We start from the raw sequence: 72,089 nt of genomic DNA, 5'->3' as shown, positions 1-72,089 counted from the left end.
AGTTCAAAGATGAAAAAGCCTGGAAGGAGGAGAGATGACTAGAAACGATTCGGTTGGCCGTTTTATGTGTGGATTAATTGTCAGAGTAGAGGTCCTTGTGCATTTCAGGTAAAATAACAACTCAATGTTTATATCCCAGGACAAATTAGCTAGCAACAGCAAGCTAGCTAAATAGGACAAATTAACGTTAGCTAGCAAGTGAAAGCTAACTAGCTAAATTGCCATACATGTTTAATGCTTTTCGACCTGTCCCCAAATTAATGTCATTGGTTCAGAGTTTGTTTTGATATTTTAACCTGCGTGTCGTGATCGCGTTTGGTGTGGGGGGGCAAAATACATTTATGTACGATAGCGCACGTTTGGGTTCCGTGTTATGCACACACCCGCGCTTACACACATGCACACACACACACACGCAATGCAGATGTGAGGCCTGAAGTCAACTTCTTGCAGCTCACCACCAGAACACATGGAAGTGTGGATGCCACTCCAGCACATTGTTCAGCTAAATTGCCAAAGTGCTCCTCTAGAAATAGGGCTCACAGCTGAGAGCTGGGAGATACTGGAAAAATGTCTGCTATCACAAAATAAAAGAGAAAGATCCTAGTACAGCTCCACAACAGGGATAAATGTAAAAAAAAATACCTACCTGGAATCAGACAGGATTCTCCTATGGGGACAGCCAAATAACCCTTTTGTAATACCTTTTTTCTAAGAATATAGCCCTAACCCTATGCCTAACCCTCGCTTCATGTCTACATTCCGGTTCAACCCTAACCCTACACATAACTGAAACCCAAAACCCTAACTCATCTAAGTAGGGCTCCACCATCTCCAAATTCCCAATTTAACCCCTGCATACACACACACAGATTCAGACACAGGAAGCGGAGTGTACAGTTCTCAGATGATTTATTGTAAACACAGGACAGGCAAAGGGCAGGTCGAGGACAGGCAGGGGTTCGTGATCAGGTCAGAGTCAGGCAGGTACAGGACAGCAGGCAGGCTCATGGTCAGGGTAGGCAGAGGTTCGTAACTAGGTCAGATTCAGACAGGACAGCAGGCAGGCTCGGGGTCAGGGCAGGCAGAATAGTCAGAACTGGGATAACATGGAAACAGAACTTGAGAAAAAGAAAGACGGGAAAGCACGCTGGTAAGACTTGACAAGACGAGCTGGCAACAGACAAACAGTGAACACAGGTATAAATGCACCGGGGGATAATGGGGAAGATGGGCGACACCTGGAGGGGGGTGGAAATAAGCACAAAGGCAGGCGAAACAGATCAGGGTGTGACACAAACCAATGCTATAAATGTTTTATTTGAATTATAATTGATGAAAAGGTCTACCAATGATTCAACACTAGCTCCATCAGAGATGTAGACTGAACCGCCTAGAGCGGCAGGTTTAACACAATTTGTGATTCAATTTCCTATTGCATCATGAAGCCATGAGGCTGCAAGCATCATCTTTCTCTTTGAGTCACAGTGAATCAAAGGAATGACTAATGATGGCATCAAGAGCAGAACTATGATGAGATGCTCCAGTTAGTTTAATAACTAGGCTGGATTTCCAAGGGGGAAAGTGAACCTTCCTAGAAAAATACTTCTTATATAAACTATCCTAGGAAAGAATTAGATCCATATCATACATGGAAACTAGAGGTAGGGAAGTGTGGTGTTCCTACGCGGTTAATCATACTGCTACATACATTGACAATGTACACTATATACAGTGCATTCGGAAAGTAGTAAGACTCCTTGACTTTTCCACATTTTGTTATGTTACAGCCTTTTTCTAAAATGGATAAAATCGTTTTTCCCTATCAATCTATACACAATACCCCATAATGACAAAGCAAAAACAGGTTTTAGAAATGTTTGCACCTTTATTAAAAATAAAAACTGAAATAATACATATACATAAGTATTCAGACCCTTTACTCAGTACTTTGTTGAAGCACCTTTGGCAGCGATTACAGCCTCGAGTCTTCTTGGGTATGACGCTACAAGCTTGGCACACCTCTATTTGGGGAGTTTCTCCCATTCCTCTCTGCAGATCCTCTCAAGCTCTGTCAGGTTGGATGGGAGCGTCGCTGCACAGCTATTTTTAGGTCTCTCCAGAGATGTTTGATCAGATTCAAGTCTGGTTCTAAATGGCCACTCGTGGACATTCAGAGACTTGTCCGGAAGCCCCTCCTACTTTCTCCTATGTGCTTAGGGTCGTTTCCCTGTTGGAAGGTGAACCGTCACCCCCAGTTTGAGGTCCTGAGCGCTCTGGAGCAGGTTTTCATCAAGGAAAACTGTACTTTGCTCCGTTCATCTTTGCCTCGATCCTGACTAGTCTCCTAGTCCCTGCCGCTTAAAAACATTAAAACATTTTAAATAAAAAAATATAAACATCTCCACAGCATGATGCTGCCACCACCATGCTTCACAGTAGGGATGGTTCCAGGTTTCCTCCGGACGTGAAGCTTGGCATTCAGGTCAAAATGTTGAATTATGGTTTCATCAGACCAGAGAATCTTGTTTCTCATGGTCTGAGAGTCCCTTACGTGCCTTTTGGCAAACTCCAAGTGGGCTGTCATGTGCCTTTTACTGAGGAGTGGCTTCTGTCTCACCACTCTACCATAAAGGCCTGATTGGTGGAGTGCTGCAGAGATGGTTGTCCTTCTGGAAGTTCCTCACATCTCCACAGAGGAACTCTGGAGCTCTGTCAGAGTAACCATCAGGTTCTTGGTCACCTCCCTGACCAAGGCCCTTCCCCCCATGTTTGCTCAGTTTGGCCGGGCGGCCAGCTCTAGGAACAGTCTTGGTGGTTCCAAACTGCTTCCATCTAAGAATGATGGATGCCACTGTTTGCTTGGGGACCTTCAATGCTGCAGACATTTTTTAGTACCCCAGATCTGTGCCTCGACACAAATCTCAGCTCTCTATGGACAATTCCTTCGACCTCATGGCTTGGTTTTTGTTCTGACATGCACTGTCAACTGTGTGGCCTTATATAGACAGGTGTGTGCCTTTACAAATCTTGTCCAATCAATTGAATTTTCCACAGCTGGACTTAATTGGAGTTGTAGAAACATCTCAAGGATGATCAATGGAAACAGGATGCACCTGAGCTCAATTTCGAGTCTCAAAGCAAAGGGTCTGAGTACTTAGGTATTTCTGTGTTTTATTTGTAATAAAAAAAATCTAAAAACCTGTTTTCACTTTGTCATTATGGGTATTGTGTGGAGATAATCCATTTTAGAAAAAGGCTGTAACTTAATTAACAAAATGTGGAAAAAGTCAAGGGGTCTGATTACAGGTGTATAAAGTCGAGCACACAGCCATGCAATCTCCATAGACAAACATTGGCAGTAGAATGGCCTCACTGAAAAGCTCTGTGAATTTCAACGTGGCAAAGGTGTCATAGGATGCCACCTTTCCAACAAGTCAGTTGATCACATTTCTGACCTGCTAGAGCTGCCCCGGTCAACTGTAAGTGCTGTTACTGTGAATTGGAAATGTCTAGGAGCAACAACGGCTCAGCCACGAAGTGTTAGGCAACACAAGCTCACAGAAAAGGACTGCAGAGTGCTCAAGTGCGTAGCATGTAAAAATAGTTTGTCCTCGGTTGCAACACTCACTACCGAGTTCCAAACTGCCTGTGGAAGCAACGTCAGCACAACTGTTTGTCAGGACCTTCATGAAATGGATTTCCATGGCCGTGCAGCTGCACACAAGCCTAAGCTCACCATGTGCAATGCCAAGCGACGGCTGGAGTGGTGTAAAGCTCGCCGCTATTGGACTCTGGAGCAGTAAAAACACTTTCTCTGGAGTGATGAATAACAGTTCACCATCTGGCAGTCCAACAGACAAATCTGGGTTTGGCGAATGCAAGGAGAACGTTAACTACCCCAATGCATAGTGCCAACTGTAAAGTTTGGTGGAGAAATAATGGTCTGGGGCTGTTTTTCATGGTTCGGGCTAGGCCCCTTAGTTCCAGTGAAGGGAAATCTTAATGCTACAGCATACAATGACATTCTAGACGATTCTGTGCTTCCAACTTTGTGGCAACAGTTTGGGGAAGGCCCTTTCCTGTTTCAGTATGACAATGTTGCCGTGCACAAAGCGAGGTCCATACAGAAATGGTTTGTCAAGATTGGTGTGGAAGAACTTGACTGGCCTGCACAGAGCCCTGACCTCAACCCCATTGAACACCTTTAGGATGAATTGAAAAGCTGACTGTGAGCCAGGCCTAATCACCCAACATCAGTGCCCAACCTCACTAATGCTCTTGTAGCTGAATGGAAGCAAGTCCCCGCAGCAATGTTCCAACATCTAGTGGAAAGCCTTCCCAGAAGAGTGGAGGCTGTTATAGCAGCAAAGGGGGGACCAACTCCATACTAATACCCATGATTTTGGAATGAGATGTTCGACGAGCAGGTGTCCACATACTTTTAGTCATGTAATGTAGTTATTGAAAATCTCAGACATGCTAATAAGGGACTGGGACCCTGTAATATCGTATGATGTACTTATACTGTAATATGATTTTAATATGAACCTTTTGCATTCACAATATAAGGCTTATTTTAACTATCGTAAAACTTCAATTAATAGCCCGGGTGTTTATTTGCTTAAATCACTCAACACAACAGGCGCTTATTAGAGACCGGCTTCTGTTTGAACCAGGCATCTATTGTCACGCCCTGACCTTAGTTTTCTATATTTTCTGTATTATTTTGGTCAGGTCAGGGTGTGACGAGGGTGGGTATGCGTGTTTTGTGTTGTCTAGGTTATTGTAGGTCTATGGTGGCCTGAATTGGTTCCCAATCAGAGGCAGCTGTTTATCGTTGTCTCTGATTGGGGATCCTATTTAGGTTGCCATTTTCCATTTAGGTTTTTGTGGGTAGTTGTCTATGTGAAGTTGCATGTCTGCACTCGTTGTATTATAGCGTTCACATTCGTTTTGTTATTTTGTTTAGTTTGTTCAGTGTTACTTCTTTTAATAAAGAAATATGTATTCACATCACGCTGCGCCTTGGTCTCCTCACTACGACGAACATGACATCTATGTCCTTAATGCACACAGATTTTGCTCGTTTGCATAGTTAATTGTTTTATTCCAGCATTCACTTCCAGCATTTTTAAAATGTCTTAATTTCATCCACTAATGTGTTATCATTTACATGCTGTGTCACATTTATTTGGTCTTAGTATGCCCCTATTTAAAAAAAATAATACATAAAAAAATCTTTGACAGTGCATTTTCGGCAGTTCTTACTTTGGGACGATTTCTGGGGGTCTGTACTACCGAAGTTGTTTTTGTGCTTGCTAGTTAGCTAGCAGTTCTCAGCTGTTAGCAGCCAATGGCTAGCAGTTTCTTACTGGCGGTAAAAATGGATGATTGCCATCATTTTTTCGAGTCATTACTGAATTATTCAATCAAACATTAAATCTTGTAAACAATTCATGGTAACCTCCTAAACAATTATTTTAGACCCGGCGTTTATTGAAGTTTTACGGTACCTCACTTTTTTACACTGTCAAAACATGGAAATGTGAGTCCTGAATCTCCTTCACTGCCATGCCCCTGCTGTTGGCTGGTCGATCACTGAACTGTTTGGACGGGCCCAGGCAACCCATCTGTTTTCCTCCATCTCAGCAACCAACTAAGCATACCAGTGGTTTTTATGACTCTAAACTTAATCCATTCAGCCTACCGGTATTGAGAGGGGTTGGATTATCCTGCGTAGGTGATCCTACAGAGTCTCTAAACTTAGAGAGAAGAGAGAGCATGACCACCCCCTACCCTTTAAAAACGCTGAGCTGTGATATCCATCTGCAGTCTCACCTAAGACCTCATTGCGGACCTTATTCTTCAACCTGGACTCGGATTTACATTTACTATGTAGACATAACATAGTAATTGTAAATCCGGTACACTCCAATTAGTATGATATGTTATGTTTTGTATGGTATGTATTAATTTGTGGATTTCCATCATCCATTTCGTATGATATGTTATGAATTACATTTTGTACAATATGTTATGAATTTGCAAAAAGTATGATATGTCACGAATTCCAATTTGTTGTTGCTATTGTTAGCTAGGTGCAGTGGTGGGCCGTCAGGGCCAGCAAGGCCTTCTCTGCTGGCCTAAACATCATCAGAATATAATTTTTTTTTAAATATATTTTCCCACAAATATGTATTAAATTATTCCCCAGAGTAAGAGTTAAACTCTTCATTTCATAGCTTTCCTCTTGGTTGCACTGCTTCCAGCCCCAGGTTGAGATTTGGAGGGCTGGTCTTTATGTTAGATCTTTTATCCAATCATATTCAGCCATCATGTGTTGCCAGGGGTCTAAAATCTGCCCTCAGGCCTTCAGAATCAACAGTGCGGGCGCTTGTAGCTTAAAGTGAATGGAAATGAACATTTTGTGTCAACCAATCAGCTTTAGAGTTGGCTATTGTACGCCTGCTGGCTGGCTCCAGTGTTACACAGGAGCCAGCTAGCAGGCGTAGTGCGTGCACGTCTTTTGATTGGATTACCAATATTGAGAGCCAGGTCCTATGGGCAGGTCTATGCAGAACCTCAGAACTAGGAAACTGAATTTGATAAACGAATTAATTCGCGTACTACTAAGCTGTTTTTTCAACCCACAATGGCGGAAGGAGGAGAAGATATCGATTTGGTCGAGGATATAATTATAACGCCATTCTCAAGACTAACTTTTCAAGAAAAGTTAGACATTGTAAGGAGAGGTCGCCCGACGCCGACGCCACAAAGCCTGTCACAGGCGGGAAAGGGGTTCGTTCGCCACTTTCAAAGTTCCAACTACGAGCGCTATCAATGGCTCACAGGCTCCGAGAAGCACTGCAAACTGTACTGCTGGGAATGCCTATTATTTGCAAGTGATCGATTTGGTGTTTGGAGCCACACTGGCTTTGCAAACTTGAGTTGTCTAACCAAGGCAGCAACGAGACACCAAAGTACGGCTGGGCACTTACAAGCAATGGTGCTTTTGAAAACTTTTGGGGACACCCGAGTGGATCTACAGCTCAACGAACAAGCGCGCAGGGCAACGGAGCTGCACAATGAAAAGGTGAAGAAAAATAGGGAAATATTGAAAAGACTCATTGATTGTGTCATGTTTTTGGGTAAACACTGTTTACCCAAAAATGTCAATTTTTGTCAATTTCAAGGTGACGCAACGCCTGGTTATACTGCGTTTCTGTCTAAATGTATAGTGTCTAGAGCCATGACATCATAATGATGGTAATAAGAGGTGGATTAATTCAGGTGGGACTGTGTAGGACCTCACTGAAGGCCCAGGCCCCAGGCCCACGGCACGCCACTGGCTAGGTGGCTAATGTTAGCTAGGCTGGGGTTAAGGTTAGGGGAAGGGTTAGCTAAGTAGTTGCAAAGTTGCTAATTAGCAAAAATGTTCAAGTTGTCAATGATGAGATTCAAACACGCAACCTTTGGGTTGCTAGACGTTCACATTATACGCCCACATCCACCCCGACCAACCACCCTACTTTTGTTTTTGCCTTAAGTAACATTCAGTCTTATGTAACCATAGCAAATGTAACCTATCATGCTAATTTTAGTGTTGCAGATTTACATTTACTATGTTACATCTAGTCTATGAGACCAGGCTGTATTCTTAACACCTATTTAGAAGAAATGGGTACATATTGACATATTGAGAAATTGGCAGTTGAAAGAATAGATACCAATCAGGACCCGGTTTCCCGATAGTGATGGAATTTAGGCTTATGAGTGTTTTAAAGATGCATCTTTCCTACAATGGCCAAAGATGTAATATGTGTTTTCAAAACACTATGCAGAGAGAATGGTAACTAACGTAGGGTTTTCACCAACAACGAATTCAACAGGAGAAATTCCACCCCCAATCATTTTCAACGAGGCCACTCTGAGATATGTGCGAGTTGAGCTCTGCTCTAGATTATGCAGAAGAAAAGTATATTTTATCAACTAATGTGAATTCAATGTGTCATTGGATTTAGGTTATAAGTTTGGTAAAAAAAATACTAAATCCCCTGACGTTGATGACTTTTTGCTCATCCAATCAGTTTTCCGCGTTGACTCATCGTCATTACATTGGTTTTTTTGGTTGAAATTACATGTTCTTTTTAATGTATTTAACCTTTATTTAACTTGGCGTGGTAACAACGTTGATTCAACCAGTTTTTTGATTCAACCAGCAGGCATTAGATTACAAGCGTTTTCAAGTGCAATGTTAATAACGATGGTTTGGGGAAACAGCTCTGAGTTTTAACGATGCTCCTACGAAGGTTCTAACAATGAACTTAGCCTTAAGATGCTTTTGGGAAACTGGGCCCTGGATATTAGTGTCTTTATGATGTGGTTGATTATGTGACATACTGACTACCCACAGTATATCTCCTTCTTGGGTAAAACCTCTGGCTCCACTCACAGCTCAGCAGTGCTCAGTGCTCCAGGCTTGGGTCTGATTCCAGTCCATTTGCCTTGGCTAATCCCCATTCCTCTCTGATGATAGTGCAGAGCAGATGCTTGGAGAATTTGACTGCAGGGCACCAGAGCTTCCCTTGTACAGAAGTCCATGTCTCTCAGATGCTTTGCCAATATCTCTCTGACTTTATATGAGTGGCATGGGGACGTCTGTTTCAGGACAGAGAACAACAGGCAGCTGAAACACTCTTTAGGGTGCTGTATGGTCAAGGCAAGACTAAGCAAGGCATGATGTCAACACCCTCTATAAAATTATTGAATAATGCTCAATTTGCTTACGCAATATACTGCGACTGACATTTCAGACTATTTCATATGGTGAACTACCTCACCTTGTGGTGAACTACCTCACCACACATCTGCACTCGCTAGGTCTATCAAAACAAAAAAGTAATTGAATTGGGTGATTACCCAATTGATTTGCTCTCATCAAGCTGCACAGTGAAGAAAAAAATTAAAACTGAAACCAATGCCTGCAACCTGGTTCAAGTTGTCAGTCAACCTACCAGTGTATTTACAAACAGCACAGGAATCATCAATATAATTGATCCCATCTTTACTAATGCTGCAGAAATTAGCTTTAAAGCAGTATCCAAATCCATAGGATGTAATGATCACAATATAGTAGCCATATCTAGGGAAAACCAAAGTTCCAAAGGTTGGCCCTCATATAGTGTATAAGAGGTCATACAATAGGTTTTGCAGGGATTCATATGTTGATGATGTAAATAATATTTGCTGGTCTGTAATTATTTGTTTATTTAACTAGGCAAGTCAGTTAAAACTTCTTGTCAATAGGGGGGCGCCATTTCGACTTTGTAAAAATTCGTTCCCAAATTAAACTGCCTCGTACTCAATTCTTGCTCGTACAATATGCATATTATTATTACTATTGGATAGAAAACACTCTCTAGTTTCTAAAACCGTTTGAATTATTTCTCTGAGTGAAACAGAACTCATTCTGCAGCACACTTCCTGTCAAGGAGTGAGATTTCTGAAATCGAGGTCTCTGTTCTAGGGTCAGTTTATAAATTCCCATGTAAGCTATGGGGCTACATGCACTGCATACGCCTTCCTCTAGATGTCAGTAAGCGGTGAGAATTTGAATGGAGTGGATTGCACCATCTTGGGCACTATAAAAGCTCTTGGAACGGAAGGTCCGTTCTTTTCAACGGGGCGCCTGGCGCAGGAGGGACATCACAATGGCGTCCTGAAAAGCTTTCGTTTTAGCAGTTCTATATCTCCGGCTCTGATTTAATTTGATTTTTGTCTTAAAAACTTCATAAGGTAGTTAATTTAAACCGACTTATAGCAGTTTATATCAGTTTATTGCGATTTTCTGGAATTTCTTTGTCACGCGCTATCGCTAGTTGGACACCTCTCCGGCACATGGCTAGCGTTAGCTGCTATTTCTACAGGAGAAGAGGACATCTTTCAACCAAAAGACGATTGTTCTGGAGAAAGGACACCTTGCCCAAGATTCTGATGGAAGCTCAGCAAATAGTAAGAAGTCTTTATGCTGTTAATTCGTATTTATGTTGACAAATGTTAAACAATAATTCCGCCATGAATTTCGGTGCGGTCTCGCTTTAGCGCACGCTGTATGCATAGTAACGTTAATTTTAAAAATCTAACACAGCGGTTGCATTAAGAACTAATGTATCTTTCATTTGCTGTCCAACCTGTATTTTTTAGTCAAGTTTATGAATAGTTATCGATTAGATTAGGTGCCTCTCCAAGATGGCGCCGGACAGATTGCTTGAAGTTTGGCCACTACTCACATTGTATAACCACGATTTGTGCCGCTACATATGCACATTTTCGAACCAACCCTATATGCATTGTGTAATATGATGTTACAGGACTGTCATCTGAAGAAGTTTATGAAGGTTAGTCAAAAATTATATATCTTTTGCTTGCTTGTTACGATCGCTAACCTTTGCTGCTGGTAAACGGCTTGTGTTTCTGGCTATTGTGGTAAGCTAATATAATGCTATATTGTGTTTTCGCTGTAAAACACTTAAAAAATCTGAAATATTGGCTGGATTCACAAGATGTTTGTCTTTCATTTGCTGTACGCTGTGTATTTTTCAGAAATGTTTTATGATGAGTATTTAGGTAATTCACGTTGCTCTCTGTAGTTATTCTAGTCGCTTTGGTGAGAGTTGTGATGGTGGCTGCAATGGTAAACTATGATTTATACCTGAAATATGCACATTTTTCTAACAAAACATATGCTATACAATAAATATGTTATCAGACTGTCATCTGATGAAGTTGTTTCTTGGTTAGTGGCTATTTATATCTTTATTTGGTCGAATTTGTGATAGCTACCTATGCAGGGAAAAAATGGTGGAGTAAAAAAAGTGGTGTCTTTTGCTAACGTGGTTAGCTAATAGATTTACATATTGTGTCTTCCCTGTAAAACATTTTAAAAATCAGAAATGATGGCTGGATTCACAAGATGTGTATCTTTCATCTGGTGTCTTGGACTTGTGATTTAATGATATTTAGATGCTAGTATTTACTTGTGACGCTATGCTAGGCTATGCTAGTCAGCTTTTTTACTGATGGGGGTGCTCCCGGATCCGGGATTGGGAGGAATTAGAGGTTAAGAACAAATTCTTATTTACAATGACAGCATAGCCCCGGCCAAACCTGGACAACGCTGGGCCAATTGTGCGCTGCACTATGGGACTCCCAATCACAGCCGGATGTGATCTAGCCTCGATTCAAACCAGGGACTGTAGTGATGCCTCTTGCCCTGAGATGCAGTGCCTTAGACCGCTGCACCACTCGGGATCCCCGAGAGATGAGGAGCAACCAGACGCTGCACTTGACACATTTATGAAATTGCTTATTCCAGTTACTAATAAGCATGCACCCATTAAGAAAATGACTGTAAACTATTAAATCCCCTTGGATTGATGAGGAATTGAAAAATTGTATGGTTGAAAGGGATGAGGCAAAAGGTATAGCAAATAAGTCTGGCAGCCCAACTGATTGGCAAACATACTGCAAATTAAGAAATCATGTTACTAAACTAAATAAAAAGAAAAATAAACTATAGTACAAAACAAAAATAAATGATATAAAGAATGATAGTAAAAAAGCTTTGGAGCACCTTAAATGACATTTTGGGGAAAAAGTCTAACTCGGCTCCGTCATTCATTGAATCAGAATGGCTCATTCATCCCACTGATATTGCCAACTACTTTAATTACTTTTTCATTGGCAAGATAAGCAAATTTAGGTATGACATGCCAGCAACAAACGCTGACACTACACATCCAAGTATATCTGACCAAATTATGAAAGACAAGAATTGTACTTTTGAATTCCGTAAAGTCAGTGTGGAAGAGGTGAAAAAGGTATTGTTGTCTATAAACAATGACAAGCCACCGAGGTCTGACAATCTGGATGGAAAATGACTGAGGATAATAGAGGACGATATTGCCACATCTTTAATTTAACTTCTTATGGCTGCAAGCCCGAGGCCGCCCACAATATGACAACAGCCAGCTCAAGTGCAGGGCGCGAAATTCAAAAGATATTTTTTTTAAATATTTAACTTTCACACATTAACAAGTCCAATACAGCAAATGAAAGGTACACATCTCGTGAATCCAGCCAACATGTCCGATTTTTTAAATGTTTTACAGCGAAAACACCACGTATATTTATGTTAGCTCACCACCAAATACAAAAAAGGACAGACATTTTTCACAGCACAGGTAGCATGCACAAAGCCAACCTAACTAACCAAGAACCAACCAAACTAACCAACAAACAACTTCATCAGATGACAGTCTTATAACATATTATTCAATAAATCTATGTTTTGTTCGAAAAATGTGCATATTTCAGGTATAAATCATAGTTTACATTGCAGCTACAATCAGAAATTGCACCGAAAGCAGACAGAATAATTACAGACACCAACATCAAATACCTAATTACTCATCATAAAACATTTCTGAAAAATACATGGTGTACAGCAAATGAAAGACAGGCATCTTGTGATTCCAGACAATATTTCCGATTTATTAAGTGTTTTACAGCGAAAACACAATATAGCGTTATATTAGCTTACCACAATAGCCAGAAACACAAGCCCTTCCCCAGCAGTAAAAGTTAGCGATCGTGACAAACCAGTAAAAGATATATAATTTTTGACTAACCTTGATATTCTTCATCAGATGACAGTCCTATAACATCAGGTTATACATACACTTATGTTTTGTTCGAAAATGTGCATATTTAGAGCTGAAATCAGTGGTTACACATTGTGCTAACGTAGCTACTATTTCCCACAACGTCCGGATATTTTTCTGACACTTTTTCTGACACACATATTCTGACCAAATAGCTATTCATAAACATAAGTAAAAAATACATGTTGTATAGGAAATGATAGATCCATTAGTTCTTAATGAAATCGCAGTGTTAGAATTCTAAAAAATAACTTCATTACGACATCCAGCTTCGGTATAGCTAGAGTACCCAAAAGTTGGGCGCCGACGACTAATTCACATGTACGACAGATATATGAAATAGCATCATAAAATGTTTCTTACTTTTGCTGATCTTTCATCAGAATGTTGGACAAGGGGTCCTTTGTCGGGAACAATCGTTGTTTGGATTTAGAACGGCCACTTTCCCTCTCGATTTAGCAAGCACACTAGCCAAGTGGCACGAATCTCTCCATCGTCAACAAAGTCAGAGAACGGAACACGGCAAAACTCCCGAAAAATTTTCAATAATCTGATTAAACTATATTGAAAAAACATACTTTACGATGATATGGTCACATGTATCAAATAAAATCAAAGCCGGAGATAGTAGTCGCCTATAACGGCAGCTAAACAGAAGGCAAATCCAGGTACTTCCTCGCGCTCTCCAGAAAACCGGAAATGGGGGACACGTCATACAAAGAGCTTGTATTCCACTTCAGACCAAGATAAACACTCAATTTCTTCTCTCACCGCCTCTTGACATCCAGGGGAAGGTCTATGAAGTGCATGTATACTAATACGTATCATTCCCATTTATAGGCAGGAAGTAGAACAGAGCCTCGATTTCAGACTTTCCACTTCCTGGTCAGGAAGTTTGTGCCAAATGAGTTCTGTTTGACTCACAGATATAATTCAAACGGTTTTAGAAACTAGAGAGTGTTTTCTATCCAATAGTAATAATAATATGCATATTGTACGAGCAAGAATTGAGTACGAGGCCGTTTGAAATGGGCACCTTTTATCAGAGCTACTCAATACTGCCCCTGCAGCCATAAAAAGTTAAGCCTACAAGAAAGTGTGTGCACTCAGGCCTGGAGCGAAGCTAAAGTCATTCTACTACCCAAGAATAGTAAAGCCCCCTTTACTGGCTCAGCAGACCAATCAGCCTGTTACCAACTCTTAGTAAACTTCTGGAAAGAATTGTGTTTGACCAGATATTTCACAGTAAAAAAACAGACTTTCAGCACGCTTATAGGGAAGGACACTCAACAAGCACAGCACTTACACAAATGGCTAATGATTGGCTTAGAGAAATCAGTGATAAATGATTGTGGGGGCTGTCTTGTTAGACTTCAGTGCAGCTTTTGACATTATCGATCATAGTCTGCTACTGGAAAAACATATGTGTTATGGCTTTACACCCCCTGCTATAATGTGGATAACGAGTTACTTGTCTAACAGAACACAGCGAGGGTGTTCATTAATGGAAGCCTCTCAAACAAAATTCAGGTAGATTCAGGAGTTCCCCAGGGTAGCTGTTTAGGCCCCTTATTTTTTTTCAATCTTTACTAACGACATGCCACTTGAATAAAGCCAGTGTGTCTATGTATGCAGATGACTCAACACTATACACGTCAGCTACTACAGTCACTGAAATGACTGCAACATTTAACAAAGAGCTGCAGTTAGTTTCTAAATGGGTAGCAAGGAATAAGTTAATCCTAAATATTTCCAAAACCAAAAGCATTGTATTTGGGACAAATCATTTACTAAACCCAAATCCTCAATTACATCTCGTAATGAATAATGTGGAAATTTAGCAAGTTGAGGTGACTAAACTGCTTGGAGTAACCCTGGATTGTAAACTGTCATGGTCAAAACATATTGATACAACAGTAGCTAAGATGGGGAGAAGTCTGTCCATAATAATCCACTGCTCTGCCTTCTTAACAACACTAGTATTATTTCTTACATTGCTACCCCAGGAAATCTTAAGTCTTATTACATACAGCCGGGAAAAACTATTGGATATAAGAGCAACGTCAACTTACCAACATTACGACCAGGAATACAACTTTCCCAAAGCAGATCCTCTGTTTGGACCACCACCCAGGACAATGGATCTAATTCCAGTAGTCGACCCAAAACAACAGAGCTGCAGAAGGGGCAGACGAAGCGGCCACCTGGTCAGGCTCCGTAGACGTGCACATCGCCCACCGCTCCCGGGTATACTACTAGCCAATGTCCAGTCTCTTGACAACAAGGTATACGAAATTCGAGCAAGGGTTGCCTTCTAGAGAGACATCAGAGCTGGTAACATTCTCTGTTTCACGGAAACATGGCTCTCTCGGGATATGTTGTCGGAATCGGGTCAGCCACCGGGCTTCTCCATGCATCGCACCAACAGAGATAAACACCTCTCTGGAAAGAGGAAGTGCGTGGGTGTATGCTTCATGATCAACGACTCATGGTGTAATCATAACAACATACAGAAACTCAAGTCCTTCTGCTCACCCGACCTAGAATTCCTTACAATCAAATGCCAGCCATTTTACCTACCAAGAGAATTCTCGTCAGTTATAGTCACAGCTGTGTACATTCCCCCTCAAGCAGACACCAAGATGGCCATTAATGAACTTCACTGGACTATATGCCAACTGGAAACCATATATCCTGAGGCTGCATTTATTGTAGCTGGGGATTTTAACAAAGCAAATTTGAGAACAAGGCTACCTAAATTCTTCCAGCGTGTTGATTGCGCTACGCCCAAGGGCAATACGCTCGACCACTGCTACTCTAACTTCCGCGATGCAAACGAAGCCCTCCCCCGCCCTCCCTTTGGCAAATCTGACCACGACGCCATCTTGCTCCTACCGTCTTATTGGCAGAAACTCAAACAGGATGTACCAGTGACGAGAACCATTCAACGCTGGTCCGACCAATCGGTAGCCACACTTCAAGATTGTTTTGGTCACGCGGACTGGAATATGTTCCAGCCTCAGAGAACAACATCGACCTATACACTAACTCGGTGAGTGCGTTTATAAAGAAGTGGATTGGAGATGTTGTACCCACTGTGACTATTAAAACCTACCTTAACCATAAACCGGGGATGGATGGCGGGATTTGCGCAAAACTGAAAGCGCGATCCACTGCATTTCACCACGGAAAGAGGTCTGGGAATATGACTGAATATAAACAGTATAGTTATTCCCTCCGCAAGGCAATCAAACAAGCAAATTGCCAGTACATGGACAAGGTGGAGTCGCAATTCAACGGCTCAGACATGAGATGTACGTAGCAGGGTATAGAGGAAATCACGGACTACAAAAAGAAAACCAGCCTCGTCATGGACACCAACTTCACGCTTCCAGACAAAGTAAACACCTTCTTTGCCCGCTTTGAGGATAATACAGTGCCACCATCGTGGCCCGCTAACAAGGACTATGCCCCCTCCCTTTCCTTCTCCGTGGCTGACGTGAGTAAAACATTTAAACGTGTTAACCCTCACAAGGCTGCTGGCCCAGACGGCATCCCTAGCCGTGTCCTCAGAGGATGTGCAGACCAGCTGGCTGGTGTGTTTATGGACATATTCAATCGCTCCCTATCCCAGTCTGTTGTCCCCACATGCTTCAAGATGGCAACCATTGTTCCTGTACCCAAGAAGGCAAAGATGACTGAACTAAATTACTATTGCCCCGTAGCACTCACTTCTGTCATCATGAAGTGCTTTGAGAGACTAGTCAAGGATAATATCACCTCCACTTACCGGCCACCCTAGACCCACTTCAGTTTGCATACCGCCCCAACAGGTCCACAGACGACGCAATCGCCATCACACTGCAAACTGCCCTATACCATCTGGACAAAAGGAATACCTATGTAATAATTCTGTTCATTGACTACAGCTCAGCATTCAACACCATAGTACCCTCCAAGCTCATCATCAAGCTGGAGGCCCTGGGTCTCAACCCCGCCCTGTGCAATTGGGTCCTGGACTTTCTAACGGCCCGCCCCCAGGTGGTGAATGTAGGAAACAACATCTCCACTCGCTGACACTCAACACTGGGGCCCCACAAGGGTGCGTGCTCAGCCCCCTCCTGTACTCCCTGTTCACCCACGACTGCGTGGCCATGCACGCCTCCAACTCAATCATCAAGTTTGCAGATGACACAACAGTAGTGGGCTTTATTACCACTAACAACGAGACGAGACAGCATACAGGGAGGAGGTGAGGGCACTCGGAGTGTGGTGTCAGGAAAACAACCTCTCACTCAACGTCAACAAGACAAAGGAGATGATCGTGGACTTCAGGAAACAGCAGAGGGAGCACCCCCCTATCCATATCGAAGTGACAGTAGTGGAGAAGGTGGAAAGTTTTAAGTTCCTCGGCGTACACATCACAGACGAACTGAAATGGTCCCCTCATACAGACAGTGTGGTGAAGAAGGCGCAACAGCGCCTCTTCAACCTCCGGAGGCTGAAGAAATTTGGCTTGTCACCCAAAACCCTGACAAACTTTTACAGACACCAACAGCACCCGATGTCACAGGAAGATCAAAAAGATCATCAAGGACAACAACCACCCGAGCCACTGCCTGTTCATACCGCTATCATCCAGAAGGTGAGGTCAGTACAGGTGCATCAAAGCTGGAACTGAGAGACTGAAAAACAGCTTCTATCTCAAGGCAATCAAACTGCTAAACAGCAATCATTAACACAGAGAGGCTGCTGCCTACATTGACACCCAATCACTGGCCACTTTAATAAATGGATCACTAGTCACTTTATACAATGCACTCTAAATAATGTCACTTTAATAATGTTTACATATCTTGTATAACTCATATCACATGTACATACTGTATTTTATTTATAATGTTTACATATCATACATTACTCATATCACATGTATATACTGTATTTTATACCATCTATTGCACCTTGCCTATGCCGCTCGGCCATCACTCATCCATATACTTACATGTACATATTCTCATTCACCCCTTTAGATTTGTGTGTATTAGGTAGTTGTTGGGGATTGTTAGATTACTTGTTAGATATTACTGCACTGTCGGAACTAGAAGCACAAGCATTTATCTACACTCACATTAACATCTGCTATCCATGTGTATGTGACAAATACAATTTGATTTGATTTGAATCAGGTTTAAAAAACAGGTAAAAATACACCTTGTGGAACAACGGGGACTGTGAAAAGGCACACACAAAGGTACAGACACATGCACATACATGATATTGTTGTATGGTGGTATCAAACATTTTGTATTGTAGACATGTTGTGATGTAGTAATGTTACATGATGTACTGTTTTATCGTTTGTTTTATATGTAATGTAAGTGTTTTAATATGTTTTATATGTAATGTAAGTATTTTAATATGTTTTATATGTAATGTAAGTGTTTAATATGTATTTTTTATTATTTTATTTTTTTTACCCCCTTTTCTCCCCAATTTTCGTGGTATCCAATCGCTAGTAATTACTATCTTGTCTCATCGCTACAACTCCCGTACGGGCTCGGGAGAGACGAAGGTCGAAAGCCATGCGTCCTCCGAAGCACAACCCAACCAAGCCGCACTGCTTCTTAACACAGCGCGCCTCCAACCCGGAAGCCAGCCGCACCAATGTGTCGGAGGAAACACCGTGCACCCGCCCCCCTTGGTTAGCGCGCACTGCGCCCGGCCCGCCACAGGAGTCGCTAGAGCGCGATGAGACAAGGATATCCCTACCGGCCAAGCCCTCCCTAACCCGGACGACGCTAGGCCAATTGTGCGTCGCCCCACGGACCTCCCGGTCCCGGCCGGCTGCGACAGAGCCTGGGCGCGAACCCAGAGACTCTGGTGGCACAGTCCACTGCGCCACCCGGGAGGCCCTGTTTTAATATGTTTTATATGTAATGTAAGTGTTTTAATATGTTTATATGTAATGTAAGTGCTTTAAAATGTTTTATATGTAATGTAAGTGTTTTAATATGTTTTATATGTAATGTAAGTGTTTTAATATGTTTTATATGTAATGTAAGTGTTTTAATATGTTTTATATGTAATGTAAGTGCTTTAATATGTTTTATATGTAATGTAAGTGTTTTAATGTTTTATATGTAATGTAAGTGTTTTAATATGTTTTATATGTAATGTAAGTGTTTTAATATGTTTTATATGTAATGTAAGTGTTTTAATATGTTTTATATGTAATGTAAGTGCTTTAATATGTTTTATATGTAATGTAAGTGTTTTAATATGTTTTATATGTAATGTAAGTGTGACAGTTTAACTTTACGTCCGTCCCCTCGTCCCGACCCGGGCGTGAACCAGGGACCCTCTGCACACATCAACAACTATCACCCACGAAGCATCATTACCCGTCGCTCCACAAAAGCCACGGCCCTTGCAGAGCAAGGGGAACCACTACTTCAAGGTCTCAAAGCGAGTGACGTAACCGATTGAAACGCTATTAGCGCGCACCACCGCTAACTAGCTAGCCATTTCACATCCGTTACATAAGTGTTTTAATATGTTTTATATGTAATGTAAGTGTTTTAATATGTTTTATATGTAATGTAAGTGTTTTAATATGTTTTATATGTAATGTAAGTGCTTTAATATGTTTTATATGTAATGTAAGTATTTTAATATGTTTTATATGTAATGTAAGTGTTTTAATATGTTTTATATGTAATGTAAGTGTTTTAATATGTTTTATATGTAATGTAAGTGCTTTAATATGTTTGGACCCCAGGACGAGTAGCTGTTGCCTTGGCAGCAGCTAATGGGGATCCCTAATAAACATAAATACAAATACAAATACCTTGATGAATAGACCTCTCAGAAAACGTTTTTGGACAGAAATGAAATCCTTGAAATCACAGGAACGCAGAGTGAAACAATGTAACAGTGTTTCTCAAAGACTTTCTCACACCGGGAAGTGTCATGTGAGTGGGCCTCAGCCTCTCATTGCTTTTCCCCATGCGTGTGTACATAGAGATGTTAAAAACTGACTGGGTTGTCGTGTGGCCAATGAGGCGTAGCGATGAGTCATATAGGGCCCCCAGCATCCCTTGCTGCCTGCCTATTTGCCTGGTTGCCTGCCTGGAGGCCTGCCTATCTGCCTGCCTTCCTTCCTGCCTGGAGGCCTGCCTGCCTGCCTGCCTGCCTACCTGCCTGTCTGTCTGTCTGCCATGCTTCTCCCTGAGGCATTAGGACAGTCGCACCAGGGCTAATTGATCAGCGGATGTCTCCTCAGAGAGTGCTAATGAGGGACTTTCACATTGCAAGCCCACGCATGAGTCCAGCTCCATCTCCATGGATACCAAACAATGCAAGTTTTCCTTCCAAAAGAATACAAAAGAAAGTACATAAGGGAAGGAAAATGGTTTGATATAACCTTCTTGAGGTCAAGAGTCACGTTTTGATTCTGAGGTGACAAACTGCCAGTGCCCTGAAAACGGTTCAATCACCAATATCCTCACTAAAATCCACAGCAGGTTTTCCTTTCTCACTCTGTCAATGATGGTTTTACTACCAATTTTTTGGATGAGCATTTGTTCCCCCTGTATGATGATGTATGGCAGAGAAATCAGCTGATGTTTGAACCATTCCTGCCAATCACCATGGTTCACTTGAGGAGATGTGTCCTGCCTACCATGCCCCTATCCCTCCTCTCTTCCTCTCACTCACGGAGCTGCTTCTCAAAAAGAGATGGAAGGAGGTAGGGAGAATCACTTTAAAGATTTATCACAAAGTGACTCTCAACTAGCATCACTTTCTCTATGAAATCTCACCTGATATAAACCCTCCTGAACTCAGCAAGGTTGTCAAGCAAATAGGCTATACACACCATGGAACAATATGTTGTTGTTTTTTACGCTCTTTAGTCCAAGCCTTTAAGATCTATGGTTTGGTACAATAACTATAACGTAATAGCATGTTTTCCAGTGGTTTATTCACTTGAGATTCACTTTGCTAAATTGATTTGTTATCATTTTCACAGCTTGTCTCACAGCTCTATATGTACATATGATATGATGAAGATTCACACCACATCCATACAATATGTCCTAATTTGCAGCCCCACTAGCACAGCAGGCTCTATGGGAAGTACAGGGTTAACATCTGACGTGTTTCTATCATGCTGCATTTTCATCTCCTTCAGTGGCGTATGCTCAGGGAGTTATTTACACAGCCCTCTACAGCCCTCCCAGTTCTAGAGACAGGCCAGTCACACAGAAACCAGGGACAAGCACAGAGCTGACAGAAAGAAAAACAGCATACAAATCTGACTCCAGTCAACAGATGGCCAATTAAAATGTTTGCATCATTCTAATGATGTGGTGGGGTGGTGATGAAGATGTAAGGGCCCAGCTGTTGTTGTCCATCTCAGGCAGAGCTGAGCAGCGGAGGCAGATGAATATTCATGTGACATTTTACGACTTTTCAATTGCTCCGTACTCATCACAATGTGCTTTACTAACTAATTAAATTATCTTGATGCTCATGTTCATTAACGATGGCCATGGAGATACGTATAATTAACAATGGCCGTGGAGATACGTATCCATCAGGGCAAAAGTCAAGTTAAATCAAGTTAAAATAGTTCAATAAAGATTAAATATTGTTTTAGTTATTTTTAAATAATAAAAAGAGCAAAAGTAAGGGAACCAGTGTTTCTGTAAGCAATTTAAAAGGCCGAAAGACAAATGTAAAACTTATAGGTCATAGTTCACCGGAAGTCATGGGGCAATGCATATGAATACATATAGGCTACATACAGTATTTACATCCAACCTACATCATCGTCATTATGTGCGTCATTGTCAAGAAACATTTCACACTGCTTAAACTGCTTTCAGTATCAGAGAGAGAGAGAGAGAGAGAGAGAAGACTAATGTTAACACGTGTTTCCCATGCCAATAAAGCCCCTTGAATTGAATTGAATTGAGAGAGAGAGAGAGAGAGAGAGAGAGAGAGAGAGAGAGAGAGAGAGAGAGAGAGAGAGAGAGAGAGAGAAGACTCACAAAAAGGCAGATTCCGATTTGACACTTGAATAGCCTAATAATAAACAGTATTTTAATAATAAATGCAATGTGAGCTTGGCTTGTCAATGCAGAATAAGTACATGAGAGTCAACTCCATTGGCCTATGAGTAACAAAGGTCTCCATAGCCCAGGAAATGTCCCTCTGCTATCATGGGGAAATACCTTTGCATTTCTGACACTGACTGACTTGCATGTTTGAGTCTAACTCACAGTCTAAAACCCTGTTAACACTTTATTTGGATAGTCCATCTGTAAATGCACTACAGACTATCTACAGACTATCAGTAACATTTAAACTAACTATCTACTAACCCTAACCATAGTTCTAAACATAACTTTAACCCTTACCCTGACCCTAACTGTAACCTTAGTAAACAGTTGCTTATCAAGAGATAGTTTGTCGATAGTAAGCATCTACAGATGGAAAATCCGGACTATCCAAATAGTGTGATCAAAACCCTTTGTTTTTCTGAGACGTCCATGACTTCCAATTTCCAAATGTGTAAATTGAAAGAAAACATAACACTGGACAAAACAGCCAAGTTAAAAGGTTTGTTTTTGAGTGCAAATTTGTTCCAGCACAGCAGATGTGATTCCTATGTTAGTAGTGTAATAGAGGGTGAAGGAAGTCAAACACAAGCTCCGAATAGCTCTTAACTTCTGAGTGAAGAGCTCTGCACTGTGTTCCTCTTTGTCAAAAGCTTCTGCTCCAATAACTCCATCTATACAGTTATCAGGCTTTCTTCCTTTATGACGCAGGAACTGGGTACTTTCAGATAAATTATTCAGATGGATCTCCTATAAATATCACTCTGTTAAAAGGAGTGAGGAGATACCCCAAAATGTGACTGCAGTACATTGCATCGGCTATACGTAGCGCTACTGTTTGATTTATGTCTCACTAAGAATTTTGGTGAGTAAGACAAAGCTAACTTCAGAGCTTTGGAATTTGACATAGTCATGTAATAATTAAAATGAGAGAATGCCTAGACTACACACAGAGAGAAACTGCCTGTATGTTGTGTTTGCAACGTGTGTATTTTCTATATAATATATACTTATTTTATCTGTTTTAAAGTCTAAAAACAAATTCCTACCTGAATTCCGACGAAACAGATAAAAAAATATATTTAAAAGAAAATGTGCCTATCATTCTAAAACTGATGGTCTCGTGATACATCAAAAGCATAAGTATAGTCCAGTATTTTGAGAATTGTATTTATGAGCTGAATGTGTCTCTGAAAATTTGCTGAACGTGTGAATGAGAAAGTGGAGGCAAAGTGGGGCGTAGTTCCTCTGCTGGTAAAGCAGGAGAAAGACAGTACGGCAGGAGTCCAGCCTCCTACAGATACACTCAAGGCATGCACTACTGGTTGAAGCTTTATACCTGTATTAACATGTACAGTACACACTCACAGGACAAAACGTTAACCCCTAAGTATTGTAGACGCCAGGGTTCAATAACAGAAGGAAGAGGACGTTTTTGATTTGATTAAATCAGTAGCTGAAACTTTACAAGGTTTTTCTGAAGTTCATGTTTTTCTGAAGTTTCTAAAATTAAACAACTATGTTGTGTTCCGTATGTAGTGATGTGCCATGGATCTCTTATAATGTGATGGTTGATAAGTGATTTTTGGGGAGTCCCTAAAACGAAGCAGAACAAATAAGTGACGTCTGACAGCAATGCCAGTTTACTGCCAGCTTAGTGCCAGCGTGCTGACTGACTCATAAGTAGTGAATAATAATAATTAACATACCAATTAGACATCTGCTCTATCTCCAGCACTGTCGTGAGGATTAAGTGATTACAATTAAAGTCAAGTGCTCAAATGAGCAAAGAAACACACATCATCCCTTAATTGGCAGCGATCAACAGGCCGATGGGCTTCAAAGTGATGGGCTGAGGAGTGGAGTTTGATTGTTTTGTGAAGAGGGGTCCCACGGAGCTTGTCATATCTGATTAAGTGAAGGGAGATAAGGGGCCAAATGAGCTGGATTGAGCTGTGAGCACCACATGTGGCACAACCACTGGGTGTCAGCACCAATCACATCACATCACAGCGTCCCTCCCTCCGACAACTAAATCAATGGTCTAATTGACCGGGACCATGGCCACTATCACAGCAGCATTAAACACACAGGACTTAGGGACCATCCAGTTAGGGCTTGTGATTTATGATAAACCAGTTATAGTTCAGGGATAACCAAGGGAGGGCAGTGAGCGAGCCAAGTACTCAGGTTTAACCACAAGGTGGCACAGTTAGACCACAAAAGGTAAAGCCATGTAATCTATAGTCCATTGACGGGAGTTCATGTTTCAAACTGGCTTTTGTTTTATGATGTACAGATTAATTACTTGAATTCATTCAATATACTAACACAAACTGAGAAGGGAGAAATTAATTAATACTTCAATATCATCATAAATGGGCCATCTACACTGTACGTTTAGAGTGTAAGCACTCATCAATATTGCCATCAGTGTAGGAGTTGTATTGTACTGTACTGTACATAATCCGGAATGCAGCCTCAGTCGATATTTTGAAAGAGTGAAATCTATCACCTGGCCCTCTGACCTCTGACCTCTGCTTGTCCAGGTTCACAGAGGTCACATGACAGAGGGGAGGGAAACTCTAGCTCATATTTTCTTAAACTCCTACCGGATTTCCAGCTATTTCCCCCTGGGCCAGGGAATTCAATGTGTCCAACGTGTTTACATTCAGCGTATGTCTGCCCCCTTCTTTAATACTTCTCTGAATGAAAATGTGTCAAATGTAGAAAAATAGATTTTAGATTTCGATTCAATGTTTATTTAGTCACATGCGCAGGGTTGCAGATGTAGTTGCAGTGTACAGTGAAACTCTTAACAGTGCAGGGGTGAATGAAACAATAATACAAACAACAATCATTATAATTATATATACATGTTTACAACTGTGTGATGTGACTATGGTCTTCATCAAAACCCTTGAATACATTGCTTTGTCAAATATTGACTAAGTAGGCCTATATAATCACAGAGCATGTATATACTTTTGGAAACATCCTGATGGGAAAAAGGAAATATTTTCAACATTTCTTACAACCTTCCAAATGACCAACAGTTCATGTCATCTGTCTTTGTATCTTTGTTATAATTCAACACTATTATTACAATCGTGTTAGAACATTCCATAAGAAGATCACATGAGAGCACCAAGCCAATGCACTGAGAAAGAGCAACACCACTCATTTCAGAGGCTTCTGTCTATCTGCATATCAACAGACAGACAGAGCATGTTGATCTGTCTGCAGTCTCTGCACCCATCCCTGTTTCCACGGCAGCGCAGCAGCCTGCTTGTGCATTCATAGAAATCCTGCCTATTAATTTCCAAGAACCAAGGTTAGCTCTACGCTGATGAAATATGTGCGAGGAGGAGCAGAAGCAATTTCTATCTTTAAGCCAACAGACACCCCTTCAGTTTATTCTGTTTTGGTTGGCTGGGGCTGGTAGGGGGATGGGGAGGGTGGCTGATCATTTTTAGCCCGGCTGTGGGTTCCTGCATCTCGATCAGACTGAGAAAACACAATCTGGCCGAGGTCGGAGGGATGTTTACTCAAAACATACAGTATATAACAGTATGCACATACAGGCTGCCATCAAAGGAATCAATGACTTAATATCACATGTCTACACTTATATGTTGTATACAATATGAGAATGCTGATTTAGAGTTTTTTACGCTGTATTATGTCTATCCAAAAGTCCAAAGGTGTAAGTTTAGCCCAGTGTATTATTTTCAGTTCATTTGTTCTATCTTGTTTCATCAAGTAAAGGTTTATTTAACCTTTACTTAACTAGGCAAGTCAGTTAAGAACAAATTCTTATTTACAATGACGGCCTACACCAGCCAAACTCGTACGACGCTGGGCCAATTGTGCGCCGCCCTATGGGACTCCCAATCACGGCCGGATATGATACAGCCTGGAATGGAACCAGGGTGTCTGTAGTGACGCCTCTAGCACTGAGATGCAGTGCCTTAGACCGCTGTGCCACTCAGGAGCCCATATATGACATCTCTTACATGCAGAGACTATATCACACAAGCCTTGCTAGGTTACTGTATGAATGATTCACCAGCACACTGACTGTGGGTGCCTGCACTGCTCTCTGGCTGCTCTCTGGTGGAGCGAATCAGTATGCAGTGACAGAGTCAGAGGCATGCCCGCTTGCAGAGTGGAGCTGCAGGTTGGCGCCCATCACACATCAGACAAGATCAAAACATCTCAACCTGTCCTTCCCTGGCTCCTGACTGACATCAAATCCATTCTATGGGAGTGTTGCCATCCTCAGCGGAGTCTGCAATAAGACTGCAGCTCATCCATACTGTACATAACATCTATGCATCGAATTACGTTTCCCAGTTCCCACTGGAATGAAGCATGTGGGACTGACTGACTGACAAGCTGACTGTGTCAGAATGGCCTTGGGAATTATAAGCATGCAAGAACGGTTCCCAGTTCCCACAAGGGTCCGTGCTCAGCCCCTCCTGTACTCCCTGTTCACCCACGACTGCGTGGCCATGCACGCCTCCAACTCAATCATCAAGTTTGCAGATGACACAACAGTAGTGGGCTTTATTACCACTAACAACGAGACAGGTGGTGTTAGGAAAACAACCTCTCACTCAAAGACAACAAAACAAAGGAGATGATCGTGGACTTCAGGAAACAGCAGAGGGAGCACCCCCTATCCATATCGAAGGGACAGCAGTGGAGAAGGTGGAAAGTTTTAAGTTCCTCGGCGTACACATCACAGACAAACTGAAATAGTCCACTCACACAGACAGCGTTGTGAAGAAGGCGCAGCAGTGCCTCTTCAACCTCAGGAGGCTGAAGAAATTTGGCTTGTCACCCAAAACCCTGACAAACTTTTACAGATGCACAATCGAGAGCATCCTGTTGGGCTGTATCACAGCCTGATACGGCAACTGCACCACCCGCAACTGCAAGGCTCTCCAGAGGGTGGTGCGATCTGCACAACGCATCACCGGGGGCAAACTACCTGCCCTCCATGACATCTACAGCACCCGATGTCACAGGAAGGCCAAAAAGATCATCAAGGACAACAACCACCCGAGCCACTGCCTGTTCATACCGCTATCATCCAGAAGGTGAGGTCAGTACAGGTGCATCAAAGCTGGGACCGAGAGACTGAAAAACAGCTTCTATCTCAAGGCAATCAAACTGCTAAACAGCAATCACTAACTCAGAGAGGCTGCTGCCTACATTGACACCCAATCACTGGCCACTTTAATAAATGGATCACTAGTCACTTTATACAATGCACTCTAAATAATGTCACTTTAATAATGTTTACATATCATGTATAACTCATATCACATGTATATACTGTATTTTATAATGTTTACATATCTTACATTACTTATATTATAGGTATATACTGTATTTTATACCATCTATTGCACCTTGCCTATGCTGCTCGGCCATCGCTCCTCCATATATTTATATGTACCTATTCTCATTCACCCCTTTAGAGTTGTGTGTATTAGGTAGTTGTTGGGGAATTGTTAGATTACTTGTTAGATATTACTGCACTGTCGGAACTAGAAGCACGAGCATTTCTCTACACTCGCATTAACATCTGTTAACCATGTGTATGTGACAAATAAAATGTGATTTGATTTGATTTGACTAAATCAATGCACTCCTCAAATTCATCCAAGACTGACTTGGATGGATGGATTACATGTTAAAACATTCAGAAGGTCTAAAGCCCATCTACCTCATAGGTAGTACCTAAGGTTCAATTTGTAAAGGGTTTGTAATTACCTTATTAACAGTTATTTAATCATTTGTAAATGTATTATAAATCATTAATAAATGGGTTATAACAAATTGGTCCAAATAGTGCGATAGCCAGTCAGTCCTTGCCGAATAGTGAGCCACTATTTACCTATTTCCTACATATTGCAGCTTTAAAAGTATCTTTTCAGCAGTTAAAAATGTTGATAACCCATTTATTAATGGTCAGTGTATTGCCACTTTAAAATAAGGTATCATTTTAGCAGTTATAAATGTTTATAGGTCTGTCACTTTAAAATCAGGAATACTTTTAAAAGTTATTCATGTGGGTAATCATTTCTAGGTGATTTGAGAGTTCACTCAGAGCTTATACTTACAGGTAGTATTGGGTACTCATCACTTCATACATGAGAGAAGATTCAACACTTCACTCAATGAATGGTTCACTCAATGAACACTTCACTCAAAACATTCAATGTTGTGAGAGGATACCTCCTCCTCACCAACGTGATTATGGTTACCATTTCACAACAGAGCGTTCACCATACTTAGACTATCACAGAGAAGTGGTAAGTGTGTGTTGATATAATCTGGTAAGGAGAAATGATGATTGAATAATGTTCTGGATGTAAATTTGGCCAGAGCATCAGGGTTTCAAAGACACATCATGAAAACCAACCTCTTCTGTTCCTGGGACAGAGCAACAATGCATCACACCCAAAAGTGAGAAAATAACTATTCTGTAACTGTGCAACTATTGCAAACAAGGTTGCGTTATGATACATAAGGGTTCGTCTTATAAGTGTTTGTAAGTGCATTTATAAATGGTTAATAACTGGAGGTAAATATTGTCTCACTGACCAATAATTTCACTATTTTGACCAATGCAATATAACCGTTTATGAATGGTTTATAATGCATTTTCAAATGATTAAATAACCATTAATAACGTAATTATAACTCCTTTATAAACCCTTTACAAATGGAACCTTATTGTAAAGTGCTACATAAGCAGACACTTATGTACCAAATGGCAACCAGAGTAAAAATAAAGGTAAAAGGAAACTCATCCTTATCTGTACATTACTGAGCTTTTAACATCATCACCATCATGTCAACAGCTGCAGCTGATGCAGCATTATCACTGTCATCATGATTATCATCATCCATCCTCATCTCTATAAAAATCAAACACATTATCAAATGTAAAAAGTGGATAAATAATCATACTACTCAGGGTGTCATATTGAAAGCTTTTATAAATAATCTCCCAGGCAGGAAGACAAAGAAACACTCATAAATCCCTATGGAAACAGAGGAGTCCATTATCAGTGAGTTGATAAAACAGCACTTCAGTAGCAGCGTTGCCATACGGCGGAGACGTGGAGTAGACGGCTCATCACCATCACAGAGCCCTCTCTCTGCCTCTCTCTTGCTCTCTCTCTCTCTCTCTTTCTGCCTCGCTCTCTCCTCCATCTTTGCCTCTCTCCTCCATCTCTGCTTCTCTCTCTGTCTCCTCTATCTCTCTGCCTCCTCTCTCTCTCTGCCTCCTCTCTTTCTCTCTGCCTATCTCTCTCTTTTTCTTTCTCTCTGCCTCATTGTATCAGTTGGCATGCTGATGAAATAGAAACTCTCCTCTCTTGAGAGATAATGTGTACGGTCTCTTTCATAATTCAGTCTTGGTGAATGAATAAGGGGTCTACAGTAGAAATTAATCACATCAGTGACTCGTCACCAAACATTTGTCAACGTGCAGAGAATACTATTTAATCGGTGGAGGAAAACACTGAGGCTGCATTGTCGAGAGCTATTGAGAGGTGGAAAATATATGTTGTCTAGTCCTCAGTGGGGATGAGAGGATCATTTGACAACCAAATAGAACAGCAATACAGATTAGGTTGCGTGTGTGCACTAGCCATGCAACCTCTTGTGTAACTAAATACGGGCAAAATATCATTGATTGGAAAACCTAATTGATTATTTTGAATACTTTTAAAACCAGCCTTCAAAGTCTTCTACATTCTTGTAGATCTGAAGAATATGTAAATAACACAAAAGTACCCTCGCTACCCTGGCCTTTTGCCTTTCCTCTGCTGTGATGTGTTGATTCCAGAGGGAATTCTCTTAAGCCTTTGCCCCCCTCTCCTCTTCCCTCCTCCTCCTCCCTCTACCCTCCTCCTCCTCCTCATCCCCCCTCCTCCCCCTCCTCATCCCCCCTCTTTCTCCTCATACTCCCCTCTCCCTCCCACTTCTCCTCACCCTCCTCCTCATTCTCCCCCACCACCTCCTCCTCCTCCCCTCCCTAGATCGCTCATTAGGATTGCTTGGCCGAGCACTCAGAGTTTTGTTTGGATGGCTCCCAAATGGAAACACACATTTGGAGTAGTGCCAGGCTTTCAGCTTCTTACATGATTTGCAGTGTGAATAATGGCTGCTTGTTGGCGAGAGAGGCCCGACATACAGTACAGGGCTGTCACTGGAACCCATCAAAATCCTCCAACAGTGTAACAGAGAAAGTTCTGAGTCAACTCAGGCAGAGTTTAAACATTTTCCTGGTGATGAATACTGTGAAGAAGAATTCCTGATTCTAAGACAAGGCTTTAAAACAGACAATTCCTCGCCACCTCCCTAAATGTACACTATCATACATCCAGTAAGAGCGCATTAGTAGTAATACTGAAAAACACCCTGATCACACATGAAAGCATGACCTAGTCCATCCAGCAGTAAGGCAGCTTGGAGAACACAACACAAATCCAAGGCCTGCACAGACGCTTTCTCTCCAGAATGAACCAAGCTCTGTGTGACTACAGTGATTAAGGCTTAAGACTAAATGGATGGTGCATCCACTGCAATTAAGTCCTATTAATTACTAAGTCGGCGATGTTGAGTATTATGCAGGTCACATACATGTATAAGTGAGGTTCAGTGAGTAGGTCAACAATGATTATACACTGCATCAAACAGGCGCTGAGCAGCCATTTGTTCAGTAGTAATTAGCCCCAATGATAGAGCAATGCACTACATTAAGCGAAAGAGGATATAACATGTTCAACCACTTTAACACTGGGAAATTAAGACGATAATAGACAATAAAGGTCAGACAATCTGAATGAAGACAACACAATCTTTTACTCCCTCTGATCACGGTAAGACAACAGCAGTTTTCAGAGAATTGCACTGGGTAATCATTAATCCAGATTTGGTTCGTAACGAATTAATTTCCACATGACATCAATCAAAAAGGATTCTGTAAAAAGAGACAGTGTGTAGTAAAGCCTTTAGGCTAGCGTTGTGTGAGACTGCTTAGACAGTGACAGAGCCAGGTATCAGGTTGTCGGGCTGTGTAAATGGTCCCAGAGAGCAGGCGAAGCCGAAGCCATGCCCTGAGGTGCAGACAGATGGAGACGTGACTACTATCAGAGGCTGGGTTTCTGACTTCCAGGTACGTCTGCTTTACAAGCCTCTCAAGGCGCCAGAGTTCATCAATAATTTACCGCACGACCGCTCGTGTTAACACTATCCTTAAACACAGTCATTATGTATAAGAAACACACAGACGCACACATGAGCATGGACGGACACGCACACACACACACACACAGATAATGTGAATGTTATGAAATTATCCTCATTATCTCATGTCATCATGATAAGGTAGGTATAATAGGACAATAATGGCAGGCAAAGACGATACAATATGGCCAGTGTACAAATGAGGGCAAAAGAGGATTCAAGGCAGAGTCCAGTATCCTAGAAAGTATGGATTGTCTGAAATAAACTCTATACTCCATATCAGTTCAGTTCCTGGCACAAATATGAAGAAAACACAGACATGTTCTTGAACAGAGATTTACAGTCCCAGTTTTGCTCAATAAATCCTTTATCATTGGGCTTTTAATGGGTGTTTTGATCTCAGCAGACAGATGGGAGACAGCGTTAAAATCGTTCTGACTTAACCAATCCATGTAGACGGGCACTATAAGACAATAGCAAAAACTGCAATATAGTTAGTAGTTACGCATCTATCACAAATCATGTCTGCTCTTAATGTGCTACTTGTGTTTTTGTCAACTCATGAGGAACGGGTTGCAATCCATTTTTTCTCACCAGCTCAGCTGTTGCTGCTGGCAAAATAAGGGAAAAGTGTTGAAAAGATAATTGGCAACAGTTATTAGCATCGTTCATCATCATCAACATTCATACGCCTAATGTAAGCTGCAGAGACTTTCTGTCTGGAAATAAGACCACGAAACAAACCACCATCCCTGCCAGTCATGATTAGTCTTGGTCATTCGAGGGGAATTCCTGTCCTCAGACTAGAGATCAGTGTCATATTGACTCCAACCCATCAAACTAAATGGCTATCCTTGCTGATTGCAGTAGATGAATGAGATGTGTGTGTGGTGTGTGTGGCGTGTATTCATAATAAAAAATGCAAAGCTTTTCAGCTGAATATCTCAGTAACTACATTAGGGCCAGCAGAATGTAGCATGTTTGCTGGAGTCTTCTGTTGGATTGAGAAAACCTAATAATGTTCAAGGAAGCAGTGGAGCAAAATTTACTTTGTAAGCATGCGCTCAGTTCAATTTTCTTAAGTGATTTGTCTGTGCACCAAACAACAACATGTATCAAATGGACTATAATCATCTTTTCTGTCAGCTGTTAGAGTTCGAAGGGCATGTCCCACTGGTTGAATCAACTGGTTGAATCAACATTGTTTCCATGTCATTTCAACCAAACAATTCAATGTGATGACGTTGAATCAACATGGAAAACTGATTGGATTTGAAAAAATCCAGGGAATTGTGTCCTTTTTTCACCCAACTTTTTACCTAAATCCAAGGACATGGTGACATGTTTTGTTGATTTCACATTGAATTCACGTTAGTTGACAACTCACCCAAATGTAAATCAAAACTAGACGTTGATCAGTGCCCAGTGGGGTGGGGCTTGTAGAGCTGGGCAGAGTCAACAACCTCTAATGCACTCCAAGCCACTGCAGTTATGAAGGTGTTAACACTCTGCGGTAAAAATAATCCACCAGGAACTGAAAGAAATGCAGCAGAGATTGCACTCAAGAGATTCCGAGGCATGAAGAAACTGTTTATCTCAGCGGGGGTGCTTAACAAGAAGAGTGCTTTGATTTCAGCTCCTGGCTGGTATACGGAGAGGCTCTCAGAGGGGTCTGACTTGTGAGGAGGGAGGGAGTGTGTTGAGTGGGTTGAGAGCTGCAGCTCAGTACAGGGCCTGGCTGTCTGAGGAGATGCAGGTGGCTGTCAGTCATACCCCCGGACCCCCAGGTGGTCCCCTCTCCTGCTACATTACCTGCTTAATACACACTGGTAACCATACTTCCAACCTGCCATACATACACATAGATAACACATGCATTCTGCAAAATGTCAACATCTAGTGGATGAGAATGCTAGAATCATGGGGCAACCTGGGAAACAAACATGAGAAGAATCGCTTCACATTTTCGCTGAACTAATTGCCTTGAGACAAATGCAAACTTGAAGTAAGATCTGCATAGAGAGTGACAAAGAGGATGGCCTTGCTCAGGGGCAGACTAGGTCAGAAATTCAGCCCAGGCATTTCAGCCACACCAGCCCACATCACCGGTACTTACACACACAGGCAGTAATGCTACTGACAATGCCTTATAAATGGTTTATTACCTTTAAAATAAAGTGTTACCCTGTTTTCTTCTATTTAATTATATGTAGCCTAATATTTAAACACTTATCAAATCAAAGTTTATTTGTCACATGCGCCGAATACAACAGGTGTAGTAGACCTTACAGTGAAATGCTTACTTACAGGCTCTAACCAATAGTACAAAAAGGTATTAGGTGAACAATAGGTAAGTAAAGACATAAAAACAACAGTAAAAAGACAGTGAAAAAAACCAGTAGCGAGGCTATATACAGTAGCGAGGCTATAAAAGTAGCGAGGCTACATACAGACACCGTTTAGTCGGGCTGATTGAGGTAGTATGTACATGTAGATATGGTTAAAGTGACTATGCATATATGATGAACAGAGAGTTGCAGTAGCGTAAAAGAGGGGTTGGCGGGTAGTGGGTGGCGGGACACAATATAGGGTGGCGGGACACAATATAGCCCGGTTAGCTAATGTGCAGGGGCAGTGGTTGGTCGGGCCAATTGAGGTAGTATGTACATGAATGTAAAGTTAAAGTGACTATGCATATATGATAAACACAGAGTAGCAGCAGTGTAAAAGAGGGGTTGGGGGGGGGCACACAGTGCAAATAGTCTGGGTAGCCATTTGATTACCTGTTCAGGAGTCTTATGGCTTGGGGGTGAAAACAATTGAGAAGCCCTTTTGTCCTAGACTTGGCACTCTGTTACCGCTTGCCATGCGGTAGTAGAGAGAACAGTCTATGACTGGGGTGGCTGGGGTCTTTGACAATTTTTAGGGCCTTCCTCAGACACCGCCTGGTGTAGAGGTCCTGGATGGCAGGCAGCTTAGCCCCAGTGATGTACTGGGCCGTACACACTACCCTCTGTAGTGCCTTGCAGTCGGAGGCCGAGCAATTGTCGTACTAGGCAGTGATGCAATCAGTCAGGATGCTCTCGATGTTGCAGCTGTAGAACCTTCTGAGGATCTCAGGACTCATGCCAAATCTTTTTAGTTTCCTGAGGGGGAATTGGCTTTGTCGTGCCCTCTTCACGACTGTCTTGGTGTGTTTGGACCATTCTAGTTTGTTGTTGATGTGGACACCAAGGAACTTGAAGCTCTCAACCTGCTCCACTACAGCCCTGTCGATGAGAATTGTAATCAGTGGTGGGAAAAGTACCCAAACATCTTACTTGATAAAAAAAACTAAAGATACCTTAATAGAAAATGACTCCAAGAAAAATGAAAGTCACCCAGTAAAATACTATTTGAGTAAAAGTCTAAAAGTATTTGGGTTTTAAATATACTTAAGTATCAAAAGTAAATGTAATTGCTAAAATATACTTCAGTTTTAAAAGTATAAATAATTTCACATTCCTTATATTATGGAATGATTTTCTTGTCCTACTAAGCATTTGAAATGTAACAGGTACTTTTGGGTGTCAGGGAAAATGTATGGAGTAAAAAGTACATTATTTTCTTTAGGAATACAGTGGAGTAAAATGAAAAGTTGTCAAAAATATAAATAGTAAAGTACAGATACTTAAGTAGTTCTTTAAAGTATTTTTACTTAAGTACTTTCATCACTGATTGTAATACATGATGACTTGTGTTTAGTAAAAAGCACTGTATAGATGTCTAGTAGATACTATTGTCTTACCTATGTGTAATAAAAGCCAATCTAAAGACTTGTTAAGCTATATTGCAATGTTCCCCTGAATGCCACTTCCCTAATTAGCATATTCAGCCAAAATATTAGTCCTAACTGGCAGTAGTACGCTTCATGATCTGTGTCAGTGTGTGTGTGTGTCTTTCTCTGTTTTCTTCATTTCATCATCTATCATTTCTCACAGACACAGACACAGTACTCGGACCAGCAGAATCAGAACTTTTAGCAAATAAGTTGGTTAATTTCACACATTTAGCAGCGTCGGCCTCAAGAGAACCTTTTTGGTATCTCCAACTTTTTCGGCAACACTCAATTTTTGGGGGGGACTGAGCGAGTGACAATCAGAGCGGGTTTCACTCTCTTTGATGATATGCGTTTGACTTTGAATGTGAATTTGCACCACCTTATCTCAGCCAATCAGAATACTGGGGCAGGCGATCTTGGCGGGGGGCCGGCCGTTGCCAACTGGTCAGCCATGTACTTAATATAGATTATTGTGACAATAGAGAAATAGCACAAAAGTTGTTGTTTTTTAAACAGGCTCATGGGCCGCCCGCCGTGTCAATTATCCTTTTTTACATCTAATTTTTGGGGTACATTTTGACCAGCCCACCCTACTAAAAGATGGTCCAGCCATTCTAGCATTTGCCAGAATTGCCAGACAGCCAATCCGCCCATGGCCTTGCTTTAAAACTAGGCTACCACGGATTATGTTTGGAAGCAGATTAGTGTTTCCACATTTTGCAGATCATGTACAATACTTTGTCTCATATCCACTTAATCAAACTGGTGTTCTACCAATGCTCTGGATTCCCCGTTTAGCTAACACGCTAAACAGACTACACTTTATGTCTTGAGAATCATTAAAATACAATATATTTTCTGCCTAATCTCTACATGTTAAATTAGCCATTACCGTACCATCAAAATATTTGGGATTGGAGAACCACCCTGTCACTGGATAGCCCAAAGACTTTACAAGGACTGTACTGAACCACAATAACTACTGCACAATCTCGTCAAGGACAACTTTAGCATTTCAGCTAATGAGCAACTTTTCAACTGCTTACTTACTTCTTTTTAGCTATTTTGCAACTACTTAGCATGTTAACTAAACCTAATCCTAACCCTTGCCTAAACTTAACCCTTTTAGCTAACCCTTCCCCTAACCTTAACCCTTTAACCTAACTCCAAAACGTAACCCTAACCACTAGCCTAGCAAACGTTAACCAGGTAGCTAACGTTAGTCATCTAGCTAGAATTCCTAACACGTTTTGCAAATTCGTAACATATTGTCATCCAGGTTATGAGACAGCAGAGGGCTGCTGCTTCTGCTCTGAGCTCAGCCTCATCCCACTGTCTGAAAGAGCTCCACTGACCTGCTGCTCTGCGAAACAGCCTCTAGGGAGGAAGGTGCTCCCTAGCAGACTTGCCTGGGAGCGTCTACGTGTAAGGATCCCCGTGTCTCGTGTCACTGCACTGCCCCCCTCAAACAGCCCCACTCTCACCTCCCTCCCTCCTCATACACTTAGACATCTCAATCAGTGACAGTGCGGGAGACGGTCGTGATGGCTGATCTGTGAATGCAGCCAGATATGACTGATAAAACATGGAAGCTACAGCTCAGGTCACCTTGCTCAATCTGAGGAAGAAACATTTTACAAAAACACCCAAGGAATAGATAACTTTAACAATTTTATTTGTGAAAAACTACACTTAAAATGCATAAATAGACATTTCTATTTGAAGCAGAGGAAATTATAAGATAGCCAATAAGCGTAAAGTCGTGCACATGCCAGATAACATGTATTATTCAACATTGTATAAGCTAGTAGACAAGAAGCGGTGATCCTGTGAAATTCGCTCCATACATATCCACATTATGGAAGTAATGGCACCATCTCACAGGGTGACCAATGACACATCAGCTAGTAGTAAGAAAGGAAACAGAAAGCAAAAAAATTTATAAATATACTGACCCTACATACTTTTACTGAGCATTAACTTTAAAAGCATTGTACAAGACATTGTAATAGAGGAAAATGAAAAGAGCTTGTATAATACATTTAAATTGGAAATTCACGAGATTAATGTTATAGTCAGTAAACAAGCATTCTATATTTGGGTCTCTGACAAACAAAGCTAAAAAATGTAACCATCTTTACACAGTAAATTAAGGTTACTGGTCGCACACAAGAACATAACTGCTTGCGTGTAAAAGAAACAAAGAAAACTGTTCAGCTTCAATGCCATTATTCTCACGATGGCTCTTGCACAATTATAAATTATACATACAAGCAAAGTTTACAAAATGCCCATTTTTCAATAATTTAACATACAATTAATCAATTATATAATGTCACAGAAGTCAGTCAAGTGAATATGGTTGCGGGTAAGGCATGTGAAAGATAGCTTTTTAGGCCAATTTCTTCTAGATTGCATTACAAAGCAAAGAGTTAATATTCTCATTAAAAATGATTGATAACATAATTTTCTTTATATCTCAGCCAGACACCTCAATAATCCTGTTCACATTGCATTTTGCATATCTTCCCTCATTCAGTCTAGACTCCATATCTTTGCAAAAAATGTAAGTTTAAATACATATTACATATAATCATACGGCTGAACAGCAAAATGAAACTCATGGAGGAGTCTGAAGTTACAACGTATGCTTATTGGACAACAAACATTGCTTATTCACACTACACAAATATGATTATATTCTCTACAACTGAAAATAGACAGTAAAGCCTTTACCTCAACACTTGCCCTATAGACTCATGGTCATAGTAAATTAGAAGGGCATGCCCAACTTGCCTGACCTGCTTTAGAGGTCTGTAGGGAGAGATTAAACTGGCCTGCTCAGGCCAATTGGTTCTCTGCAGGGGCAGATACTATACTGAGGACAGTGGAGCGGAGCAGGGCAGAGGCTCAGATCACAGGGTTTTCCATGGCTCCAAAGCTTCTGGAAACACCGCAGAGTTCAATACAGCTCACTGCTTAATGACTGGTTCTCATTGCCTCTAGTCTAGTGTTCACTGAGCAACTAACTTGTGTTCTCCGAGTAGACACTTGTGATTGAAATAATGGTTAGGTGTTCAATATGGCTCAGAAAACATGTCAAGTTTTGCTGATCCTCAGGTTTATGAAAAAGTTGAGTTGTTAAAAAAGTGGAAAATAATTACACCATTAAAATGGATTATATTAGTCTTTATTTAAAATGTATTTCATTTCACACATTTTATAATTGCATCTCAAATTGTTATTCATTTGTCTATGTATCATGTCATTATGAAATTCCTTTGGTCCTTCAATAAATAAAACTAAGATATCATATACACATTTATTCTTTATACAATTTATTACAGTTAAGAGGAAATTGTTTGTCTATATTTGTCTAAAGGAGAATTAGAACCATTTAATTGGTTATTTAGGTAAGCTGTAACTGCTTTGAAAATTCAAAACAAAATGCAATATTCTATTATATCATCTACTTGCAATGTTTCTGCCTTCATTTGCCTACATATTGGAGTCTTAAATATATCTTATCAGAATAAGTCACTCAAATCAATTCTCAATCTGTCCAGGCATTTGCACAAAATGGACCGGAAAATTACAACTTTGTAAACAGAATTCGAAAAGAAGATTAGTAGGCTAAACGTTAGCTAGGACTTATTACAAGCTGAAGTCCCTTAGCGTCAGCTGGATATTATAAACGGTACAGGGAATCACTATATTACAGTTCAAACTCTGGTCTTAACAGGTGGATCTAAACTTTACCTTTCCTTCAGTCATTACAGAAATAAACCTGTCTCAAAGCAGAGGGTACCAATCAATCCCTCAAATGGCTAACCAATATTGAAGCGACGGAATGCAAAAAACATCAACAACTTTAGTGTTTTTCACAATAGCCTACACTATGCAGTTAAGGACAGGAGACACTGACTGTATAAAGATCAATTCTATATCAAACTAAATCATAGACAAAGAAAGCTAGAAGAAAAGGTTTGGGTGTGTTGAGTTTACATCGTAGGATTTTCAAATCAAACAGGTTACCTTTTTATGTTGCACATTGACCTCTACATATCAACCTGAAAGACCAGACAACACAGAGGTCCACACTCTCACTGTAGGAGAGAGATAGTGTGAGAAAGAGTGGACGAGAGAAAGAGCGAGAGAATTTCCGGGTTATTAGTACTTTGTTGTATTGTGTGAACAACAGTCCCACGTTGGAAACTGTTTCACAGTCTGTCTCTATCTAGCACCATTGTGTGGGTGTATCAAGCCTTGTCCTATCCTACCAGTACAACCATCAAAACTAGTGTCAAAGTGAGCGATAGGTAGCACTACAAAGCGAAGCCTCAACAAAAGAAGTCTAAAAGTATACAGGTGAAACAAGTAATAAATAAGGGTAATAATATTTCAGAGTTGTTAAAATGGTGGTTATTGTGCAGATAATTTCTTTATACAAAAACAAAAATGTTGAATCAGCCGCACATCCACATACAGATATAAAACAATACATTATTCCTGTCAGCCCCACTCTCCCGCATGGGCCATGCACAACGTGTACCCATGGTTAGACGTTAACCATCAGGCACACGCTGGGGCTGCTCCAATCAGCGAGCTCTCTCAGCATCCAGGGATGGTGATGGAATGGAGGTGGATGCAGGGGGTAGGGCAGCAGTAGGAAGGTGAAATATCTCCCCCTAAGGGATCCCATCCACAGAGTCCTCTCAGAGCACCTGGACTGGAGGGCTCAGAAGGACTCATCGTGCCCCACAGAAAGCTCTCCTTTGGGAGTGGAGGTGCGAGTCGAGCTCTTGTCCATGCTCTCGGAGCCGGAACTCTGATGCTGCTGCTCAGAGCCTGCGCTGGATGTCACGGTGGACGAGGATGTGGAGGAGGAGCGGGTCTTCTCCTTAAAGTCTGTTATGATGACCGTCACGTTCCCCACCGTTATCGCTAGCTGCTGGGCAGTGCTCCGGTCAATATTCTTCAGTTTGGGCCTAGTCAGCAGGGGGAAACACAGGGTTAGAATTACATTGATAAAACTGCCTTACTAAGATACAACCATAGACGTGGCCAGCCCAGTGTGAGTGATTAGACCCAACTGCTCATTCCAACAACAACGTGAGCAATAACAAGATCAACCAGAAGTAAGAGGCAGAAAGTGAGAGTGGGTGTAGAACATACAAATATAATTTATGAATAACTAGATTTTTTCCAAAATTGGCATTTAAGAATAGCTTGTACGAGTGGCAATTTAAATGCCATGACAGATTTTCACAATGTCCAACGGCAAGATACTTCTCTCTGCTACTAGTACTGAGAGTATGACCCACCTGGAGATGTGAGAGTTGTTGGTCTTGGTTGTTGACTTTCCAGATTGTACACTGTGTTTATCACTAGGTGGACTCTGGTGAATGTCTGTCTTGGGTCTGCACAGGCAAGCACAGGAGTTACATTAGTAAAGTTCATGTCTATAGAGAGATGATGCTTAAACAAACACTGACTCTGTACAGACATGTTATTTCTTTAACTACACACTGACCTGATCTTTTTGATGTTGGGTTTCTTGGTGATGGGCCTGGCTAGGCTGATCTCTTTGATGTTGGGTTTCTTGGTGATGGGCCTGGCTAGGCTGATCTCCTTGAGGCTGTGTTTCTTGGTGATGGGCCTGGTTGGGCTGATCTCCTTGAGGCTGTGTTTCTTGGTGATGGGCCTGGTTGGGCTGATCTCCTTGAGGCTGTGTTTCTTGGTGATGGGCCTGGTTGGGCTGATCTCCTTGAGGCTGTGTTTCTTGGTGATGGGCCTGGTTGGGCTGATCTCCTTGAGGCTGGGTTTCTTGGTGATGGGCCTGGTTGGGCTGATCTCCTTGAGGTTGGGTTTCTTGGTGATGGGCCTGGTTGGGCTGATCTCTTTCTCCTCTTTCACTTTCTCCTCCTCTTTCTCTTCCTCTGCTTTCACCTCTTTCACTTTCTCTGATTTGTCATTGTCCGGTGTCTCCTTCCTGCCCTTATCCAGGGGAGGTTCTCCTTCATCTGGCCTCACTCTCTCCGGACGCACTCCCTCATGGTGCTCCCCCTCCCCATCCACCAGATCCCCGTCTGGGTCGTGCTCCCTCTCAGGCCTCTCCTTCCTCTCCTTCTTGGGTGGGGGAGGCGTGGCGTACTGCTGAGCCACCTGCTGGGCCACCAGCTGTGAGTTGATCCTGGGTTTCCTGTAGAAAACAGGGAACAAACAGGGATTAGCAGGCAGCAGCGTCTCTAGGCTGGGCTCACTCAGGGCCAGGGCTGACATGACGACAGCCCCTGACTGACCACATAGCAACACACACACACACAGCATCATCTTATAAGGAGTTGGTGGATTGAGCCACAGGCTGGCTGGCTGGCTGTAAGTGACAGCTCTTGGTCGGCTGGTCTGGTTGAAGGGTAATCTCATTAGCTCAGTGCTGTAATAAAATGAATGTGGGGGATCACAAGGTGGGACATTTGCAGCCCGTCATTTACGTCCTCTAATCTGATTACTGCAGCGTTGGCCCCATTTGTTAGACTGGGATCCACAGGGACGTGCAGCCGCTCACTCAAGCTGACTAGCTGGTGCACCAACCAGAGCAAGCAGAATGAAGTCACTGTTGCTCTCTGTGGTCTCTCTCACACACACACCTATCCTATTCTTTTTGAGCCAAACCATTCACATTCAGCAGGCAAATGCGTCGTAAATCAGAGGGAGACAATTAGTGTCTCCGTGGATGAATACAAAGCTCTAGGATGAAAGGCTCAGTGGAAGCTCATCACTCTTCCACCTGAGAGGTTACAACGGGTGTTTCATGAAAAACAGTTTATTCTCCTAAAACACGAGTCAACTGTAAGGACAGCATATTTTAAGTCCCTACTTAAAATCAGAGCAGGGTCTCAGGGGGCAGAGACAGAAGACCAGAGAGCGACAGACACAGGCTCAAAGACCTGACTCTCGACAGGCCAGAGAATCACAGCTCCGTGAGAAATACCAGCGTAAACCAGACACGTACGCACCGACCCACCCACCCCAGAATGGTGCATGGTTTGCCAGTTACTCGGGAGGCACATCCACCCATGGCAAAGATGGTATAGCCTCCCCCATCGCATCTACTGCATTGGCAGGAAGTCCTCTTTATTGCCTAGCTGTTGTCATGATTAAAGGAACTCTGCAGGTCTGAGGACAGATGGGGACTTCCATAATTTCTGATGCTCCTCTCTAAGCCTCAGACTGAACTGATAAACAAGCTCTGTCTGGCTCATAGAAAATTTTGCCTACCTGTTGACTGCAATACAGATGAGGTACTGACTGAGGCTCTCTCTGTCTTATCTTTAAATTAGGTCAGTACCTAGTCACAGAAAAACACAGCCATTTTTCCAGCCAAAGAGAGGAGTCACAAAAAGCAGAAAGAGATTAAATTAATCACTAACCTTTGATGATCTTCATCAGATGACACTCATAGGGCTTCATGTTACACAATACATGTATGTTTTGTTCGATAAAGTTCATATTTATATCCAAAAATCTTAGTTTACATTGGTGCGTTATGTTCAGTAATGTTTTGCCTCCAAAACATCCGGGGATTTTGCAGAGACACATCAATTTACAGAAATACTCATAATAAACATTGATAAGATACAAGTATTATACATGGGACTTTAGATAATGCAACCGCTGTGTCAGATTTTTTTTAAACTTACGGAAAAAGCACACCATGCTATAACTTCTTATGGCTGCAGGGGCAGTATTGAGTAGCTTGGATGAAAAGTGCCCAAAGTAAACGGCCTGCTACTCAGTCCCAGTTACTAATATATGCATATTATTATTAGTATTGGATAGAAAACACTCTGAAGTTTCTAAAACTGTTTGAATTATGTCTGTGAGTATAACAGAACTCATATGGCAGGCAAAAACCTGAGAAAAAAATCCAAACAGGAAGTGGAAATTCTGAGACTGGTCGAGTTTCAACCAAGATCCCATTGAAATCACAGCGAGATATGAATGAGTTCACTTCCTACGGCTTCCACTAGATGTCAACAATCTGTAGAACTTTGTCTGATCACTCTACTGTGAAGGGGGGCCGAAGGAGACAGGAATGAGTCACCACTGCCATGAGGTGAACATTCTTTCACCATGCGCCTTCACATAAGAGGCAGCTCCGTTCCATCGCTCATCTGAAGTCAATGTAATTCTCTGGTTGGAACATTATTCAAGATTTATTTGAACAACATTCTAAAGATTGATTCAATACATCGTTTGACATGTTTCTACTGACTGTTACTGAACTTTTGGACATTTTGTCACGTTTTAGTGTACGCGCTTTGTGACTTTGGAATTGTTTACCAAACGCGCTAACTGGACATAAATAACGGACATTATCGGGGGGAAAATCAAGCATTTATTGTGAACCTGGGATTCCTGGGAGTGCATTCTGATGAAGATCATCAAAGGTAAGGGAATATTTATCATGTCATTTCTGGTTTCTGTTGGCTAATTTGACTCTTGTTCTGACCTCCGTCTCAGATTATTGCATGGTTTGCTTTTTCCATAAAATGTTTTTATTTTTTTTATCTGACACAGCGGTTGCATTAAGGAGAGGTATATCTATATTTCCATGTGTATAACTTGTATTATCATCTACATTTATGATGAGTATTTCTGTTGAAACGATGTGGCTACGCAAAATCACTTGATGTTTTTGGAATTAGTGAATGTAACGCGCCAATGTAAACTCAGATTTTTTTATATAAATATGAACTTTATCAAACAAAACATGCATGTATTGTGTAACATGAAGTCCTATGAGTGTCATCTGATGAAGATCATCAAAGGTTAGTGATTCATTTTATCTCTATTTTGGCTTTTTGTGACTGCTATCTTTGGCTGGGAAAATGGCTGTGCTTATTGTGGTTTGGTGTGACCTAACATAATCGTTTGTGGTGCTTTCGCTGAAAAGCATATTTGAAATCAGACACTTTGGTGGGATTAACCTCTCTGGGGTAGGTGGGACGCAATCGTCCCACCTGGCCAATAGCCAGGGAAAATACAGAGCGCCATATTCAAATAAAATGATATAAAAATCAAACTTCAATTAAATCACACATGTAAGATACCAAATTAAAGCTACTCTTGTTGTGAATCCAGCCTACATGTCAGATTTCAAAAAGGCTTTTCGCTGAAAGCATAAGATGCTATTATCTGATGATAGCACAACAGTAAACAAAGAGAGTAGCATATTTCAACACTGCAGGCACGACACAAAACGCAGAAATAAAAATATAATTCATGCCTTACCTTTGACAAAATTATTTTGTTGGCACTCCAATATGTCCCATAAACATCACAAATGGTCCTTTTGTTTGATTAATTCCGTCGATATATATCCAAAATTTCAATTTATTTGGCGCGTTTCATCCAGAAAAACACAGCTTCCAACTTGCGCAACGTCACTACAAAATATATCAAAAGTTACATGTAAACTTTACCAAAACATTTCAAACTACTTTTGTAATACAACGTTAGGTATTTTTAAACGTTTATAATCGATCAATTTGAAGACGGGATGATCTGTGTTCAATACAAAAAGAAAACAAACTGACGCAACTTTTTTGGTAATGTGCCTCTCTCAAACAATTTACTTCAAGTGACCCTCCTTTACGATGGCCGTACTTCTTCATTACACAAAGGAATAACCTCAACCAATTTCCAAAGACTGGTGACATCCAGTGGAAGCGGTAGGAACTGCAAACAAGTCCCTTGGAAATCTGGTGTCCCAATGAAAACTCATTGAAAGACAGTGACCTCAAAAAAATACAAATTCTGAATGGTTTGTCCTCTGGGTTTTGCCTGCTACATAAGTTCTGTTATGCTCACAGACATGATTCAAACAGTTTTAGAAACTTCAGAGTGTTTTCTATCCAAATCTACTAATAATATGCATATCTTATATTCTGGGGATGAGTAGAAGGAAGTTGAAATTGGGCACGCTATTTATCCAAAAGTGAAAATGCTGCACCCTACCCCGAAGAAGTTAACAAGATTACCTTTAAAATGGTATAAGAAACATGTATGTCTGAGGAATTTTAATTATGAGATTTCTGTTGTTTTGCATTTGGCGCCCTGCACTTTCACTGGCTGTTGTCATATCATCCCGTTACCGGGATTGCAGCCATAAGAAGATAATTATGGCTGGGGGCAGTATTGAGTAGCTTGGATGAATAAGGTTCCCAGAGTAAACTGCCTGCTACTCAGCCCCAGTTGCTAATATATGCATATTATTGGCATATTTGGATAGAAAACCCTCTGAAGTTTCTAAAACTGTTTGAATGATGTCTGTGAGTATAACAGAACTCATATGGCAGGCAAAAACCTGAGAAAAAATCCAACCAGGAAGTGGGAAATCTGAGGTTTGTAGGTTTGCCTATCCAATATACAGTGGGATATTGGTCATATTGCACTTCCTAAGGCTTCCACTAGATGTCAACAGTCTTTAGAACCTTGTTTGATGCTTCTACTGTGAAGGAGGGGGAATGAGGGCTCTGAGTCATGGGTCTGGCAGAGTGCCATGAGCTGACCACGCGCGTTCACGTGAGAGTTAGACCTGCGTACCGTCGCATTTCTACAGACAAAGGAATTCTCCGGTTGGAACATTATTGAAGATTTATGTTAAAAACATCCTAAAAATTGATTCTATACTTCATTTGACATGTTTCTACGAACTGTAATATGACTTTTCGTCTGAACTTTCGCATGGACTTGCCCGCGCGTCGTGAGTTTGGATTGTGTACTGAATGCGCGAACAAAAAGGAGTTATTTGGACATAAATGATGGACTTTATGGAACAAATCAAACATTTATTGTGGAACTGGGATTCCTGGGAGTGCATTCTGATGAAGATCATCAAAGGTAAGTGAATATTTATAATGCTATTCTGACTTCTGTTGACTCCGCAACATGGCGGATATCTGTATGGCTTGTTTGGGCTCTGAGCGCTGTACTCAGATTAAGTGGATCAGGTTCAGGGGCGGCAGGTAGCCTAGTGGTTAGAGCATTGGGCCAGTAACCGAAAGGTTGCTAGATCGAATCCCCAAGCTGACAAAGTAAAAATCTGTCCTTCTGCCCCTAACCCACTGTTCCTAGGCCGTCATTGTAAATAAGAATTTGTTCTTAACCGACTTGCCTAGTTTAAGGTTCAATTTAAAAAAGTAAAACATGAGCAGAAACTTGATAACTGAGTGAGGCTGTTCCAGCTGGCGCTGGCCAAGACATATTTTAGACAACATGGCCCTCAGGTTTGAGATGGTTCATTTTCTGTCTAATTTGGTTGGGTACATTGTTAATGATGCATGGCTGAAGAGGTCTGTCTGTGGAGAGGAGAGTGGTTTTCACAAGGCTGCTGGAGTGGTTTAACTCAGAGTTCGCACGTCCCAGATATCATCTCACATCTCTCTCCACCTCTCTAATTCCCAGTGCTCCCACCATATCCCCACAAACTGTCTATCCCCGTTCTGCAACAGACAGAGAACCCACCCTCTATCCCTCATGGGGGACCAGCCAATAAAAAGGCTATCAATCGCTTATGGCGTCATGACGTAGCGCACCGACACGCTCCAATCAACAGGTAGACGGTGATGAATGCTGATGAGCAGGGCCCAGTGGCACCACCCACCACAGCTGCAACGGCTCTGGAACTACAACATGTAGCTAGCCTACTCACTCCACATGCAGAGTCAATGCATGTCACACTCCAGAGAAGAGGGGGACCCCCCCCCCGAGGAGCCTCGCTTGTACTGTCTGACTAGCACAGGTCACTTTGCAACACGCACTCAAACACACAAAACAATGTGTCTAACTAACTGCAGTACTAACCCCATGAAGTGTCACTGATCAATCACAGGATTTGGCAGGATGCATGCAGCCCAAACACTCGTAAACATGTTCTCAGGTTCCCGTGTCCGACGGGCTCAGAAATCATTTCCTGTGGCAGGCTAAGCTGTTAGCAGAGAGCTGGAGGTAGAAAGTGAGTGTGATTGATTGATAATCTCACGCCTCCTCAGCCCGTCACCCCAGTCCCAGACCCAGAGATTTGTGTCAGAGGCAGCAGCAGAGCTCAGCTCAGAGAGAGGCAGTAGAAACAGCCCCAATAGTTAAGCTATGATTTAGTGCCAGCTGTAACTCAGCCATGGAGTTGTTGCTGGCATGATAGGAGCGCTGCTCCCAGTTGGCCTGCCACGTGGTGCTGTTACTGTAGAGTATATTATTTATTTACCAGCTACGTCACCGCTGCTCTGAACACCACCACTCTGTGTCCCATTAACACTGCTTGCTGGCTCCAGATCATGGGCCGGCCACACTCACCTTGCCAACAGATTTAAATACGCACTCCAGCTATATTTACTCTTCCTGTTGAAAAACAATATCCCACGTATAAATAAATCTACAGACAAATGTTTTTTTTAAACAAGTTGAAACTTCATGGTGTAGGCCATTCAAGGATTTGGTCTGATGGTTCCCTCTGATGTCAGCCTCCCCCCTTGCTTGCGGGAACAATAGAGCACAAAAGAGATAATATGACACAAGTGGGGGGTTTATGAGGACACCTTGAGCACCTATTAAGATGTGCCTATGTTAAGTAAAACAGGTGATAAATGAGGTGAAAAGGAGACTGGAGTGTGACTAATACATTTAAATATGCAGGACATCATAGCCAAGGAGTCTGTACCAAGCCACTTCTCACTGAGAAACACCAGATACGCCTCCATTTTCACACCTCCATAGATAATGATTGACATCGTCTCCTCTCTGACTGACACTTAAATTCTTCTTGATACATGGGTGTGGAGTCTAACACAACACTAAATCCAGGCAGACTGAGAACTATGGTTACACTGCCAGCCACACCCACTATATTGTCCCAATCATAAGAGTTCTGGACTTCCCAAGAACTAGTACTGCATGTCAATATTAGCCTCCTACCTAAAGAGCACAGAGAGAGTGGAAGATAGAGATAAATAATATACGGTTGAACAGTGTGGCAGATTGACAGAAACAGATGACCACAGGAAAGCCCTCATTAAAACGGCTCTTTATTTCGAGTGCTGCGTGTAGGACAGGCAATAACTCCCAGCCAGCAACAGACCAGGAGCATGCAGCAATGGCAGCTCAAAGAGGGAGGAGACAGACAAAAATGTTTCCTCTACCAAGGACAGCCAACTGCAGTCATAAGACATCAGAATCGAAAACTACTAATTTTCTTATTTAATGTCAGGCTATGTAATAGCCTTTTTCTTAGTCAAGAGTGCTCCATCTGCAAGTTGAATTCTCTTGGTAAAAAAAGTCGCATTTCCTTCCTCGGTGTAGACCTAATCATGACTGGATTGTCTACTGTCACAGCCACATTGTGCGCAGGCTTCAGATTCAACATGGTGTGATCCATTGGGCTTCTGTTTGATCAGAACACTTCCCTACACCATGGTAACAGAGCATCAACATCTTGTTCCGCACCAACGTTTACAAGCTGCTGCAGTCGGTGTCAAAAATGTGTATCATGCCTTGATCACTATGAATAAATAACTCCTCAGCACAGAGATGGACTGGTGGAGCGGAGAGGCAAAGCTGGCTGTTCTGTAATACGTTAAACAAGCTGTGGGACCCAGCTCCCATAAGCCGGTCTATGAACTGCTTAGTGGGGTGGAGCCTGTTGGCTCCAGCCGGTGGTGAATACAGTACAGTACTATACTGTGTACGAGCCTGCAGAGAGCACCTGGAGTGGAGAGAAGCTCCCGGCTGCAGCACTGCCTGCCTGCTAGAGCCAAGGACATTAAACATTAATCCATCCCCTCAAGACACAGGATAGTGCTCCCCCCCAAGGGGGATGCCTCCGCGTGTCCCCCATGCCCCAGGTACTCAGTGAACAAAGTGGGCCCCAGCAGAAACCCCTCCACTACCACAGTCCTCCGTTATGTTCCCTCAGAGAAGAGCACAACACAAGGCATCTGAGCGTGACATTTTAGTTCCCACGGTGATGTGGGGAGACAACACTATTCGGGACAGCTGACGAGGGGGGGGGGGTCCATAAATATCATTTACTTTAGGAAAAAAATTATGCAATTTTTCAATGAAGAACGCATTCATGTGTCTAACCTCCCACTGATAGACATTCCCTCCCATGTCTGACCTTCAGGCTACAAACTGCCTCTCATCAGGGTGATTGACAGCCAGTCATGAAAGCACTAAGCATGTATGAGCTCCCTTCATCAGCGGCTCCATAGCGCATTCCTGTTTATCACTCTCTCTCCCCCTCTGTGGTATCATTCTCTCTCCTTCTCTTTACCTCCATGGTATCACCCACTTCCTCTTCAATCCCATTTTTCTATATGCATCCATTTCTTCCCTGCTATACCTTTTCGGTGCGGTTTCTCTCACTGCGTTTCACTCTTCCGTCCATTGTTATTCCTCATTCGGTTGCTCTCACCCTGCAGAATCTCTCCTCTGTGTTTGTCTCTGTCTGCCAGAGTCTGCTGGACCCAGTAACCCTGCTGCTGCCGTCCTTGGTTGGCCTGATTCAAATTAGTTCAACAAGTTATCAAGCAACACTGCTCAGGAATATCTTAGTGTTTCATGTAGTAGACTAAACAACGGGACCAAAACAAAAACAATGCATGCAATTACAGAAACCTAACAGTGCTTAATGCTAGTCAAACACTACAAATTCGCTTTCATGGAAATAACACTGCTCTAGTCTCCTAGTGACTAATTATTCTACACACAGATTGACATGTGACCTATTCAATGTCAATCTTGCCTGAATAAACACAATCCAATATATTTCCTAGATGACACTACTCCTGAGCTGTTCCTCTCCCCTGTCTCGTGTTAAGTGACTGACACCCACAGAGTTGTGATCCAGAGAGATAGTTGTGGTGGTAAGAAGCATGTGTGAGGGCCTGCCCAGCGCTTCCCTTCCTGGGTAATGATGTGCTCCATTCTGTCATCCCCCAGGACTCTTGGCTGAGTGAACACATCCCCCCTACCCACCCCCACCCATCAGAACTCACCCCCCTCCTTCCCTTCCTACAGCCTGGACACACACACTCACTCTCTTAATGTATACAGTGCATTCGGAAAGTATTCAGACATCTTGACCTTTTCCACATTTTGTTACGTTACATCCTTATTCTACAATTTATTAAATTAATAGTTTTTTCTCATCAATCCACACACAATAGCCCATAATGACAAAGCAAAAACAGGTTTAGACAATTTTGCAAATGTATTAAAAAATAAAAATGACATTTACATAAGTATTGAGACCATTTACTTAGTACTTTGTTGAAGCAACTTTGCCAGTGATTACAGCCTCGAGTCTTCTTGGGTAGCACGCTACAAAGCTTGGCACACCTATATTTGGGGAGTTTCTCCCATTCTTCTCTGCAGATCCTCTCAAGCTCTGTCAGGTTGGATGGGGAGTGTTGCTGCATAGCTATGGTCAGGTCTCTGCAGAAATGTTTGATCGGGTTAAAGTCCGGGCTCTGTCTGGGCCACTCAAGGAAACTTCTGAGACGTGCCCCGATGCCACTCCTGCGTTGTCTTGGCTGTGTGGTTAGGGTCAGTGTCTTTCAGCAACTCCAAGTGTGCTGTCATGTGCCTTTTACTGAGGAGTGGCTTCTGTCTGGCCACTACCATAAAGGTCTGATTGGTGGAGTGCTGGAAGGTTCTCCCATCTCCACAGAGGAACTCTGTCAGAGTGACCATCGGGTTCTTGGTCAAATCCCCGACCAAGACCCTTCTCCCCCCATTGAGGAGTATGGCTTGGCAGAAGAGTCTAGGAAGAGTCTTGGTGGTTCCAAACTTCTTCAATTTAAGAATGGAGGCCACTGTGTTCTTGGGTACCTTCAATGCTGCAGAAATGTTTCGATCTCATGGCTTGGTTTTTGCTCTGACATGCACTGTTAACTGTTGAACATTATATAGACAGGTGTGTGCGCCTTAGCTCAATTTCAAGTCTCATAGCAAAGGGTCTGAATACATACGTAAATAAGATATGTTTTTATTTTAGAATAAGGTTGTAACTTAACAAATTGTGGAAAAAGTCAAAGGGTCCAAATACTTTCCGAATGCACTGTATAGCCAGTGCATCCCATAGGGCGGCGCGCAATTGGCCAAGAGTCGTTCGGATTTGGCCGGTGTAGGCCGTCATTATAAATAAGAATTTGTTCTTAACTGACTTGCCTAGTTAAATAAAGGTTAAATAAATAGCCAACTTATTGTCAGACATTGTGTATTAACCTGTCTAGCCCCGGGGTTCCGCTAGCGGAACGCGGAGCGCGAAATTCAAAAAATATTTTTGAGAAATATTTAACTTTCACACATTAACAAGTCAGCAAATGAAAGATAAACATCTTGTGAATCCAGTCAACATGTCCGATTTTTTAAATGTTTTACAGCGAAAACACCACGTATATTTATGTTAGCTCACCACCAAATACAAAAAAGCACAGACATTTTTCACAGCACAGGTAGCATGCACAAAACCAACCAAACTAACCAAGAACCAACCAAACTAACCAAGAAACAACTTCATCAGATGACAGTCTTATAACATGTTACACAATAAATCTATGTTTTGTTCGAAAAATGTGCATATTTGAAGTATAAATCAGTTTTACATTGCAGCTACCATCACAGCTACCATCAAAAATAGCACCGAAGCAGCCAGAGTAATTACAGACACCAACGTGAAATACCTAAATACTCATCATAAAACATTTCTGAAAAATACATGGTGTACAGCAAATTAAAGACAAACATCTTGTGAATCCAGCCAATATTTCCGATTTTTTAAGTGTTTTACAGCGAAAACACAATATAGCATTATATTAGCTTACTACAATAGCCTACCACACAACCGCATTCATTCATTCAAGGCACGTTAGCGATAGCAATAGGCACGTTAGCGATGGCGAATAAACCAGCAAAATATATTAATTTTTTCACTAACCTTCATAAACTTCATCAGATGACAGTCCTATAACATCATATTACACAATACATGTATGGTTTGTTCGAAAATGTGCATATTTAGAGCTGAAATCCGTGGTTATACATTCTGAAAACTTAGCATCTTTTTCCCAGAATGTCCGGATATTTTTCTGACACTCACCTATTCTGACCAAATAACTATTCATAAACTTTACTAAAAAATACATGTTGTATAGGAAATGATAGATACACTAGTTCTTAATGCAATCACCGTGTTAGAATTCTAAAAAGAACTTCATTACGACATGCAGCTTACATTATTGCGAGAGAGCGCCCAAAATCTGGGCGCAAACATGTTCGACAGATACATGAAATAACATCATAAATGGGTCCTACTTTTGATGATCTTCCATCAGAATGTTGTACAAGTGGTCCTTTGTCCAGAACAATCATTGTTTGGTTTTAGAATGGCATTTTCCCCTCTCGAATGAGCAAGCAAAACTAGCCAAGTGGCGCTAAGCTCTCCCTCGTCACCAAACGCAAAGAACGCAACACGCCTAAACTCCCGAAAAAATTTCAATAATCTAATAAAACTATATTGAAAAAACATACTTTACGATGATATTTTCACATTTATCAAATAAAATCAAAGCCGGAGATATAAGACGTCTATAACGAATGCTTTTCAGAAGCCAATACTGGTGACCTTTATGCGCTTCCTGAACAAAGGAATTCTGGGGTCATGTCATTCCAAGCTCTATCTTTTGACCATAGAAATACCTAGAAACCCCATTTCACCTCTCACAGCCTATTGACATCTAGTGGAAGGCGTATGAAGTGCATGTATACTAATAGATATCAAGCACATTTATAGGCAGGCCCTGGAACAGAGCCTCGAATTCAGATTTTTCACTTTCTGACAGGAAGTTTGCTGCAAAATGAGTTCTGTTTTACTCACAGATATAATTCAAACGGTTTTAGAAACTTGAGTGTTTTCTATCCAATAGTAATAATAATATGCATATTGTACGAGCAAGAATAGAGTACGAGGCCGTTTAAATTGGGCACGATTTTTCCCCAAAGTGAAAATAGCGCCCTCTATCCTCAACAGGTTAATTAACTCACATTATCTCAAATCCCATGAAGTAATTAAGTACTTTTAAATGTGCCAATTAACACATTAAGACTAGGACCTACCCACTCATGCTTAAGGTTTAGTGCAGATGTTGATAATGCTGGATAAGCTAAAGCATTACCTCTGAGCGAGTGGGGCTGGTGGTGTGGCGGGGATTGGAGATACAAATGGAGTCCGTGCCAGCATGTCCCACTCATGTAATTCCATTATCCCTGACAATGTTTTAATGTGACAGTAGTAAAATCCAGAGATTATAATGACCTTATTGCATCATTTTAACATACAGGCAGGCAGACAAGTGTGTACACACACAGTGTACAAAACATGAACCTTCCTAATATTGAGTTGCACACCTCTTTCGCCATCAGAACAGCCTCAATTTATCGGGGCATGGACTCTACAAGGTGTCGAAAGCGTTCCACAGGGATGCTGGACCATGTTGATTCCAATGCTTCCCACAGTTGTGTCAAATTGGCTGGATGTCCTCTGGTTGGTGGACCATTCTTGATACACACAGGAAACTGTTGAGTGTGAAAAACACAAACCAGTGCGCCTGGTACCTACTACCATACCCTATTCAAAAATGCACATAAATATTTTGTCTAGCCCATTTATCCTCTGAATGGCACACATACACAATCCATGTCTCAAGGCTTAAAAATCCTTCTTTAACCTGTCTCCTCCCCTTTAATTTAATAAGGGATCATAGCTGTCACCTGGATTCAACTGGTCAGTCTGTCAGGGAAAGAGCATGTGTTCTTACACTCAGTGTACAAAACAGTAGATATAGACTAAGCTATTATTGCTTTCAAGATGCCCCTACCAAATGGTCAAAGAGGAAAAGTATATAAATATTGAAGTAGGCCTAACAGTCTTGTAATGAAATTAACATCAATTCCTTCTCCATTGTGCGGCTACACTAGTGAGTAAAACATGCATCCCATTCCCTCCACTTAGGTGAAGCCTAATCTTGCAGCGCATTTGTGAACGTGCAAGTTCAGTCTCAGTGCTACTGCAAACCTCACATTAACACTGTCACAGTAAACTTACAAAGACTCACTTACACATATGAACATCACAACGTCGATATGACACATCAACAGGTTGCACTCTGTACATATCTAACAGCTGAGTTAATACAATACCAATCATTTGGTTTGGAATAGAAGAATCACCAGCTTGATGCACAACAGCACTGAGCTAAAATTCCTACCTCCTCCTAAACATGTCTGGAATAAAGTGGCAAGCACCAAGCCACAGGGAACGTCCTATCCCCAAAACCACAGACAGCCAAACAGCATGGGTCCCTGATACCAACCATTAATCAAGTTAAAAAGGCCCTGAATGATTCTCCCTGGGGCAGCTCAACCTGCAGCATACACACAGCACAGTCATAAGGAAAACTGATCAAGCAGCAAGGTGTCAAATTCTAGCAGCAGGGTGATTGGTTTCAGGTGCTGGCTACATCTGAATATGACAGCCGGAGTATAATAAATTAGAATTTAGTCAGTGCAAATATTTTTTCTATTTCACGTGTATTAATACACACTTGTATGTGTGTGAAATAGGAAAAATAAGCACCCACAAAATTATTATTATGCTGCAGTCATATTCAAATGTAGCCAACACAAATGTTTTCCTATTTCACACATGTAAAAATGTGTACTAATACACGTGTGAATTGGAAATGTGTATTTTCGCATATCCCAACCCCCCCTGAGACACCCTCGGAGTGGGGTCACAGCCAGTGCCTGCCATTATCAACAGCGACCCTGGAGCAATTAGGGTTAAGTGCCTTGCTCAAGGGCACCGACAGATGTTTCACCTTGTCGACTCGGGGATTCAAACAAGCAACTTTTCGGTTATTGGCCCAACACTCTAACAGCTGTGCTACCTGACTCCTCACTGCAGTGTTCACCAACGTAAACCTTTCTCAAATTACTCAAGGTGTACCTCCTCTGGTATAAGAATGCTTGAAACACTTATTCTAACTTCATTAACTTCTTATGGCTGGGGGTAGTATTGAGTAGCTTGGATGAATAAGGTGCCCAGAGTAAACTGCCTGCTACTCAGGCCCAGAAGCTAAGATATGCATATTATTAGTAGATTTGGATAGAAAACACTCTGAAGTTTCTAAAACTGTTTGAATGATGTCTGAGTATAACAGAACTCATATGGCAGGCAAAAACCTGAGAAAAAATCCAACCAGGAAGTGGGAAATCTGAGGTTTGTAGGTTTGCCTATCCAATATACAGTGTCTATGGGGTCATATTGGACTTCCTAAGGCTTCCACTAGATGTCAACAGTCTTTAGAACCTTGTTTCAGGCTTCTACTGTGAAGGATGAGGGAATGAGAGCCGTGTCTGGCAGAGTGCCATGAGCTCACTCAGGCGCGCCCCCGTGAGAGGTAGCTGCGTTCCTTTTCGTTTCTAAAGACAAAGGAATTCTCCGGTTGAAACATTATTGAAGATTTGTTAAAAACATCCTAAAGATTGATTCTATACATCGCTTGAAATTTTTCTACGAGCCGTAATGGATTTTTTTTACTTCGTCTGGCCTGCGCGTCGTGAGTTTGGATTTTTTAACTAAACGCGCGAACAAAAGGGAGGTATTTAGACATAAATGATGGACATTATCGAACAAAACAAACATTTATTGTGGAACTGGGATTCCTGGGAGTGCATTCTGATGAAGATCAACGGTAAGTGAATATTTATAATGCTATTTCTGACTTCTGTTGACTCCACAACATGCGGGTACCTGTATGGCTTGTTTTCGTGTCTGAGCGCTGTACTCAGATTATTTCATGGTGTGCTTTTTCCGTAAAAAAAAATTTTTTTTTTATTTTTTTTATTTGACACAGCGGTTGCATTAAGGAGAAGTTTATCTAAAGTTCCATGCATAACAATTGTATCTTCTATCAATGTATATTATTAGTATTTCTGTAAATTGATGTGTCTGCAAAATCACCGGATGTTTTGGAGGCAAAACATTACTGAACATAACGCACCAATGTAAACTAAGATTTTTGGATATAAATATGAACTTTATCGAACAAAACATACATGTATTGTGTAACATGAAGCCCTATGAGTGTCATCTGATGAAGATCATCAAAGGTTAGTGATTAATTTAATCTCTTTCTGCTTTTTGTGACTCCTCTCTTTGGCTGGAAAAATGGCTGTGTTTTTCTGTGACTAGGTACTGACCTAACATAATCAGATGGTGTGCTTTCGTCGTAAAGCCTTTTTGAAATCGGACACTGTGGTGGGATTAACAACAAGTTTATCTTTACAATGGTGTAAAATACTTGTATGTTTGAGGAATTTTAATTATGAGATTTCTGTTGTTTGAATTTGGCGCCCTGCACTTTCACTGGCTGTTGTCAAGTCGATCCCGTTAACGGGATCTCAGCCGTAAGAAGTTAAAGTCAAATCTCAGGTCAGGTCAAACACACACTGGCTTCTTGCTGGAGAATCAAAGTGAATATGGTGGCAGTGCACAGCTAGATTTAGGCTAGTCGGGCATTATGTTACATTACCATGTGGGATTGGGTCCACAAGTTCAATAGGTTGCTTCCAGCTGCTCGGCTGGTGAGAGTTGAGCCTCTCCGTGCATGCAGGTATTGCAAGCATTTTGTTGCTGTTAGAACACACAGCCACAGGACCCAGGGATACCTCACTGGCATCTGGACAAACCCAAGGTGACAGGGGTCCGGATTATAGGCTGCTGCATGGTCTACATACACAGCACACACACTGCAGTGTAACTTATCACTCCTGATGTGATCAAAGTCTCACTGGGCTTTAACCCACTATCAGCAGCCATTAAAATCAATACGTCGACCTACATAATAGTATAGCTGTTACAGGTTGGAGTACATTGAAATACAGACGCATGGAATGCAGATCTGTCAAAAGAGTGACAAGTAGGTGAGCAACAGTGTTGTGTTTGAGACTACCTAAAGCGAGAACGATTCAGGACCAAGACCGAAGCAAATCGAGACCAAGTCATGGCCGAGACCAGAAAATTACAAGTCCAATTCAAGACCATGATTGTAATTTTCAAATCACCACCATAATGAGTTCAAAATGTCAAGTATTTCTGTGTTCATATTTTCAAACATAGATTTTTGTTGACATTCATAATAGGGGAAAAAATGCATGCTGAGGGAAAATAGATCCACTCTACAAATTATTACTAACCCAAGCACAGCGGAGAACAATAGGCCTAGCTAGCTAATGTTAGGCTCTGTGTTTTTAACTTGCCACATAAATAGATACGCTAGCCTATTAGCAATGTTATGACTGACTTGTGATCATTGCCCTTGCTAGTTTGATTGAATTAATATTCCCAGCGTTAGTTACCTTTGTCCGTTTTTGTCCAGAAGAGTGTCATTGAAACTGAAACAGTGCATCCAGAATAGAAGCAGCAAACAATGTACCAGGCCAGCTGTGATTTACAATCTGATTGCAATATTTTTTGGACTACTAAGAAAGGTATTGGTGAATTATATTAATCATGCATTGAAGTGCATCCATCTATTCCGCCAACAATGCCTCAGTGAAAGTCATGGAACATTGAGTCAAATATAACCTATTTTTAAAACCTCTTATAAAGTTGGTTTTGTAGCATAAACTGGGATTTATATATTTTTGACTGAAATGACATTCATATCTGCAAAGTAGTTAAAAACGCTGTCAGTTCCACTTTAAAAACTTTAGGCAACTTTGCTAAACATGAAATGCTTTTTCCAATGGGAAGTAATAGTTGTACATTTCGATTGGGAAATACTTAATGGTTGTGCTCCTGCATTGCTTGCCGTTTTAGAATGAGTTTCTGTATAAGCACTAACATCTGCTGATGTAAAATGGGCTTTATAAATACATTTGATTGATTTGAGTTTTTGTATTCTTATGATTGGGACCTACTGGCTTATTATGATAGAGTTTATGGATTGTTATTCTTTAACATCATGCTGTATGTGACTGCGGTCTTCCCATCAGGCTCTATGCAGTGGTGTAGTGGTGCATACTCTAACTTTGCCTAAAAGTTCCCAAACGTCCCACCCAGCAAAGGAAAGGCACCCTGTGTGAAAAACTCATAAGCCATAGGAAAACATGATTTATCTAACTCTTAAAAAGCACCTTTTTTTTTTTGAAAAAAAAAGGCAAATTGATAGTCTAAGTCCACAACAATGCTTAGACCACGTCAATCTGATTGGTTGGGCTTGTCAGGTCCTGGCTTCCTAGTGTTTGTTTACTTTAAATTTAACTAGGCAAGTCAGTTAAGAACAAATTCTTATTTACAATGACGGCCACCCAGGCCCATCCATGTCTACGCCCCTGAAGCAAACAGCGCATGATGACAATTGCGCATCACAAATAACCTACTAACAAACACTTCAGACTAAACTTTTTCAATACCTGGTTTGCATACACATTGTTTCCTTAGCATTTACTGGTAGATATGAGATGAAACATCTTTCCTACCGGCTACTGATGCCATTCTGTGAGCTGCTCCATGCCAAAACCATTTGAGAGCTGCACACTCTTGCGGCGTGCAGATGGTATTCCGCTGAAACTAGGCTGTATGTGCTGCGCGCCTGTGAACACATTTCACTTGCTTTACAATTGTGTGGGCTACTTCGTGCATAATTTCTACTGTACTACATCAGTGGTCCCCAAACCTTATAGTCCCGTACCCCTTCAAACACTCAACCTCCAGCTGCGTACACCCTCTAGCACCAGGGTCAGCGCACTCTCAAATGTTTTTTGCCATCATTGTAAGCCTGCCACACACACACACACACACACACACACTATACAATACATTTATTAAAACATAAGAATGAGTTTAAATGAGAAGGGTGTGCTTGAAAGGATGCACATAACTCTAATGTTGGGATGTATTGGAGTCTTAGCCTTAAATCCTTTTCCACACACAGTCTGTGCCTGTATTTAGTTTATGCTTGTGAGGGCCGAGAATCCACTCTCACATAGGTACGTGGTTGCAAAGGGCATCAGTGTCTTAACAGCGCGATTTTCCAAGGCAAGAAACTCTGAGTGCAGCCCTATCCAGAAATCTGGTAGTGGCTTCTGATTAAATTCAATTTTCACAGAACCACTTGTTGCAATTTCGACGAGGCTCTCTTGTTCAGATATCGGTAAAAGGACTGGAGGCAGGGCATGAAAGGGATAACGAATCCAGTTGCTTGTGTCATCCGTTTCGGGAAAGTACCTATGTAATTGCGCACCCAACTCACTCAGGTGCTTTGCTATATCACATTTGACATTGTCCAAAAGCTTGAGTTCATTTGCACACAAAAAAATAATCATACAATGATGGAAAGACCTGTGTTGTCCTTGTTAATGCAGACAGAGGAAACTCCAACTTCTTAATCATAGCCTCAATTTTGTCCCGCACATTGAATATAGTTGCTGAGAGTCCCTGTAATCCTAGATTCAGATCATTAATGCGAGAAAAAACATCACCCAGTCGTGTGAGAAACTCGTCATCATGCAAGCGGTCAGACAAGTGAAAATTATGGTCAGTAAAGAAAACTAAGCTCATCTCTCAATTCAAAAAAACGTGTTAATACTTTGCCCCTTGATAACCAGCGCACTTCTGTATGTTGTAAAAGCGTTACATGGTCGCTGCCCATTTCATTGCATAATGCAGAAAATACACAAGAGTTCAGGGGCCTTGCTTTAACAAAGTTAACCATTTTCACTGTAGTGTCCAAAACATATTTCAATCTGTCAGACATTCCCCTTGGCAGCAAGAGCCTCTTGGTGGATGCTGCAGTGTACCCAAGTGGCGTCGGGAGCAACGGCTTGCATGCGCGTTTACCACTCCACTATGTCTCCCAGTCATGGTTTTTGTGCCATCAGTACAGATACCAAGACATCTTGACAACCAAAGTCCATTTGATGTCACAAAGCTGTCCAGTAAATATCCTCTCATGTTGTCCTGGTTTCCAAAAGAGGAGGTCTTCCTTAATTTACCCCCCATAAACGTAAAACGGACATATACCAGGAGCTGTGCCAGGCCCGCCACGTCTGTTGACTCATCCAGCTGTAACGCATAGAATTCACTGGCTTGTATGCGAAGCAGTAATTGTTTCTAAACATCTCCTGCCATGTCACTGATGCGTCGTGAAACAGTGTTGTTTGATAAAGGCATTGTCTGTATAGTTTTTGGGGCCTTTTCCCCCAGCAATATCCGCGGTAGCCTGCCCTAGCCACTCGGTAGCACACCAATAAGACGCTTCTAGCCCCTTCTTATTAAAATGGTATCTGTTGCTTTATATATATATATATATATATGCATTTGAAAGTCATTAATTCTAGCAAAATAAATTTCCCAGACTTATTTTTCAAACTGGCATGTTTTGTTTCTAAATGTCTACGCAAGAGTGAAGGTTTCATCGAGTTGTGAGATAGTACTTTTGCACATATAACACACTGTGGCTGAGGAAAGGCACTACTCCCAATATAAGTGAACCCCAAATCAATGTATCAATCATATTTGCGCCTCTTCGATGGTCCAACGTCCCTGTCTGTTGTTCAGTGCTTTCCCGGGTAAGGGGGCAGTAGCTCTTCGGCTGCATCAGATTCACAACTGTCAGTGTCCATGCTAGCTGGTCTAACAAACGTAGAATTACTGATGCTAGCATTGGATGTGCTCATGGAAGCAGAACAACTTGTGTCGTCGACAGGTGCAGGCGTAGTACCGCTGGTAGTAGCAGTACTACCAGTAGAGCTGGTATGTGTCTCTGGACGCGAGCCTTACTTTTTTAAACGAGACCTCACTGTCCGAGACAAGACCCAAGTACAAATGTATCTGAAACCGAGACACTCAATATGTGGTCTCGAGTACTACTACACCGGTAGGCAATGAAGATCTAAACCACATGCTGTTTGAGCAGAAGGAGCTGCCATCAGCCTATGAGTTATCATTTGATCTGGTACCAGATTCATTGTTAATAGCGATGGGGGGGGGAAAATGTAATATCTATACAGTTAAATCAAGATATTATGACAACATATGGTATAATTTTGACAATATCACAATATTATTTGTGCTAGTTGGCTGTACCTGCACCAACTCCAGTATTTTTCTTTCATAGCTTGTTCATCTTATTAAATAGGGAGACAATTTGTTTTCAGCACTTTTCCTTTCCATGACTGATCAAAACAAGTTTTTTTAATGGCTCTCTGTTGTCCCTCTGCAGCAGACATGGTGAGCAACGTGTTTGGACCATCACAATATATATAGAATTGTGAGAATTACAATACATAATGTATCGGCACATAAGTCTCGTGATATCGTATCGTGAGGTCCCTGGCAATTCCCAGCCCTAATTGTTAACACATCAATGGAGAATATATATTAGGTAAATGGGCGGGATGCAGTCAGAGGAGTTCTCATTAGAAACCCCATGTCTAGATGTTCAAGTGTTCTTAATAAACCATCTTCTATTGCGGCTGAAAAAGATGGCTTATACTCCCAGTATCCAACTCTAAGAAATGGATGGTTGAGAAACATTTGCGTCGCCATTGAAATGCATTCGTGAATATCCTTTAGAGCCTCAACTACCTAGAGGCGGCTTCACTTCAACCTCTCTGCTGAGTGTGCCAAGTCTATATAACAAGATACAAAAATCAATACACCTTAAAGCTAGAATCCTAAATTTAAAACAATAAGTTCTCCCCCGCCACTTTCAATAAAAGGGCTAAGAGATGGGGCAGGAGAAACCACTCAAATTCATAGAGCTATGGATTCAAGGACTGACCATCCATGATTTCAAATGTATAGTTTTAACCATGTTGAGGCTATACAGTATTTGTTTACATTTACGTTGTTAACAAACATTGGAGTAAAACAAGCTTATACAGTGCCTTCAGAAAGTATTCACACCCCTCGACTTTCCCCAAATTTTGTTGCATTACAGCCTGAATTTAAATTTTTTTACTGTTTTGTTTTTTGTTTTACTGGCCTACAACAATACCCCATGAATGTCAAAATGGAAATATATTTTTCTAAATGTTTACAAAATAATTAAAAATGAAAAGCTGAAACGTCTTAAGTCAATAAGTATTCAACCCCTTCGTTATGGCAAGCCTAAATAAGTTCAGTAGTACAAATTTGCTTAACAGGTCACATGGCCTGACTATGTGCAATAGAATTTATCATAATTTTTTGAATGGCTACCTCATCTCTGTACCCCACACATACAGATAATTGTAAGGTCCTTCTGTCGAGCAGTGAATTTCAAACACAGATTCAACTACAAAGACCAGGGAGGTTTTTCAAGCCTTCGCAGAAAATGGCAACTATTCGTAGATGTGTAAAGAAAAAAGCAGACATTCAATATCCCTTTGAGCATGGTGAAGTTATTAATTACACGTTGGATGGTGTATCAATACACACAGTCACTACAAAGATAAAGGCATTCTTCCTACTTCAGTTGCCGGAGAGGAAGAAAACCGCTCAGGGATTTCACCATGAGGCCAATGGTGACTTTAAAACATTTACCGAATTCAATGGCTGTGATAGAACACTGAGGATGGATCAACAACATTGTAGTTACTCCACAATACTAACCTAATTGACAGAGTGCATAGTAGTAAAGAATAAATTATTCTAAAACATGCATACTGTTTGCAACAAGGCACTAAAGTAATACTGCAAAATAATAACACATTGTATTCAGGATAAAAAGTTGTGTTTGTGGCAAATTCAATAAAACATATGTACAACTCCATATTTTCAAGCATAGTGGTGGCTGCATAATGTTATGGGTATGCTTGTAATCGTATAGAACTGGGGAGTCTTTCAGGATAATAAATAAATAAATAAATGGAGCTAAGCACAGACAAAATCCTTGAGGAAAACCTGCTTCAGTCTGCTTTCCACCAGACAATGGGAGATGAAGTCACCTTTCAGCAGGACAATAACCTAAAACAAGGCCAAATCTACACTGGAGTTGCTTACCAAGAAGACAGGGAATGTTCCTGAGTGGCCAAGTTACAGTTTTGACTTAAATATATTTGAACATGTATGGCAAGACCTGAAAATGGTTGTCTAGCAATGATAAAAAATCAATGACATAACAAAGAATTTTGAAAAGAATAAATGGGCAAATGTTGCACAATCCAGGTGTGGAAAGTTCTTAGCCAGAAAGACTCACAGGTGCCAAATGTGCTTCTACAAAGTATTGACTCAGGGGTGTAAATACTTATGTAAATGAGATATTTACGTATTTACAAGCATTTATAAAAACATGTATTCACTTTGTCATTATGGTGTATTGTGTGTAGATCGAGAGAAGAAAAAAAAAAAAAAAAAAAAAAAAGTGTAATCCATTTTGAATTCAGGCTGTAACAAAATGTGGCATAAGTCAAGGGGTATGAATACTTTCTGAAGGCACTGTATTTTGGGTTCTTATGGAATACGACAGCTGAACTAAGCTCGAGGCATTTATAAGTTATATTCTTCAAGAATCAATGGCTATTTATAAGTTAAAGACGAAGGATTCTAGCTTTAAAACAAACAAAATAATGACAATCTGAATGAGTGTGCGCATCCAAGCAAATAAGTCTGCATGCTTTCTTTGAACTCTCGACACCAGCAAAGAAATAGTGTAATTAGTGAGCAGATTATTACGTCATCTTCACACAAAGGCCCCTTCAGGCAAAAGAACTAGCTAGATAAAAGGAGTAAAGACAAACCACCACCACACCCACTCCTAAAGTGTGGATGACTTGGCTGAGAGCAAGCTGCTCTCCCCATGCTCCACTGGATTACATCAAACAGAGAAAAGATGCCCAATTAGTGCTCATTATAAACAAGAGACAGAGTTACAAATAGCAAACAATTGCATCAAAGGTGAACAATTGAGAACAAATGGGGATGTGACAAACCACTTCAGTGATGTCATGCGATTCCATTTAACAAATAAGAGGCAATTGGGCTGCTGCCAAACGCTCAATAGTAAGGGTTTTTGACATGCTTCTCATCATTTCCTGCCATTAACAACAAAGCATGCTAACCCACATTGTGACATATTACCAGTATCAGCTACAGGCAACAATTTAGTTAGAATAAATAAATCAAAGGAGACAAAACATTTAAAAAATGTAAATACAGTACCCACAACTTTCGATTAGTGGTAAAACCAGTCAGCGTTTTACCAGTGGCAGACTAATGCTGTCAGCAGAGCACTCATTCTAACACAGCTGGAAAGGTGGGGGGACTCTTCTGCAGGCTCACAAATGAGTCATCAATCTCTAGATCTCATCAGGCAGCTGATTAGAAGTGACTGAACTCACACTCTGACACAGACAACTTATCGGCAGTATCATTCCCCAGAACACAGGTGGGAGTGGTAAACATGAAATCATGTCAAATTCAGAATGCATATCTTGGTTACATCATCTCAGTTTCCCATAACAGAGGGCCTTCTGACAGCCATGAAATAGGTTTCTAACTTTGAAAGGGGCTCTTTTTGACTCAAACATTGGTTTTGTCTGGGGGGGGGGGGGGGGGGGGGGGTCAACAACAACAACCATCAGGGGTTTGTACAGCTGTGGTATGCATATGACTGATCAGAAGTATGACAACTAAAGCAAAGGAAAGGACTTCAAATAAGTAGTTAACATGTTGTCAATCATATATTATTTATTGCCTTACCTCATGCCATTTGCACACACTGTATATAGACTTTCTTTTTTTTCTATTGTGTTATTGACTGTACGCTTGTTTATTCCATGTGTAACTCTGTTGTTGTTTCTGTCGCACTGCTTTGCTTTATCTTGGCCAGGTCGCAGTTGTAAATGAGAACTTGTTCTCAACTAGCCTACCTGGTTAAATAAAGGTACTCATAACACCAATATCCAGCCAAGAAAATACTAATCAAGACATTTACTGCAGTGATATGGTAGATCTATGATAGGTCTCAAGTAGGCAATGTAGTAGTTAGTAACACTAATTGGTTGACAAGAGAAATGCATTAATTTCACAGATCAATCAGAGTACCAACAACGTAACAGTTTCCATGGTATGGTATTCAATTCTACTGGTAGGTGATACATTCTAACAGATATTTAAAGCAGCAGAATTCTTGTTTCAATCCGTTGATTGAAGTCAAATTCAGAGCTTTCCTTGGGAGATGCTCTATTGTAGCAGCTCTACAGCCATTATAAAGTAAGGTCCCTCATCTTCCTCCCACCCCCCTCTGTGCTACCGAGTCAACCGGCAGCACACCTAGCCGACTATATTCAGTCACTAGTATCCATACAATAATGAATTGCATGGCCACCCTGGAACATGTCTACAACAACATCAATCAAAAAGTCCAAACATTAATACAAAAATTGGTAAACGATTAAAGTCGATTTCAATAAATTGCGATGCTTTACAGCAGGAGTAAACAAAATAACCTTACAGACGTACCTTGTCGAGGTGCCCTTCCTCACATCGCAGATGCTGCATTTAAAAGCCTCTGCACTGTTCTTGAAGGTGCAGACGCTACAGTCCCAATATCCGTCGTCGGCACTTGGTTTAGCTTGTCTTTTCGGCCTTAGAAAAAGAGACATGTCAAGTGAGTTTATTACATATCATTTATATGATTAGTTATGACTGTTAGTGGTGATGACATGCAGTACCCCCACCTTTAAATTAGCAAACTTAAACTAATACATCAAAATATTGATTGGTTGTCAGATTATCCATTCGAATTCCTAATAATAGTTAACCAGCGCGAGCTTCTTGAATAAATCCATCACTGGCTAAAATCAAGCGACCTAGATGATTTTGGTTAGCTAGTTAGCTAGATACAACATTTGGTTGCATTGCTAGTCTGGCTAGCAAGCAGACTAGCTACATATTTTAGCTCGGGGCTAAGCATGTTAGCTAGCAAAACGAATGTCAAATAATGTCCATTCGACATTTAGCTTCGAACGAGTTCTGTTGACACTGAATATCATTTCCTGGAATACCAGGCGTATCCACAGAAATTTTCCCTTTGTCTGAGAGTGTCTGGTAGAGTAGGGAGCGAGAAGCCGCCATAGTGCCTGTGCACTATTCTAGCTCTGGCATACAAACTGAAAAAGGAGAAACACTCCTTGAGAAAGCATCCGAATATCAAACCCAAACGGCACGGAATTCTCGCAAAACAAGTCTAAATCAACACAAAACGGACTGGGGTACACGGTTAAATACCTGGTAGGGCTCTTCTTGTCGCCCATGGTGAGAACGGTCTTCCAAAAGAAGAAAAGGGCTTCAGTAATTATCAGTAATTGTCGTAGGTTGTGAACGGAGGATCCAGATAGAACCGCTGCTAAAGCTGGCAGACAAGATCGCATTCAGCGACTGCTCGAGGTAGGGCAGAGCGACTGAACACCGCGTGACTCCATGACGCCCAATCACCGCATGCCTCGGTTTAAAAGTCTGTTTGGAAATAAGAAAAATGGGTAGCTTGCTAGAATATCCCCATAATATCCTATTTTGCAATTAGATTATGTGGTTTACATAGTCGAAATGTAGAATAATGCCAGCCCAGTGCATTCTCAAGATTCATGAGTGTCATACATTCCTGTGCTACAGCATGAGCTGGGTCGTATGTCATTGTATTTTATGCAGACTCGTACTGAAGATGGTGGTGGAGTTTATATTGGGATACTGCTGCATAGAAAGTTATTCATCACCATCCCCTTTCAATCTAACTGCTGTCTGTGTACTAACCAAATGCAAAAGTAATTGTTGAGTGAAACCGAGCTACTAGGTATTCTTTACCATTCGGCCATCAGATTTGCCACCAATTCTCCTTATAGGACACATCACATCACTGCACTCTATACTCTTCTGTAAACTGGTCATCTCTGTATACCCGTCGCAAAACACACTGGTTGTTGCTTATTTATAAAACCCTCTTAGGCCTTGTGCTGTTGTCTGTGCCCAACAATGTCTGTCCCATGTTTTGTGCTGCTACCATGTTGTGTCGCTACAATGTTTTTGTCATGTTGTGTTACTACCATGCTGTGTTGTCATGTGCAGCTGCCATGCTATGTTGTTGTCTTAGGTCTCCCTTTATGTATTGTTGTGTTGTCTCTCTTGTCATGATGTATGTTTAGTCCTATATTTTTATTTAAAAATAAATACATTTTAATCCCAGCCCCCATCCCCGCAGGCCTTTTACCTTTTGGTAGGCCATCATTGTAAATAAGAATTTGTTCTTAACTGACTTTGACTAGTTAAATAAAATATCAGATGTAACACACTGTGTAGTGCAGTCCAGTCAATGTAGGTGTGTAGGGCTGCATGGGACAAACACCTGTTCCAATGATTTGCCTACTGTCATTGCATTTAGACGGAAATGTTTCAGTTGTTTCATTCTCTGTGATTGTAGTGTGTCCACTTGACAACATTTGAAAGGACTCAAGATACTAGTGATTGCCTAATGTTTCAGAGATGGAAGGGAGGAATGCTAAGGAATCTCAGATACTCAGTGCTTGACTTGGGCAGGAGCTCACCGGAGCTGAGCACCGGCACCTCACATTTTCTACTGCTTGAGCTCCTGTTTCTCTTATACAATATTAGCTCAAAAGTATTGTGGAGCTCCTGCACCTAAATATAAACAGTACCGGCACCCAAAATGAATACCGGAAACTATTTCAGTCCGAGTCAAGCACTGCAGATACTAAACATTGACCTTGAATTAACATTTGTATTCAGTTACAAGTGTTTGTCTTGCTCTTAATTTCCATCAAAATTCCAGACATCTTGGAGGACCCACTATATAATCTGCCCCTGCTCCTGGCTTTAGTGGGCTACTTCATCACGGAATGTGTTGGGGCAAACGTTGCACTCTTTGGAGGCCTCCCTCCCTCCTACCCAGGACAAGGCTCTCTCTGTGGGGGAGATGAAGCGTGAATCATGTAGCCTCATTAGCCTCTCGCTACGGCTCCAGGACCTATTGTGAACCCCTCCCTTCTTCTGTTCACCAAGAGGAGAGAAGAGGAGAGTATATGTACTGCTGCTGCTTCACTCCTGTCACACTGTCACACTGGCTTTGCCGTCTACCCAGTGATTGTGTCCGCTTAGCTCATAGCATGCGGCTGTAATAGAGGGTCATCATGGTACTGATAACCTGAATTCAATCAAAACAGCATTAAGTGTTGCCTGGTTGATTCTGTCATTAATTCAAGTGAAAATGTGGCTTTTTGACCATATGGTAACAATAATAATGTGGGTGCTTATATTTGTACTATTTCAAATGTGTTTTTTGCATATCCCAACTCCCCCTGAGAGTGGAGTCATGGCCTTCCATTATCAACGGAGACCCTGAAGCAATTAGGGCTAAGTGCCTTCCTCAAGGGCAGGCACATCGACAGATCTTTCACCTTGTGAACTAGCAACCTGTTGGTTACCAACCCAACGTGCTAACCGCTAGGCTACCTGCCACCCCAATAAGGGAGACATTATAAAGAAACAGTGAAAAGAGAATTGAGGGGAGGGGAGGATGAGGAATCATACCAAACAGAGATGAGAAATAGTACCGTGTATTAGGCAATAGTGTGACTCAAAAGTGTGACTGAAACAGCTCTACCCACATCAGTGTTTCAATTCCCTTCACCGAATCTTGTTATTGTTCAGAAAAATCATCTGTTATTTGGCATGTTACTAAACTGTCAACAAACAAAAATGCACCATAGCTCTGACATACATTTCCTTTGACTGAATCTCACATGGTGGCAAATAGACACGGTGGTGAAGTTTTTAAACATTTATTTTTGTATTTCACCTTTATTTAACCAGGTAGGCCAGTTGAGAACAAGTTCTCATTTACAACTGCGACCTGGCCAAGATAAAGCAAAGCAGTGCGACACAAATAACAACACAGAGTTACACATGAAATAAACAAACGTACAGTCAATAACACAATAGGGGAAAAATATATATATACAGTGTGTGCAAATTAGGGAGGTAAGGCAATAAATAGGCCGTAGTGGCGAAGTAATTACAATTTAGCAATTAAACACTGGAGTTCGGGTTTGATCAGTAAAATGTGTTTAACTCTGAGTGTACTGTAGTGTGATGAGAGACTATTTAGTTTAGTTTATTCATTTGACCGTTTTAAAAAACAAGCACACAACTTTAAAAAGCCAAACATGCACATGAGTAAAATCATGGACGATAACACACAAAGTCTGGGACATATTTCCATTGTGGTCCTCTTGAAACAAGATGGCTAGGCAAGATCGAATAAGGTATGACAGTATAAAAACAAAGAAGAACATCTGTCTCATCATTGCAGTTACATCACAGGGGTCATTCATATGGGCACAGAAGACATCAAACAGTTTTTTTACTTCATTTACTATACGGATATGTAGGGATTACAGAGGGCTCAATTACATAAAAAGCAGGTGTTCTGCCATGACCACTCACTCATATATTAAACTATACTCACTGAGATTATAGCACCTCAGTAAAACTTTTTATTTTGTTTCTTACATGGTAATTAAGAAAATGATTGGCCTATTGAAAATAAACCACCCTTCTATGAAATCAGGCTTCACCACGTGAACTGGTCGGTTGTTCCAGAGAAATGGTTATCTTAATGAAAAAGCCCTGCCACCAGTTTATTTTTGTCTATTCTTGAAAAAGATGGAAAAAGACATCTTGAAGTGGAAACGTATTGCACTTCACACAGCTTCTCTGGTAACAAGTTCCTTCCCTGTGTACTTGTTTTTGGAAAACATTCATTGGACTGAAAATCTGTGGAAAAGAAAAGGGGATAGTTAACTATAGTCACAACTGAATGCATCTTCCGCATTTAACCCAACCCCTCTGAATCAGAGAGGTGCAGGGGGCTGCCTTAATCAATGTCATTGGTACCTGGGGAGCAGTTGTTGTTAAACTGCCTTGCTCAACAGCTGATTTTTCCACCTTGCCAGCTCAGGGATTCAAACCAGCAATCTTTCAGTTACTAACCCAACGCTCTTATCCACTAGGCTACCTGTGGATGTAATAGAGAGTGAGGAGGGCAGGTTAAGGTTGAGCCAGGGTGAAAAGACGCACTGGAGCAGACAGAGGACAATAGGCCGTTAAGAGGCAGGTAAGATGGCAGACGAGGACACATCCTCCAGGAACTGGATAAACACAGGAGAGGAAAAAAGCTCATGATTAATCGAGGTTTCTCACAAAGTTCCCTGATGACATTCCAGGAAAAATAAAAGTCTCACATCAGGGAAGAAACGAAACTAAAACAATTCTTTAAAGCTTCCTCTTTGCCACTGCTGCTTGCTTTGAAATACACCCGAGATGCTCTTTAAATGACTCTTCCCTCCAATTAGTCCATCATGTCATTTGTTCCTCATGCTACTGCCTAATTAATTACACAATTATTCATCCTCATCAAAACATCCTCCTCATCATTATCATCTCATTATGAAGGACAAGTCAGGATGCATTATGTCATAAAATGTAGGTTTCCCATGCAGGAGACCAGACCCTCTTGGGTTTGACTGTTCTGCAACTGGTAATGACTGAAAGTAGTTTACTCTACTTGACCTTTCATCCTGTGATTACACCCAATGGTGTTTACCTCCAGTGTTGTTTACTGTGGCTTGTCTCACCATGTGTTTGCTTGAGACATACACTACCGTTCAAAAGTTTGGGGTCACTTAGAAATGTCCTTGTTTTTGAAAGAAAAGCACATTTTTTGTCCATTAAAATAACATCAAATTTATCAGAAATACAGTGTAGACATTGTTAATGTTGTAAATGACTATTGTAGCTGGAAACGGCAGATTTTTTATGGAATATCTACATAGGCGTACAGAGGCCCATTATCAGCAAGCATCACTCCTGTGTTCCAATGGCACGTTGTGTTAGCTAATCCAAGTTTATCATTTTAAAAGGCTAATTGATCATTAGAAAACCCTTTTGCAATTATGTTAGCACAGCTGAAAACTGTTGTGCTAATTAAAGGGGCGGCAGGTAGCCTAGTGGTTAGTGTGTTGGATACATTCATGTACTACCTCAATTGGGCCGACCAACCAGTGCTCCCGCACATTGGCTAACCGGGCTATCTGCATTGTGTCCCACCCACCACCCGCCAACCCCTCTTTTACGCTACTGCTACTCTCTGTTCATCATATATGCATAGTCACTTTAACCATATCTACATGTACATACTACCTCAATCAGCCTGACTAACCGGTGTCTGTATGTAGCCTCGCTACTTTTATAGCCTCGCTACTGTATATAGCCTGTCTTTTTACTGTTGTTTAATTTATTTACCTACCTGTTGTTCACCTAATACTTTTTTTGCACTATTGGTTAGAGCCTGTAAGTAAGCATTTCACTGTAAGGTCTACACCTGTTTTGTTCGGCGCACGTGACAAATAAACGTTGATTTGATTTGATTTGACTAGTAACCAGAAGGTTGCAAGATCAAATCCCCGAGCTGACAAGGTAAAAATCTGTCGTTCTGCTCCTGAACAAGGCAGTTAACCCACTGTTCCTAGGCCGTCATTGAAAATAAGAATTTGTTCTTAACTGACTTGTCTAGGTAAATATATATTTTTTTTTATTAAAAAGAAGCAATAAAACTGGCCTTCTTTAGACTAGTTGTGTATCTGGAGCATCAGCATTTGTGGGTTTAATAACAGGCTCCAAATGGCCAGAAACAAAGAACTTTCTTCTGAAACTCATCAGTCTATTCTTGTTCTGAGAAATTAAGGCTTTTCCATGCGAGAAATTGTTCTTTAATCAGAACAACATTTTTCAGCTCCGCTAACATAATTGCAAAAGGGTTTTCTAATGATCAATTAGTCATTTCAAATGATAAACTTGGATTAGCTAACATAACATGCCATTGGAATACAGGAGTGATGTTTGCTGATAATGGGCCTCTGTACGCCTATGTAAATATTCCAGTTACAATAGTCATTTACAACATTAACGTAACAATGTCTACACTGTATTTCTGATCAATTTGATGTTATTTTAAAGGA

The 72,089-nt window shown here is 41.3% G+C and overlaps 1 protein-coding gene across 1 annotated transcript; it reads right to left on the bottom strand.

Annotated features, from left to right (window-relative positions):
* Positions 1 to 36,678: 36,678 nt before the first annotated feature.
* Positions 36,679 to 66,437, bottom strand: LOC120060071 (RING1 and YY1-binding protein B-like). Its single transcript, XM_039009138.1, has 5 exons — positions 66,289 to 66,437; positions 65,521 to 65,646; positions 40,477 to 41,145; positions 40,268 to 40,363; positions 36,679 to 39,931 (listed from the first exon to the last, which is right to left on the bottom strand). The coding sequence occupies exons 1-5, from the start codon at positions 66,429 to 66,431 to the stop codon at positions 39,682 to 39,684; spliced, it is 1,284 nt and encodes a 427-aa protein (XP_038865066.1). The 5' UTR covers positions 66,432 to 66,437; the 3' UTR covers positions 36,679 to 39,681.
* Between the last annotated feature and the right edge of the window lie 5,652 nt (positions 66,438 to 72,089).

This window comes from Salvelinus namaycush, chromosome 2 (genome assembly GCF_016432855.1).
Source record: "Salvelinus namaycush isolate Seneca chromosome 2, SaNama_1.0, whole genome shotgun sequence".
Taxonomy (NCBI): Eukaryota; Metazoa; Chordata; class Actinopteri; order Salmoniformes; family Salmonidae; genus Salvelinus; species Salvelinus namaycush.
This window is presented reverse-complemented; position numbering and strand designations above follow the sequence as displayed.

Bases quoted from the DNA above. Each gene is read 5' to 3' on its own strand.
- LOC120060071 (XM_039009138.1), bottom strand. From the start codon at position 66,431: ATGCGATCTTGTCTGCCAGCTTTAGCAGCGGTTCTATCTGGATCCTCC. The intron at 65,647-66,288 runs GTATTTAACCGT...TCTTTTTCTAAG, and splicing joins GACAAGAAGAGCCCTACCAG to GCCGAAAAGACAAGCTAAAC. The intron at 41,146-65,520 runs GTACGTCTGTAA...TGTTTTCTACAG, and splicing joins AGGAAGGGCACCTCGACAAG to GAAACCCAGGATCAACTCAC.